Source organism: Medicago sativa, chromosome 7 (assembly GCF_051527215.1).
Source record: "Medicago sativa cultivar Bolivia chromosome 7, Bolivia_mono, whole genome shotgun sequence".
Classification (NCBI taxonomy): domain Eukaryota; kingdom Viridiplantae; phylum Streptophyta; class Magnoliopsida; order Fabales; family Fabaceae; genus Medicago; species Medicago sativa.
Window position 1 is genome coordinate 12,672,438 of NC_140755.1, and position 72,089 is coordinate 12,744,526.

At 35.4% G+C, this 72,089-nt stretch overlaps 4 protein-coding genes and 1 long non-coding RNA gene across 6 annotated transcripts; 2 read left to right on the top strand and 3 right to left on the bottom strand.

The window, feature by feature from the left end:
- Nucleotides 1-748: 748 nt before the first annotated feature.
- On the bottom strand, nt 749-4,241 carry LOC146904348 (UDP-glycosyltransferase 83A1-like). The gene is made up of 2 exons (XM_085731189.1): nt 3,672-4,241; nt 749-1,563 (listed from the first exon to the last, which is right to left on the bottom strand). Exons 1-2 carry the CDS (start codon nt 4,177-4,179, stop codon nt 764-766), a joined length of 1,308 nt encoding a protein of 435 aa, XP_085587315.1. The 5' UTR covers nt 4,180-4,241; the 3' UTR covers nt 749-763.
- Nucleotides 4,242-8,258: 4,017 nt separating this feature from the next.
- LOC146904349 (F-box family protein) lies at nt 8,259-11,441 on the bottom strand. Of its 2 annotated transcripts, none has more exons than XM_085731191.1 (2): nt 11,248-11,441; nt 8,259-9,298 (listed from the first exon to the last, which is right to left on the bottom strand). In XM_085731191.1, the coding sequence occupies exon 2, from the start codon at nt 9,246-9,248 to the stop codon at nt 8,493-8,495; it is 756 nt and encodes a 251-aa protein (XP_085587317.1). In that variant the 5' UTR covers nt 9,249-9,298; nt 11,248-11,441; the 3' UTR covers nt 8,259-8,492. The 2 variants fall into 2 exon arrangements, with proteins under 2 accessions (XP_085587317.1, XP_085587318.1); XM_085731192.1 differs by having other exon boundaries at nt 8,259-9,257; nt 11,248-11,428.
- A 3,129-nt stretch (nt 11,442-14,570) lies between these two features.
- LOC146904350 (glucan endo-1,3-beta-D-glucosidase-like) lies at nt 14,571-16,839 on the top strand. Its single transcript, XM_085731187.1, has one exon. The coding sequence runs from the start codon at nt 14,571-14,573 to the stop codon at nt 16,560-16,562; it is 1,992 nt and encodes a 663-aa protein (XP_085587313.1). The 3' UTR covers nt 16,563-16,839.
- Nucleotides 16,572-26,973, bottom strand: LOC146904351 (UDP-glycosyltransferase 83A1-like). The gene is made up of 2 exons (XM_085731188.1): nt 26,463-26,973; nt 16,572-17,644 (listed from the first exon to the last, which is right to left on the bottom strand). Exons 1-2 carry the CDS (start codon nt 26,956-26,958, stop codon nt 16,800-16,802), a joined length of 1,341 nt encoding a protein of 446 aa, XP_085587314.1. The 5' UTR covers nt 26,959-26,973; the 3' UTR covers nt 16,572-16,799.
- A 7,477-nt stretch (nt 26,974-34,450) lies between these two features.
- On the top strand, nt 34,451-36,738 carry LOC146904352 (uncharacterized). The gene is made up of 2 exons (XR_015020726.1): nt 34,451-34,565; nt 36,429-36,738. It is a non-coding gene; the product is annotated as an uncharacterized LOC146904352 (long non-coding RNA).
- Nucleotides 36,739-72,089: the final 35,351 nt, after the last annotated feature.

Sequence of the window (72,089 nt, forward strand, 5' to 3'; positions counted from 1 at the left end):
CAAGCCCAGCTACAACTGTATGATTAACTACTGCACTGTAGAAAATCGTTCGAGAATTACACCGTCAAATATGGTACTAAGACCACTCTTTAATACTGAAACCACTTTAATATGGTATCATTACCATTCTATTATGGTGCTAAGACCACTCAAATATGGTGTTTCCCCCATTCTAACCTTTAAGTTCTCCAAACTATCAATATGGTACTATGACCACTCAAATATGGTGTTACCACCATTTCTCCTCAAATAAAATTATTGAATAATTTTTATATACCGTTAAGATCATTCTTGATTCCGACGGGACATTGTTTATTCCAAATAGGGACTATGATCTTAAAAGTACTCTTTATTCCGAAGGGACGTATATTTCCGAAGGGACTATGAACTTAAGACCATTCTTAATTCCGAAGGGACATTAAACCGAAAAGGGACTATGGTCTTAAGAACACTCTTAATTCCACTTTTTTCAATTCACACAACACTAGTTCTACCCAACATGGGAATTTGTGTTTAGTCTTTTTACTCAATTTCCACACATGTTCCAACAAATTTTAAAATACCAGCAGATAAGGCCAATTTGTGTTTTTTGGGCCCAATCCGATACGTTGTTCGCCTCTACTTAGAAATTTGTTTTTCCCACTTCAAAGAATGCTTAAAAACACCAGAAATTATAAATATAACTCCAACGACATTTTGCTGCCGTCGGTTACTGAGCGCAACAGTTAGCTCAGTAACCGACAGAAACTAACTACCGTTGGAGTTATATTAGTAATACCAGTGTTAACTCCTTTAGTTTCAATGATCTTTCTTTTACATCTTGATCATCAAGCAATTGTTCCACCTTCTTCTTTATCTCTTCCTTTAGTACTAACCCATTTTCATCCTTGTCTAATTCAAATCCAACCTTCCACACATCACAAATATATGACTTGTTCATAAATTGATCAGTTGCAAATGGCCAACACAAGAAAGGTATACCAGAATATACACCTTCTATACTAGAATTCCAACCACAGTGACTAATGAAACAAGCTATAGCAGGATGGTTCAATATCTTTTTCTGCGGTGCCCAACTAACGATCTTGCCTTTAGTTCCAAGGAAATCGTCAGGGTATGCATAGTTTACCTTGTTGTCATTACTCGGACGAACAATCCAAAGAAAAGGCTTGTTAAGGAGATCAAGTCCTAAGGCTAATTCTTTAAATTGGTTTTGGTCCATTACTGCCAAACTACCGAAGGAAACATATACGACAGATTGAGGCGGTTGCTTATCTAGCCAATCTAATGAAGTCATGTCTTCTTGCCAGAATGAACTTTTGTTGCTGTCATTTTCCATCATCAATGGGCCAATTGGTAGAAATTTTGGTGAGATGGAGAATGTTGCATGCTCTAGATCATAAGTTGTGTTGCAAAGCCACCAATGTCCTAACTTCATAGTTTGCATCTCTTGTGCAAGATGATTAAATACGATCTTGTCAAAGGTTCGCCATGGAACGTTTTTAGTGTCCATCTTTGGCATATTTGGAGAGAGCTGAATTTCTTGATCTTTGGTATAAATTCCTATAATGGATAAATTAAATCATTAGAACTCTGATATTTTTACTTTACTACTAGTAATTAACTTAGAATCCAAGACGAGTAAGGTGGAGTTTTATAGGTAAATGTTAGTAGTTAATTCGTTGTGGGAGAGAAAAATATTCGTAGCAGGAACTTAATCCTAGATCTCCAACAAAGAACAATTTTTATGTCTCAACGCATACATTTGAGCTACTTCTTCTAAGACGAAAAACATTCAGTATTTTACACTTGCAGTATGGTGGTGGAACAGAAAAATTTATGAGCCAACATGTCACTTGGAAGCAAAAGGTACAATGCGGTATAGAAAGTTCAGCAGGGGCGACCTGAGAACACATGAGATGGGTAGCTTAGACACATGATAGCTTCATGTGGTCTCGGGTCGGCCCTGTGGAACATCTCTACTCCCTCCATCCCGGAATATTTGAGTCAGTTTGGTTTTTCACACAGATTAAGAAAAATGTATAAATAAAGGGGAAAGTGGAATATATTGAATTGGGAATGATGAAAGTAGTATTAATTAGAGTTATATTGTATTAGGAATGATGAAAGTTGTATTGAAAATTGAAATGACTCAATTATTTTGGGACACTTTTTTTAGTAAATGGATCAGATATTCTGGGACGGAGGGAGTACTTGTTAGGCTTCAGATGTACTACACCCAAGTACTTGGTGATAGTACCCTATTGTACATTTGTACTTCCAATTTCAACCAAAATCTAAGAAGGTTAATTAGTTGTACTACCTTGAGTCAAAATGTCAAAAAGTTGTACTCCAACTTTCCGTTACCCACACGGCAATACAATCTTGTTAATTCTTTTAAAGGAAATATAATACCAAAAAAAAAAAAAAAATTCAGTGGTGGTCAGGGTTCAAACCCCAGACCTTGCATATATTATGCATTATCCCTACCAACTGAGTTAAGCTCACGAGGACCAAAAAAAAAAATGTTTCTAACTATAATGATGAACTCCCTCTGTAATAAAATCATTTTTTTTACCGAATTAGTTAATCATATTTACTACGTTGATTCAAAACCTTAGTTCGCTGAGTTGTGAGGACTAGCGTCATTAATAAGCCTAACCCAAAATCCTTAATTAATTACTCCCTCCGTTTCAAAATGAGTGTCGCTTTAACCAATTGCACACAAATTAAGGAATGGAATAGAGTAGTCAAATGTCATAGCAATTTTACCAAATTATCCTAATCAACTATTGGTTTGTTTTTCATTAAAGAAAAAATAATACTTTGAAAGTAGTGTAACATAGTATTAATTGAAGGGTACAATTGAAAAGAAAAAGTTATTATTGCATTGAAAACCGAAAGCGACATTCATTTTGAAACAAATTTTTTTGGCTAAAGCGACACTCATTTTGAAACGGAGGGAGTAGTTAATTTAATATTGTAATCTTGATGAGGTATACTTTGGTATTCTAAGCATGAATGTCAGAACCAACTTCCTCATAAGCTACCCTACATTGCTAAACCTATCCCAGTGGTTGGTTATTTTAATATTGTCATTTGACATACTAAATCTTATAAAATCCTTAAAAAAGAAAAATCTTATAAAAAAAAGTTGGCTTTGATGGTTGAGTGCGAGAGTTAAGAATCAACGTAGTCTAGTCTCGGTTAGATCTTCATCTTGAGCAAATACTAACAAATTAACGATTAACATATTAATATTGAAACTCATTTGGGGTTGACCTAGTTGTTGGCTTGGGACCTTGAAGTGTGTCTCTTCACAAGGTTTGAGGTTCGATTTCCTATGGTGTCTATTTTAGTGGGCTAAGTCAATATAGAACTACGCTCTGCCTTTAAATGGGGCCCCCACAAATTGATTGTGGGATCAAAAACCTTAGATAGTCGGCTCTTGGGCCGGAACCGAGTTTTTTTAAAAACAAAAATACTAATATTAAAAATTTTCAGCTGAAGTAGTTTGTATATATGAAAGACTCCAAACTTTACCCATATGTATAACAACATAGCAGACAGATTTAATTTTTGAAAATAGTCAAAGTGGTGTACCAACAATGCATGAACAATAAGTTGTACCAAAATAACAAAACAATTAACAATAAGTAACTCTTAATTACCTGCTGAATCAATTACTCCATCATCAATTAGTTTAGGGATGCTATAAAAATAAGCCAAAGAAGTTGCTGAGCCAGTCCAAAGAAAAACACCTTTAATTCCTAAGCTTTGTCCAACTTCCAAAGCCCATCCCATATTGAAGGTAACAATAATACAAGAAATCTTATTTTCAGCATCCATATCATTAACATCTTCTATGAGCTTAGGAAGCAAAGGAGGCATGTTTCTTTTGAATGAGAAGAGAACTTTCTTTTGATCACTTCTATCATCTTCAGGTTCCAAACCATCTGGGAGTGTGACAAAGTTTATTGTTTCTTGATTTTGTTCATTTTTGAGGCTGTCTTTTCCAACAATAGAAATATTGTTGTTGTTGATTTTTTTGTGGCTGAATTCTGTGTTAAGGAAAGTGATCTTGCTGCCATGTTTGGTTAAAACATGACATAATTGCATGAGGGGATTTATATGACCTGGGACTGGGCATGGAATAACAAGAAAGTGAGGGATACCCATTTGATTGAAAATGGAAAATGCAAATGGCACGGATTGTTTGCTAATTTATAGAGCAGGACAAAAGACACACTAAAATAGTAAAGGGGGCTGAAGTTACGGTGCATAAGTGATTTCCTTATGCACCATGCATAAGGACACCACAATCGTCAGATTTGTTTAACGTTTCAGATCTGCTGGACCCCATTAAGCATGCACGTGAAGGGAGGAGGTCATAACATCTCATTCTTCTCTCTCTAATATTTTTAAAAACCTTTAATTATTTTCCAATTTTTTTATTTTTAACTTTTTTCCAATTTTTTCTCCCAAATTCAGCTGCTTCTACACTGCTGTTGTGGGAGATTAAGATACCGTTTGACCAGGTTTTTTTCCTACTTCTCTACATTTTTAAGGAGAAGTTAGGTCAAACACAATATCAATTAAATACTTACTAGAAATGGAACTTTTTTTAATGCATAAAATTGAATGGAATGAGCTTTGGCCAAAAGTTGTTGAATGCTACTTTAAAAAACTACTTCTCGACAATATATTTCACAAGCACCTCTTTTCGACTCACGCTGGGAACCTTTTCTTTTATTTTTTAATATTATATTTCAATATATTTTTTTTCATTTAACTTTTTTATTTTTTTAAAAACTTTTGACTATTTTCCATTTTTTTTATTTTTAACTATTTTCATTTTTTTTCTTCCAAATTCAGTTCCTTCTACACTGCCGTTGTGGGAGATTAATATACTGTTTGACCCGGTTTTTTTTTCAACTTCTCTACATTTTTAAGGAGAAGTTAGGCCAAGTACAATATCAATTAAACACTTACTAAAACAGGTACTTTTTTTAATGGATAAAATTGAATTCAATGGGCTTTGGCGAAAAGTTGTTGAATGCTACTTCAAAAACTGCTTCTCGACAATTTATTTCACAAGCATCTCTCTTTAATTCACGTTGGGAACCTTTTCTTTTATTTTATAATATTATATTTCAATATGTTCTTTTCTTCCATTTAATTTTATTTTAACCGTTCCATTTAATTTTTTTTGAGGAGGTTCCATTTAATTTTATTACCATTTTTCAAAGGAATTTTATTATCTTTTTATCACTTATATATTTAATTTAAATATCGTTTAATCATAACAACCTCACAAATATTTTTATTCACGCTATCATTAATGATACCAAATATTTTTATTTTCTTTCTTCAACCTTGCAAATACACACACACACACACACACACACACATATTAGCGTTTAGAGTAATATTTTTTGCGTGTCTGTTTTTTTGTTACGCTAATGCGTATAATTTTTTTTTGGCGTTGCATAATGCGAATGATTATTTTTATAAAATTTTGATTTTAATTAAAAGTAAAATTGTAGATGTCTTTTCTTCAAAAAAAGGTAAAGATGCCTAAAAAAATTATGCTTATCTTATATATATATATATATATATATATATATATATATATATATATATATATATATATTGCACCTTTATATTATGTTTTATTTTTTCAGCATCAGATGATAAGATTTTGTATAAGTTTGATAATGACTCGAAAGATGTCTTTCCTTATGTAGTGGGAATATAGTTGATGTAACACTATGGAAAAACTACTCAGTAGCTTTATCATTTTCCATATATTTACCTTGAATTTTTTGCTTCCATTTTGTAGTCAATGGCAACTCAAATATATGTAACAATTGGTCAGGTTCGAGGCTGCTCATCAACCTACATCATCCGGTTGTCGAGAAGTTTAAGACTTAGTTTGTATTATGATTTCACAATACAGTGTTAGAGTAACTTATTATTTCACAATCCGATTTGATTGTTTTTTGACCATGTTGCTTGAATTGTTGTTGTGACATTAACACTTCTCAAACTCAGAGTCAAAGCTTCAGTTAGAACTTAAGTCAGAGTTTGACTTCTTCTCAACGTACTTCATACAATGATTTTTTCAAACTGTTGTCTCAGGTTAGGCCAATTGCTAAATTTATAAACTAAGTCAATGTCTGCTTTTTTTATGCACAAACATGCTTTGAGTTTTTTTACGCACAAATTAAAAATGTATATTGCATTATTCTTTATTTCATGTGCATAATTTGTGTTAGGATACATACTGCATCACTACATGGAAAACAACTAAATTCAAACCTAACCAGTTTGGATTGTATTATGAGAGTTGCACCAAATGTTCAAAGACATCAATGTCAAATGGTGCTAGCTATATATGCACATGCGGAAGTGATGCTTAATTTCCATTTGTTTCAACAATGTTAATTGGTCAACGGAGTACATATAATGTACATGCATGCATTTATCTAGACTTTATAGGAAGATAATAGGAAGATAAATTAGAAGTCATGGTACATTTTCTTTAGCTTAAAATCAGTTATGCTACCTTTATTTTCTAAATTATATGTAACTATATTCGCATACATCTTATCCATGTTAATATGCATTAGACTGATATTGCAGTTATTTCCCTATTTAGCATTTCCAAAACGAGGTGTCAAGAACAATTTTGAAAGGAAAGCGCAAAACAATCACTCTCATTGATGACCAGACACAGAGACAGTATAAATGTCGCCTCATTACCGTCGATAGAGCAAGCTATGAAAAATATTTGGGTGGCCAGTGGTTCAATTTCTTCTGAGAACGAGTGATGGAAGAAGGTGGTAAGCTCATCTTTGATCTCGAAAAGTCACAGAAGAAATTGCACGTTCGAGTTGTTCCAAAGTAGATCTTTGCTGTTGAACTATTTGAACTTCTACTATTTTGACGTATCGCTTTGGACTGTAGTCATAAACTATCTTGACTTTGGGATGCCATTTCTTCTTTTCATTTTGTCTGATGTAAATATTGGCAAAAATCCCTTTTTGGTTAGTCTATGACACTTGCAGTCTCTTTTATAAACCTAACTATTATGTAACGTTAATCTGCACATTGTTGGTTCCTTCATTGGTTCCAATTAGTATCATGTTAATTATAATGTTGTTTTCCTAATCTCTTGAACCAAATAAAACATGCTCTTTTCCTACAGCAAATCTTTATAATACTTTCGTAAATGCTTTAGAAATATACATATATATAACATCTAATTAACATTGCAATTTGTTTTGTACCTAGCACTTCCCAAATGAGATATCAAGGACATTTCTAAAAGGAACACGGAAAACAATCACACTCATTGACAAACAAGCTCAAAAAAGGTACAAGTGTCGCTTGATAACGGCAACGAGAGCAAGTTACAAAAAATACTTAGGCGGCCAATGGTTCAAATTTTGCCAAGAACATATGTTAGAGGTAGGTGATAAGTTAATTTTTGATCTAGAGAAGTCACATAAAAATATGCACGTTCAAGTTGTTCCCAAATAAAGATTTCGTGTTTATGATATTGTTTTATCTTGGTTTTTCGGGTGTCAAACATTGATTACGTTTGAACCTTTTTAACCGGTGATATCTTATTTTTTCTTGGGAAGGGAAAAAGTAAGCAAAACCCTTGAGAATCGAGGTCCTTATTCCAAATAGGGACTATGATCTTAAAAGTACTCTTTATTCTGAAGGGACGTATATTACCGAAGGGACTATGAACTTAAGACCATTCTTAATTCCGAAGGGACATTAAACCGAAAAGGGACTATGGTCTTAAGAACACTCTTAATTCCACTTTTTTCAATTCACACAACACTAGTTCTACCCAACATGGGAATTTGTGTTTAGTCTTTTTACTCAATTTCCACACATGTTCCAACAAATTTTAAAATACCAGCAGATAAGGCCAATTTGTGTTTTTTGGGCCCAATCCGATACGTTGTTCGCCTCTACTTAGAAATTTGTTTTTCCCACTTCAAAGAATGCTTAAAAACACCAGAAATTATAAATATAACTCCAACGACATTTTGCTGCCGTCGGTTACTGAGCGCAACAGTTAGCTCAGTAACCGACAGAAACTAACTACCGTTGGAGTTATATTAGTAATTTCCTGGTGTGTTATAGCAAACTTTGACGTGGGAAAAGCAATTTTCCTTTACTTATGCATGGTGGGCTGCAGAACCAAGAGGATGAGATACATAAAATGTCCATCAGTGTATGCAAAAAACAGAAGTATTTATTGGTGACCATGAAATAATAAAGTATATACATACATAAACATTTGAGTATTATTTTATTTTTTTGACACGTACAAATTCTTGCTGATAATAAGATGACAAAACCTTGTAAATTTATAATGTACACATAACAATATATAAATAACAAATTAACATAAAACAACAATTTCCAACTATTTTTGAGGCAATGCTAGGACATCAAACTTTTAACATTCACTTCCAATCTAGCATGTCCAATAGCCACAAGACTTCTTCCTTAGAATTTGCCACATCACAGAAATCCATTTGGATCCCAAATACATCCATAAGATCTTCACTTCCCTCTTCCATGAATAGCAAAGATATCCATGCCCGGATGCCGGGCAAAAAGGGGTAGCCAGGGGATATGTCTAGGTAATCATATGCCAACGCTCTATATGATGACCGTTCAATATAATCGAAGATGGACTTGTTTATGATGCATGCAACCTTATTTGTATCCTTCCGCCCAACCATCACAGAGACACTAACATTCTGATTTTGTTCTGAAGGGATAGTAAACCTAGGTTCAACCGGAAAAGTCATCTTGTATTCAGAACTCTCGAGGTGATATTTGAGCAAGTCACAAACTCCAGAAGCTGGACTTCTGAAACCTGATTGCAGGACAGAGCCAGACACCGCTTCCGAGAAGAGAAGTATATCTTCAGCCCAAATGTCAATGAAAAACTCCAAATCATCAAAGGAAATTCTCGGAGGGAGAAGAGTTCTACGTTGTTGGCGTTTATGGAAGGTTTTATATAACTTGTAGTAGGTTTCAGTAGGAGGATTAGGTCGCTTGCAGATTGATGGCCATCTATTGGCACACATACATTTCCAAAAGAAATCGTCTTTAGCTATGTCATTCCACTGCTTACAGACAGCCATACAAGAAGCAAGATCAACACCCTCCAGTAAAGGGAAAACAGCCTTCAAAACTTCTTCAGATTCCATTTGATGGCCCTGAGTTGCAATCAAAACTGGAATTAATTATTGATCATACACTGCAATGATAAAAAAAATGTAAACATAAGAGAGTGCAACAGAAAATATGGAAAAAGTTGACAAGCTGTCAATAGTTATGACTAAAGACATACGCGCATCGATAAAGGAAACATGATTCCTACATCAAACAGTGATATATATAGGTAAAGGCCCTGAAACAGTGATACATAATTAACGCAGTTATCGCTGAAAGCAATTTCAGTTGCAGAATTTAAAATTTCAAAACGTCCTCTCATGAGAAAAAACACCAAATCAAAACAAATGTCTTGATCAATATTTTTCCTCTTTCTTTCAAAATCCCTATGCGTGATTTTGGAAAATTACAATGATCAATTCCCAACTGAATTAAGTTTATACTAGCTCCAGAAATCTGTAAAATAATTCATTAAAAAGTTTGTTTGAAACTAGTTGAGTTTAATAAAACTAAAGTATTTCGTGAATCATAGTGGATCATTCTTAAAATTTCAAATTAATCACATGATAGCTCTAGTGCCTATCATCATTATAAAGAGGAGAAAATAAGGGTACAGAGGAATCAATAACAAAATCATTTTTAAATGGTGTTAGCACACTAAAAAGTAAGAAATAAAGTCCACCCCACACCAAGATGTTGTCCATTGCACTAAGCAATCCTCACTCCACATAACACTCTGGTTAATGCAAGATTAGATGCACAAGTGCATAGACATGGAAATTACAGCATAAGTCTACAAAAAATAAAATATATATATATATATATATATATATATATATATATATATATATATATATATAATTAAACTATTCAATCTCTAAGAACTGACATACTTAGACAATTCAAATTTTAGTAGACTGCTCTTTTAGCATACAAAATCTACAAATTTCTTTCCAGTTACAGAGTACGCTATGTTGTTTGGGTAGCCAAAAATTAAGATAAAGATTTAGGATATTTTGGTGTAAACACCTAAATTACTACTCACAGTGTGTGGCTAACTCACTGCATAATGGCTCTATGATTTTTGTCACAAATTAGTCCCTCAACAATCAAACCATCACCAAATTCATACTCGTTAATCTCGATTCTGACTACCTTAATAAATACTAAGTGCATGTTTGGATTCACTTTTGGGAGAGCCAAAAGTGATTCCAAAGCACTGAAATTGATTTTGGTATGTTTGGAGATTTCTGACTATAATCGATTCTAACATGCAGCTAGGATTTGAAGATCTTGCCTCAAAACATGATATTTACAATTACAATTTTACGTGAATATATCCAAATATAAATCATTTTACGTTAAACTCATTTTTTGATGGGCTAGTTTGGTTTTTCCATAAAAACAAAAAAAAAAAAAAAAAATCAATTTTCGGCACCATTGAACCAAATACACTAAAACAATTTAACATCAATTCAACGGTTCACCGTATACTACAAATATTTTTACTCACACAATTCCACCTATTGAAAATTTTATGTCAAGCATAACTGATTTTAATTGTAAAATTTTGATCACCACAGTTTCCATATACTCGACAGATCACAGAAGAATTTAAGGTTGATCAAACCTATGAATCAAAAACACAAACACGGACATATCAACACCCATAATAATTTAAAAATGACATAATTCAATGCAATCAGATGTGTCGATGTTTCACACATAACATGCTCGATAAGTATCGGTGCTTCAGAGGTCAAACATCTAAAATAACTAAACAAAATAGTACAGTAAAATCCATCAATATTACACAACAAACATGCAATGAAAAACATGTTGGGTGTGTTTCAATTAACATGATTCAGATCAGATAATAAATCACTTTACAAATTACACTCTAAATAAAGCTTCAATTAATCGCATAGCAACATCATGAACAATATTTGACATTCTAAATGAGAAAAAAAATTCCCAAATCGAAATCAACATGTGAAGAACACAAAATTAGTTAGAGAGAGAGAGATGAATCACCGTTGATTATAGAGATCTGGAGGTAGTAAGAGATGATGATGATGATGATTGGTTCGAGGGTGGGATTGGTGTGAATCCTCCTAGATCGTGATTAACGATCTTATTCTACCAGTGAAGGGAAAACCAAAATGGAAGGAATGATAGAAATGATGGATGTACATAAGGACGGATGCTTTCTCATAAAACGTTTTGACATTTGACACGGATTAATTAATTAATTAATTAATTTTGTATGGAAAATAGATACTATGAATGGTTTTATAAAATTTTTGTTTATAAGGTATAATAAAAAAAAGTGTAACGTGAATTTCTTATTGGTGATTTTTTTTGAAAGGATGTCTCATTGGTGAAGTAAAACGACTTATGATTTAGTATAAATTTTTTCTATCAATTTTTTGAGAGGATTTTTCTTACAAGTTCACTGACGTTGATATTTTTCTCAACAAAGCATATGCAACGTCATTTAAAATATATCACATTATCAATTTTTAGTTGAGGGAATTGCTATAACAAATTTAAAATATATCACATTATCAATTTTTAGTTGAGGGAATTGCTTGTTATAGCGAGAGATTATCTAACAAAAACTTCACGACCTTGTATTTGTTGAATAGCATTCTTAATCACACCCTTGATTTCCGTTGTTTTCCAGCCTATAAAAAAATTAATTGGCTAAACCACCATATCGGGATAATTTCAAGATAAAACTTTTCGTGATGAATAGCAATACTCTTTAGTTAAAATATGATCTAGGGACCAAAACTATTGAAATTTAAAATAAGCGATCACATTTGTAAACTAGTAAAAATAGGATGACAAAAATTACAATTAAACCAACCAAATTTTAATTATACTTGTGGGGTATGAAGTCAAATTCTCTTAAATATGGTTGAAGTTAAAGGGCTGCAATAAGTAAGGCCCAAAACTTCTAAAAAAAAGGTAAGGCACAAATTAAAAAAGAAAAAAATATAGAACTCATGTTTGGCAACACGTTTCCACAAGCCAAACGTGCGTTTACTTTACCAAACGGGGTGTTCCCATTTTTTGTGTTGATTGGATGAAGGAAAAGTGAATCTGTGAAATTTGGTTTTGGGTTCAAAACGCTATTGAAGCTGAAATTCCTAGCTTTCATGGCAGGGAAAACGTGATCCAGCCTTTAATTTCTCAAAGTGGCAGGTACTTTACCTAATTACCCATAAATTCAAGCCTTCAATTTTTCTCACAACTTTTCTTCCTTTCATTACTTCACATCACTTCAACATTAAATTTTCTGCTGATTGTGAAGACTTTGCATATCCAAGCTTTCAATTTCCTTCAGCTTTTCCCCTACTTTTGCAGAGTTCGTGGTAATCTCATTACTCATGGTAGATGTTTTGGTTGGGTGAATTTATTGCATACTAGTCTATATTTTTATATGATGCTTATGAGCTACTTGGGAGAAAAAATCCATTGTTCTGCAAAGGTCTGAACGTGAATACATTTTCATATATGTTTTTCTTTGCTTTGATTACTTGCTTCAATATTGTTAATTTCTATTTCTATTTGTTCTAATTGTTACATGTTTTACCTTAACTTTTTCATCCTACATCAATGCATTGTGTGTTTGGAACCAATAAAATCCATGTATGGTAAGTTGAAATAATTATCTAATGAGAATGTGATATTTACTTTTAAATACAATTAAGAGGATAGTTTGGTCATTACACATTCAAAATCAATTTTGATTCAAAGAATCCAAACAACATCAACTCATAAGAATCACTTCTATTAAAGTGTATCTAAACATAAATCAATTCATATCTAACTCACTTTTAATAAAAATCAATTCTCTCAAACTCAATTTTATCAAAATCAATTCTCGCCGCCGCCAATCTAAATACACACTTACATATAGATTTCTTAAAATAATTCTAAGAGCATGAATTTGCGTGACAAAACCTACAACATGAGGAAACATTTCTTAAAATAAGGAAACATTATTTTACCTATAAAGTTAGATGAGCATTGCTATTTATCTAGAGAGTTTTTATTAAGAATGTATCAAGAAAATGTCTCAACCAATTAAATTTATTATTTGGCAGAAATCAAAGGAGGTAATGGTGTTTAATTAAGGAAATGTGTTAGCAAATACACTGTCTTGAAATTTTCTTGATAAATTTTGTCACTATATCTATCATTTCCTATATCTTATCATCAAAATTTGTAACCTAGCAAGCAAAATAGTTGATTGGACCCCATTGTTTCTTCGTGCATGATTGATATTTATTTGTTTATTTCAAAATAGTAAAAAATCATAATTTGACTAGCATACCGTGGCCTCAAATAATAGACAGTTATCAATTGTTTTTTATTGCCTAAAAATATTGTTGTTTAAATGTCTCAATAAATCATTGTCTATATTGTTGACAAAAAGCCTTTTGGTACTATAATAAACAACAGTTACAAAATCATTTTCTAAGCATTCGAAAGGACAGTTACATATAGATTTGACAAACACTAATGTTAGAATTTTTTCTTTTTTGTCAAGGTTGGATTTCATATTTTTAGCAATAGGTAATCACAGCATAAAGCACACTTAATCACTGTCGAAATGTTGCCTATTCTTCTAGCTATATAGTTTCAACAATCTTAGATTATGGAAGGAACACCAATGTAAGTATTTTATCTTTTGGTCCTCTAATAATTGTTGAACGACATAGTTAACCTTAAAACATCTAAGCGCCAAAACATCCACAGAAATATTAACCCCTAAGACCATCTCCAACAGAGGAAGTTATGACAATTAATATGCACTCCCAATTGGAGGATAAATAAAATGTTGCTAATGAGAAGAGTGACATTGTTAAGCTCTCTCTATTTTAATGTTAAAATATTTAAATATAATGATATAAAATTATTTTTATATGATATAAAGTTATCTATAAGTCTCGTACAAGAAATTTGTGTGAAGTGCAAAGTTAGAGATATTGAGTGTTTATAAAGTTATAAATGAGTGATGTGTTGTTCTGAGTGCTGATTTAATGTCAGTAGCTCTTATCATTTCACCTAAAAAATTTCTTGTGAAAATCCTTTTTAAGAACCTTTATTTTAATTTATTTTAAAGTTCTGAGTGCTGATTTAATGCCAGTAGCTCTTATCATTTCACCTAAAAAAAATTCTTGTGAAAACCCTTTTTAAGAACCTTTATTTTAATTTATTTTAAAGTAAGGTTTATATGCTCAACAATGTCACCTTAGCTCTTGTATAAAAAGGAAAGGAAAACAAGCACCAACCAACACAAACATTATAACAACAATACTCTCATCCACCAAAACACAATAACAATGTCTTCATCATCTTCTCTTCCTTTCCTATTTCCTCAAACTCATTCAACTGTCCTCCCAAACCCTTCAAACTTCTTCTCACAAAACCTACTATCCACACCCCTCCCTACAAACTCTTTCTTCCAAAACTTTGTTCTCCACAATGGTGAAACACCTGAATACATTCACCCTTACCTCATCAAATCCTCAAACTTTTCCCTATCTGTTTCATACCCTCTTCTCCTCTTTTCAACAGCAATGTTGTACCAAGTTTTTTCACCGGATCTCACAATTTCATCCTCACAAAAAACTCACACAAATATACCAAAAAACCATGTTATCTCATCATATAGTGATCTTGGTGTGACTCTTGACATTCCCTCTTCAAACCTAAGATTCTTTTTGGTTAGAGGAAGCCCTTTTATAACTGCTTCAGTTACAAAACCAACACCTCTTTCAATCATAACAATTCATAGTATAATTTCTTTGTCTCCTTTTGATAAGAAAAAAACCAAATACACCCTTCAACTCAATAACAATCATAAATGGATCATATACACTTCTTCACCAATCAAGTTCAACCATGATGGTTCAGAGGTTATGTCCAATCCATTTTCCGGTATAATTCGTATTGTCATTGTTCCTAATTCCAAATATGAGCAAGTTCTTGATAAATTTAGCACTTGTTACCCTGTCTCTGGTGATGCAAACATCAAGAATAAATTTCATTTGGAGTATAAATGGCAAAAGAAATGTTCTGGTGATTTACTCATGCTAGCTCACCCTCTTCATGTTAAGCTTCTATCACAAAGTAATGATGCTAATGTTACTGTTTTGCATGATTTGAAGTATACAAGTATTGATGGTGATCTCGTTGGTGTTATCGGAGATTCATGGATATTGGAAACTAATCCTGTTAATGTAACATGGTATTCAAGTAAAGGTGTTACAAAAGAATCACATGATGAGATTGTTTCAGCTCTTGTTAAAGATGTGAAGGAGCTGAATTCTTCAGCAATAACAACAAATGGATCTTATTTTTATGGTAAGATTGTTTCAAGAGCTGCAAGGTTTGCTTTGATAGCTGAAGAAGTTTCTTACCCTAAAGTGATTCCAATTATCAAGAATTTTTTGAAGGAAACTATTGAGCCATGGTTGAATGGAACTTTCAAAGGAAATGGTTTTCTATATGAAAAAAAATGGGGTGGACTAGTTACTCAACAAGGTGTTAATGATTCAGGTGTTGATTTTGGTTTTGGAATTTATAATGATCATCATTATCATTTAGGGTATTTTCTTTATGGAATTGCAGTTCTTGCAAAGATTGATCCTTCTTGGGGACAAAAGTATAAACCACAAGCTTATTCACTTTTGCAAGATTTTATGAACATGGGCCAAAGGGATAACAAAAACTATCCAACTTTAAGGTGTTTTGATTTCTTCAAGTTGCATTCTTGGGCTGCAGGAGTGACTGAATATGAAAATGGAAGGAATCAAGAAAGTTCAAGTGAAGCAGTGAATGCATATTATTCAGCAGCATTGATAGGTCTAGCATATGGTGACAAAGATCTTGTTGCTATTGGATCAACACTTTTAGCATTTGAAATCAATGCTACACAAACTTGGTGGCATGTGAAAGTTGAAAAAAGTTTGTATGGAGAAGATTTTGCAAAGGAAAATAGGATTGTTGGTATTTTGTGGGCTAATAAGAGAGATAGTAGACTTTGGTGGGCTCCTTCTGAATGTAGAGGGTGTAGGCTTAGTATACAAGTTATGCCTTTGTTGCCTATTACTGAGTCTTTGTTTAATGATGGTGTTTATGCTAAGGAGTTAGTGGAATGGACACTACCTTCTTTGAAGAATGAAACAAATGATGATAGATGGAAAGGGTTTATCTATGCTTTGCAAGGAATTTATGATAAAGAAAATGCATTGAAGAAGATTAGAATGTTGGAAGGTTTTGCTAATGGAAACTCATTGAGTAATCTCTTATGGTGGATCCATAGCAGATAAAGAATGATGTACGGGTCATGCGACGCTTGTTATCATTTTCACAACGAGTTTCATATCAAGATCTAAGGCTCAGTGGCCGATAATCTATGGAAATAAAAAATATGAATAAACAGGCGAGTATTTCGATGAACAAGTGGGACAAATGATCCATGACGAACCATGTCTAACCAAGTAGCGATTAAAACTCAATATGTTATCTACTATTTAGACTATTCAAGACCACAAGTTTGAATATTCCTATTCCTTTGCCCAATTGATAAACTTGTTTAAATTCTTACCCCCTTCTGCTTTGTTCTTCGCCACCATTGTCATTAATTTCAAAGATCTTTCTTTAATTCCTTCATCTTCAAGCAATTCATCCATCTTCTTCTTTATCTCTTCCTTTGTTATTAATCCATTTTCATCTTTTTCAAATCCCAATCCAACCTTCCACACATCACAAATATATGTCTTGTTCATAAGTTGATCACTAAAAAATGGCAAACACAACAAAGGTACCCCATTACACACACTTTCTATAGTAGAATTCCAACCGCAATGTGTAATGAAACATGCTATTGAAGGGTGGCTCAAAATCTTCTTTTGTGGTGACCAACCTACAATTTTACCTTGACTTCCTTTGAATTCACTTGGGTATGCATATTTTGTCTCATTGCCCTTATCTTTACGTACAACCCAAAGAAAAGGTCTCTTAAGGAGATCAAGCCCTAGAGCTAATTCTTTGAATTGGTTTGGACAAATTGATATCAAACTACCAAATGAAACATATATAACAGATTTAGGTGGATATTGATCTAACCATTCTATGCATGTTTCATCTTCTTGCCACAAAGATCCCATGTTGTTATGCTCATTTTCCATTAATGGACCAATTGGTAGAAATTTTGGTGATAAAGAAACTGCTTCAGCCTCAAGATCCATACTAGTGTTACAAAGCCACCACTCTCCTAAATTCATACTTTGCATCTCTTTCATCATATGAAGGAAGAAGAAGGCATTACCTAAGTTATACCATGGCATTGCTGCTGCTTCCATCATAGGCAAATTTGAAGAAAGTTGAATTGCTTGTTTCCTTGGAAGACCTGAAAATTCCAAAATTCAGTTCATAAACAACTGTTCGATCTTGACCAAATGGTACAAGTTTTAGCTTCTTATTTTGGACCTATTTTGCAAAGTTGAGATACAAGGAGCACAATTAATATCAAAGAATTTAGAATGTGTGACCGTGTGGTTATCGCTATTACAGGGAATTTGAGTTCTAGTGTGATAGGCGTTGAATATCACCAAGCACTAAATAAGGAAATAAAGTACTCAAATTCTTCATTGATTCATTATGAGGTCATACAACACTTGTATAGGTAAATGCACACGGCAAGTGCATCCTAACATACTCAATTATACTCCCTACATTAGATCCTTTTTGATTAAGGTGAATACGAACTCATATTTACTTCTAAAAATAGCTGAGTCACCACATAAGTACTCCTTATTTTAAGTATCCTATCATAATCAACGTATGCAACATAAAAAATATACTGAAGTGTTTAAATATAAAACTCTTTTATATGTGCATCCAATTAGAGACTAATGGTGGCAAGCATGGGCTCTAAACCATCTGTAAGGGTTTCTAAAAATGGAGAATTTGATTGATCGATAATTGAAAATTGAGAACCCAATTAGAGTTGGTGTTCTTACATAAAAAAATCGAAAGATAGAAGAAGACCTAATCCAAAGACTTAAATCGTTACTCTACTAGAGAGTACCAAAGGGAGAGGAAGAGACTTCATCAATATTTTTCACACCAAATACCAATCATTGTTTTGCCTCTTATAGGATGAGGGGAAGGCTTTCCTCTCATCCGCTCCTTCATTTATTGACACTTTTTTTTTAACCAATACACACTACTTATTATACAGTTTTATACTTATTTTACTATAATTATTTTGATACTTTTGGTCTCTCTATTTTATTAAACTCGCAAAAATAATCCCTCTTTTTTAAAATCAAACTTTTTGTTTTCTCCGTTTTCATAATTGTTGTAATTTTGTTCTCAATCCATATTTTTTGCCCTAGAAATTAAATAGTCACTTTTGGCACCAAAAAAGATGTATTTTGGTCTCAAAAGTGATTTTTTTTTAGATTAAAAAAACATGGGTTAGAACCATAATTGTAACAAATGTAAAAATAGAGGACCAAAAATTTGATTTTGAAAAAAGATAAATATTTTCACGAGCATTATAACAGGGAGGCCAAAATACAGTTAATCCTATTATTTTTTATTGAAGTTGCCCTAAACTTATTTTATGCAAAGCAGCAAAGCAAAAATGGGAGGACTTAGCAAATCAAACTCATGTTCTAAGTTTAAAAATTAGAAGGCTGAGCCATTGAGCTATAGTGATTATTATGTAAGAAACCCACTGTTGGAACACTAGTTAAAGTCTAGTGGAAAAAAATTGGAAAGAAAGAAAACACTATGAGAAACTAGTGTGTGGGTATGTGACTTAAAAATGTCCCACATTGGAGAGTCACCCCAACTAGTAAGTGTTTATATAAGGGTGGGGTGACCTCCAAGGGTGTGCCCTTGGGGTACCCATTTTTGTGAACGGGTGAACGCTTACAAAATACATATATCACGGGCGACGACGACGCCGCCGTCCGTCCGTCCGACGGGCTTGGGCTTGGGTCGGAAAATTGATATATATTTTTTTGTCACTTGAAAATGTTAAATTAATTAATTAATTTTTCATTATACGAAAGCGTTCGCGTAACAAATTGATGTGTTACATTTCGACCCGATCCAAACCAGTATCCAGAAACTTCCGGATATTTCCAATTAAGAAAACGCGTTTGCTTTGCTTAAGGATTAAGCAAACTTAATCCCCAAGTCACGCGTAAAACGCGTTTGCTTAAGGATTAAGCAAACTTAATCCCCAAGTAATTCTCGCGAACTCTGCCTATAAAAGGAGAGCTCCCCCCACTCATTCTTCACACCAAAATCTCACAGTTGATGCTTCCTGTGCGATTTTCTCTCTTCTCCCTTCGATTTTAAATCGTTCTTCTTCTTCTACTCCTTTCTGTCCCATCGGTTTCGAATAGAGCGGCTACGTACCGTATCGAGTGGCTTCGATCATACGATTGAACCATACTTTGAGGTGTAATTCTCGAGCGACTATATACTGTGCAGTATATACTCGTAACAGTGATCTGGGCTGTTTTATCCTGGAGACGGCGTGGTTGATAGTCTATCTTGCACAAACTAGGGTAGTGCCGCGAAACGTCTTAAAGAAAGCGACCTGGTCGTGACTCACCCAGTAATTTCGTTCGGTATAATTTTTAAATCGAAAAAACAACAATTTTAAGACGTTTCGAAAACCATGAATACCAACAACGAAATTACTGTATCTGGAACAGCTGTCGATTTCAACAAACCGTTTAAGTTTCACGGTAGTAACTTCAAGCGTTGGCAAACAAAGATGATGTTTTTTCTAACTACGAAAAAGGTTGCCCACGTCTTGAAGGATAGCATACCCGTGATACCATCGATGTCGGTTCCTATGGAAACGACTAGTAACGGTAAGACAGGAGTGGCTACAGATGCTTCTATATCTGCAGCAAATGCTGAGTTGGAAAGGCTTACTGCCGAACATGCAGAGAAGGTGAAACAAGCTGAAAAGGATATACTCCTCTGGAAAGAAGAGGATTACCTGTGCAAGAATTACATATTGAACTGTCTTGCGGATCATCTATATGATCTGCATCTGATTCATAAGACAGCTAAGGATGTTTGGGATGCTCTTCAGAATAAATATAACACTGAAGAGGCTGGCTCAAAGAAATTTGCTGTGAGCCGGTACCTAAACTATAAGATGAACGACGAGAAATCTGTCGAAGAACAATCTCAGGAGCTTCAGAATATAGCTCATGAGATTTTTGTTGAAGGGATTCAATTACCTGAGCAGTTTCAGATTGCTGTGATAATTGATAAACTGCCCCCTGCTTGGAAGGACTTCAAGAATGCCCTTAGGCATAAGACTAAGGAGTTTTCTCTTGAAAGTCTGATTACTCGACTTCGTATTGAAGAAGAGGCAAGAAAACAAGAACTAAATGAAGAGGTGTTTGCTGTCTCGCACAGCAACACTAAAAAGAAATCTGTGGGTGCTGTTCTGAAGCCTGCGGGCAAACAATTCAAGAATCAGAACCGTCCTGCAAATAAGAATTCCAATCGGAATAAGAATGGGAACCCTCAAAAGGCCCCAAGAGCTCAACCATCAAAGAATGACCCTGCTCAACCGTTTAATTGCTACAATTGCGGACAACCAGGTCATATGGCACGAAAGTGTAGAAACCCATCCACTAGACCGGCTCAAGCTCAGGCTCACTTGACAACAAATGAGGAGCAGCCGTATATGGCAATGATAACTGAAATCAACATGGTGGGTGGATCTGATGGTTGGTGGATAGACACTGGTGCCTCTCGCCATGTCTGTTATGAACGTGCTATGTTCAAGACATACACTGCTGCTGAAGATCAGAAGGTGCTGTTGGGAGATTCTCACACCACTGAAGTTGCTGGAACCGGAGATGTGGAGCTGAAATTCACCTCCGGGAAGACTCTCATATTGAAGGATGTGCTGCACACTCCTAGAATTAAGAAGAATTTAGTTTCTGGTTTTTTACTGAATAAGGCTGGTTTTGAACAAATCATAGCATGTGATATGTACTCTATTACTAAGGATATGGTTTTTGTTGGGAAAGGGTATGCTACTGATGGTATGTTTAAGTTGAATCTTATGAATAAAATTTCTTCTTCTGCTTATATGTTGTGTGATTTTAATATTTGGCATGCACGACTCTGTCACGTTAATAAACGAATCATTTCTAATATGAGCAATCTCGGTTTAATTCCTAAGTTATCTTTGAATGAATTTGAAAAATGTCAATTTTGTAGTCAAGCAAAAATAACAAAAGGATCTCATAAATCTGTAATAAGAGAAACCGAACCATTTGAATTAGTACATTCTGATATATGCGAACTTGATGGTAACTTGACTAGAAACGGGCAAAGATACTTTATAACTTTTATCGATGATTGCTCTGATTACACTTATGTGTATTTAATGAAAAACAAAAGTGATGCGCTTGATATGTTTAAAAATTTTGTCAAAGAAATTGAAACTCAATTCAATAAAAGAATCAAGCGCTATCGTAGTGACAGAGGCACTGAATATTTATCACACACATCCAATGAGTATTATAAAGAGCACGGAATCATTCATGAAACAACTGCACCTTACTCTCCTGAGATGAACGGTAAAGCGGAAAGAAAAAATAGAACCTTTACCGAATTAGTAGTTGCCATCATGCTTAATTCTGGTGCAGCGCCTCATTGGTGGGGGGAAATTTTATTAACTGTTAGCTACGTGCTAAATAGAGTACCTAAAACTAAGAACAAAATTTCTCCTTATGAAATTTTGAAGAAAAGACAACCTAATCTGTCTTACATTCGAACATGGGGCTGTTTAGCCTATGTAAGGATTCCTAATCCCAAGAGAGTCAAACTTGCAAGTAGAGCCTATGAATGTGTATTCATTGGGTATGCCTTGAACAGTAAGCATATAGGTTTTATGACCTAAAGGCTAAGGTGATCATAGAATCAAATGACGCCGATTTCTATGAAACGAAATTTCCCTTTCTATCAAGAGATAGTGGGGGTAATAGTGGGGGCGCAAACATGAACACTACACCTGATCACAATCCAGTAATCAGAAATAGTGATGAAAACATCATAACTGATGTTACAGAACTTCGAAGAAGTAAGAGAGCAAGAACTGCTAAAGAGTATGGACCTGAATATGTGGTCAATACATTATAAGAGGATCCATCAAATCTCAAAGAAGCTTTGTCTTCCTTGGATGCAGACTTATGGCAAGAAGCCATAAATGATGAAATGGATTCTCTACAGTCTAACGATACTTGGCACTTGACTGAACTGCCTCCAGGCTGCAAACCAATAGGTTGTAAATGGATTTTGAAAAAGAAACTGAAACCTGATGGAACTGTTGACAAATACAAGGCACGCCTTGTAGCCAAAGGTTTCAGACAAAGAGAAAATATAGATTTTTTCGATACCTACTCACCAGTCACTCGAATCACATCCATAAGGGTACTAATTTCCTTGGCTGCTGTTTATAACTTGATAGTACACCAAATGGATGTGAAAACTGCTTTTTTGAATGGTGAGTTGGAAGAAGAAATCTATATGGAACAACCTGAAGGTTTTGTAGTCCATGGACAGGAAAGCAAAGTATGTAAGTTAGACAAATCTCTGTATGGTCTAAAACAAGCCCCTAAGCAATGGCATGAAAAGTTTGACAACTTAATGATTTCGAATGAGTTCAAAGTGAATGAAAGTGACAAATGTATCTACTACAAGTATGATAAAAACATTTGCACTATCATATGTCTATATGTAGACGATCTACTCATATTTGGGTCAAACATTCCTGCCATAAATTCTGTGAAATCACTGTTGAGTAACAACTTTGATATGAAGGACCTAGGAGAAGCTGATGTAATTCTTGGCATCAAGATTACTAGATCAGATAAAGGAATTTCCTTGGATCAGTCTCATTATATTGAGAAGATATTAAGGAAATACAACTACATTGATTGTAAACCTGCAAGCACACCTTATGATCCAAGTGTAAAACTTTTTAAGAACACTGGAGATGGTGTTAGACAAACTGAATATGCGAGCATCATTGGCAGTCTCAGATATGCCACTGATTGTACTAGACCCGACATTTCCTATGTCGTGGGACTCTTATGTAGATTTACAAGTAGGCCAAGCAAGGAGCATTGGCATGCTATTGAGAGAGTCATGAGATACCTGAAAGGGACTATGACATTAGGACTGAATTATCAAAAATATCCTGCTGTACTTGAAGGGTACAGTGATGCAGATTGGAACACCTTGTCGGATGATTCCAAAGCGACCAGCGGCTATATATTTAGCATAGCTGGAGGAGCTGTTTCTTGGAAGTCTAAGAAGCAGACCATTCTGGCTCAGTCCACAATGGAATCTGAGATGATAGCACTAGCTACTGCTAGTGAAGAAGCAAGTTGGCTAAGATCCTTGCTAGCTGAAATCCCTTTATGGGAGAAACCGTTACCAGCTGTGTTAATTCATTGTGATAGTACCGCGGCTATTGCAAAGATTAAGAATCGTTATTACAATGGTAAGAGACGACAGATAAGGCGAAAACACAGCACAATTAGAGAGTGTATCTCTAATGGAGCGGTTAGAGTTGATTTTGTACGTACGAATGAAAACTTAGCTGATCCTTTGACGAAAGGACTTAATAGAGAGAAAGTCCGAGAAACATCCAGTAGGATGGGACTAATGTCTATAGCCCACTAAAAGATGGTAACCCGACCTATATGACTGGAGATCCCAAGATTTAGGTTCAATGGGTAAAAACAAGTCATGAAGTGGTAGAACATGCTATGAGAGAAAGAATATAGAAAGCATGATCCTGCAGCGAAAGAAGGATGAGTTAATGGTAACTCTTAATGAGATCTATACTCTAATTGAGTGGGGTACACAGCTACAGGAGTACCCTTGATAGACTCACCTATACGAATGTGGAACTTAGGCCGGTCCTATGGAATTTTGAGGCAGAATTTCTAGAGCATTCGTTAAAACCGGGATACACGTGCAGGGCCTTAAAACGCACGGGCTTTTAGAATACACCTATGAAAAGGTTTGTGTGTGGATTCTATGTCAGAGATAGAGTTCAATGCTGTAAGCAACTCTTGTTAAATCAGAATACCTTCCACTATGCAAAGGTTCAAGTTGTTAACAACACCTTTGTATATTAGCAAATCTTATGGAAACGTTTTACGTTATTTCTCGAAACCATTTTGAAGTCAAGTGGGGGATTGTTGGAACACTAGTTAAAGTCTAGTGGAAAAAAATTGGAAAGAAAGAAAACACTATGAGAAACTAGTGTGTGGGTATGTGACTTAAAAATGTCCCACATTGGAGAGTCACCCCAACTAGTAAGTGTTTATATAAGGGTGGGGTGACCTCCAAGGGTGTGCCCTTGGGGTACCCATTTTTGTGAACGGGTGAACGCTTACAAAATACATATATCACACGCGCGACGACGACGCCGCCGTCCGTCCGACCGGCCGGGCCGGGCTTGGGCTTGGGTCGTGGGTCGGAAAATTGATATATATTTTTTTGTCACTTGAAAATGTTAAATTAATTAATTAATTTTTCATTATACGAAAGCGTTCGCGTAACAAATTGATGTGTTACATTTCGACCCGATCCAAACCAGTATCCAGAAACTTCCGGATATTTCCAAGTCACGCGTAAAACGCGTTTGCTTAAGGATTAAGCAAACTTAATCCCCAAGTAATTCTCGCGAACTCTGCCTATAAAAGGAGAGCTCCCCCCACTCATTCTTCACACCAAAATCTCACAGTTGATGCTTCCTGTGCGATTTTCTCTCTTCTCCCTTCGATTTTAAATCGTTCTTCTTCTTCTACTCCTTTCTGTCCCATCGGTTTCGAATAGAGCGGCTACGTACCGTATCGAGTGGCTTCGATCATACGATTGAACCATACTTTGAGGTGTAATTCTCGAGCGACTATATACTGTGCAGTATATACTCGTAACAGTGATCTGGGCTGTTTTATCCTGGAGACGGCGTGGTTGATAGTCTACCTTGCACAAACTAGGGTAGTGCCGCGAAACGTCTTAAAGAAAGCGACCTGGTCGTGACTCACCCAGTAATTTCGTTCGGTATAATTTTTAAATCGAAAAAACAACACCCACAAATTTGTTATATATTACTCAGCAGTTCTAATTTTTTTATTTTTTTTTATCATAGCACTAAGGATATCACTAAAATATGTACTACCTCCTTCCTTGAATATAAGATTCTTTTGATAAATTTTAATATTAAAATATATACTACCTCCATCACTTGAACCTGCTCTTCTAGGGTCCTAGAACACTACTAATATGTTTACCATGTTAGTATTATTATATTATAATCACTCATTCTTTTATAATCACACAATTTACTTTAGTAAAATCACTCATATATATTCTTCAACTAATATGTAATTGCTCCTCTCAATAAAAGAAAAATACTCCCTAATGCTTTATTAAGTATAAGAAAACAAAGTATATGTATTTCACTTAAATTATTATTTTTCTTATATTTAATATCGGAGCGACAAATACATAATTTAAACATGTACTAATATTTAGGACTAATTTTTTTTTGTTGGCTCGGGCCTTGTGAGACCCAAATGGGTGGCTAACTCTCCCTAAGAGTTTTAACGCTGCTGCATGCACAAGACTTGATTCGAATAAGACCTTAGTTAAATTAGAAGAGACCATCGTCATCTCATCTAAGCGTTTTTGGTATTTAGAACTAAATTTTGTTAACCCCGTCTAACACGTTTCTTGATTTGTCCATGCATCCAACAAAATCATACCATGATATCACTTTATTATGTTTTTTTAATTTTAGAAGAGACTTTATTATGTTAGTTCTCAAAACATATTCACAAATATCTCTATATGGACAAACTTGACTGATGCATGTATAAAAAGAAAATTGCAACCATAGTGCATACAAATTAAATCTTATATTTAATACTGAAAGTAAACTATGGAAGCATATGACAAGATAATTAATGCTTGGTTCATTATTGAGGAATCTCCAATAAATGAATTAGACCATAGGAAACATATAATAGGATGAGATGCAGAATAAACAACTAATGGTTATGAATCAAATGGGGTCCATGTTAAGAATTGCTTGTACTTTTTTTGTTAAAGGTGGAGAAACAATAGTAATTGAGTAAAAAAATTCTTACCACTTTGAGGATCTATAATTCCTTCCTCAACAAAACTCTCCATAGAGTTAAAAGAAACCAATGAAGTTGCTGAGGCTGGCCAGAAAAGAGCTCCTTTAATTCCCAACTGATGAGCAACTTCCAAGGCCCAACCCATATTTTTTGTGACAATTATACAAGAAATCTTGTCACTATCAAGAGCATTTATCTCTTCTATGAGTTTAGGAAGCATTGAGCTCATAGTGGTTCTTGTGGACAAAATAACTTTGGCCACATCTTTTCTATCATCTTGAGGACTCACACCATCTGGGAGAGATACTAAATTTATGTTTGATTCCTTGACTTTTCCTTGCTCATGACCAATAATTGAAGTTGTCTTCATTTTATTGTAATTTTCATCTGAAGTCAAGAAAGTGATTTTGCATCCATGTTTGGCCAAAACGTGAGAAAATTGCATAAGGGGATTCATATGTCCTAGAATTGGGAATGGTATTGCAAGAAAATGTGGGTTTCCCATTATAGGGAAGCTGGTAGAAGTGGTGTAAATTATTGGTGTGTTATATAGAACTCTTAGAACAATTTTTATATACGTGTCTTTACTACAAATTTTTATTACCAGAGGTTGTGTTGATGTGTTTTTATATCATTATATATAAACAAGGACGAATTGACACTCATATTTAAATATGGTGAAGTTTTATTATTGTTTTAATTCAGGTCAACCAAATTTACGTGAGGAATAATCAAGTTATTGGGCTAAAGTGATTAACACGCGTGTTTCATCAAATGACGAATCGTTTAAAAGAAACCGAGTTCAATTATTAAGGGAAACATCAGACTATATGTATTTTACAGTCAAACTCTGATTTCCATATATCTTTGCCCTAAGAACCAGGAACAAAATAATAATAACGTGAGGAATGGGTGATCATTCGATTCATTTAAATGGTTTTTTGAGTACAATCTATTAATTTATTTATTTATCTTTTACAAATGGCCATTAAATAGTTTGTCACTGAGCTATCTGAAATAGACATAGTACAGTATTCACGTGTTATAATATTACTCCATAGTCTCATATAAATTTATCTGAAATAGAGCCCACTAAGTTATTAAGTATGTTATTTCAAAAAAAAAAAAGTTATCAAGTATGTGGTCAGAAATTCAATTTATGACTATTGTGTGCGGTAAAAAAGTCGTTTAAAAGAGAATAACCTACTTTATATCTAGTAGATTTCCCACGACGATTAATCATTGTTAATCAATGATAAAAGTTTCACATCAATAATTTGAAATGCATTATCGTTCCACTCATAATCACGGAACCCATTTTAGTTCTTTTGAAGAGAAAAGATCAATTAGTAGTCCTTACAAAAGGATAATTATGGGTTGACACATTTTTTTCCATATGGCATTTTTTATTTTTTTATTTATCTTCCCTTTTATCATTCCCCTTCTCTCTCTTCTACCAAACATGCCACATGAAGATGTAGAATGGAGGATTTGCCATATGAGATGGACAATGTATCGCTACTCATTTAATTTTCATTTTAATCAATCAACCCAACCATGTACTGCACAATCAAAATTTAATATTTTTTTTCCTTTTGACAAAACAAATCATATGCTCTAATTTTATTCTCTTTTCTTATCTTTATATAATACAAAAGGATACATCTATAAGCGATAGTACACGTGGCATCTTCTTGCTCTTCATCTCATTTAATGCTTTTCTATCAACCAATCAAAATGGATATTGAATCATTTGTTTTTTATTAGCCAATCAAAATGGATTATGACTCATTTATTTTTAATGAGCCAATCAAAATTGATTATGACATGATTTTTTTCCCAATATATAGAGACAATGTGTTTTTCATTGTTTTCATCTACATCTTCCTCCCATAAAAAACCATCGTTTTCAATCGCATTCCCTTTTCTTTTATTTGTTTATTTCTGAATTTTTATTGTTTGTTTAAGATTTATTATTCTTATGTTACTTTTTATTGTGATTTCTTATGTTGTTATTTTCTATGCATAATCTCTTTAAAAAAAAATTTTTGGTGTTTGTTTCTATATTCTTTGTTTTTGATCGAATCTCTATTCATGTTTCTATTTTCTTTTGTATATACCAAAAAAAAATTGTTTTTATGGCTCCTTTGATTTATTTAAAACAGACAACAACAAAACTAATATTTTATAATTAAAAAAATAGATATTTGAGTGGACAAAGTTAATTAATTGATGTGCGTATAAATAAAAAATAAAAACAAGACCTTGTGTTAGTATATAGTGTTTTTGATTTTTTTTTTAGTTTTATTTCCTTCATCCTTATGAAATATTTAAATGAATTCATACTATTATTAAAAACAATATTCTAATTAAAGATTATTAAATTATTATATTTTTTAGAGAAAAAATATTACAACGCCATATCTTTGTCTTCATTCTTTTTTTTTAAGGAGCATTCATTTAAAACCTATAATCACAAATGATTTAAAACCGATTCCATATTTAATTCTTTCCACAATATTTGTTCCATCCTTACTTCTACAGAAAAACAATTCTTTCAAAACACTTCTACAAACTTGAAAAATTAAAATTGATTGGTTTTGAAATTGTAATCATAGTAATTTAAAAAAATAAATATGAAAACCAGGTATTTTGGCTCAAGTTGTTTATGAACTCTATCAAATAATTTTTTTTAGGAGAACCCGAATTTTAGTTACTTCGCAGTTGAACTCTTCTCTTAGGAATCATAGGGTTAACAAAAATAAATAAATAAAGACACATAAATACCCATTATTTTAGGGAATAAATGCTCATTATCATTTTTCCTAAAAATAATCATACAATATACTACAACAATATAATTTCCACTAAACGACATTTATTACTTTTCTAAGAATAATGAGATTTTTTTTTTGTGGTGGCCGGGATTTGAACCCCGGACCTTACATATTTTTATGCATTGTCCATACCAACTAAGCTAAGCTCACGAGGACAAAAATAATGAGATTGAATATGTCATCATATTTTTACACCTATTCCTTTTAAAAAAAAATGATATTGCATTGCATAGGTTTGTACTACATACAAATTTGATTCTATTTAATGGTGTTTTTTTTTTGTTCATGCTACTAACAAGTTCGATTTTGTTATACGATAAAGGATCAAGTTGCACTAACTTAGACAAGTTAAGAGATCAATTTGACTTATATTAAAATTAAGGGACCAAACTGAGATTTTAAAATAAGTTTTTGAACCAAATTGACCAATTTTAAAGTTTTGGGACTAAATTGAACTTTAAAATTAGTTACAGCGCCAAAGTGACATTTAAGCCAAAGAAAAAAAAATAACAATATGGAAAAATTATAAAATTATAGAAATAGTAATAACAACAACATTTAAAAGGAGAATTGAATGATATTATTAGTATTAATATTTGCTATCATGTTTTTTTTTAATATGGTAACATGTCTTTGATTTTTTTTTTATAAGTTAATACTAAATTACTAATGAAGATAGAATCAATTGGTAAAGAATTGACTTAATTGCAAGGTAATTGATTCAACTTATGGTGCATGCGCGAGGACTTCTTTAGTGAATGATTTACAACTTTAAGCCATGAGATTTGTTCTGACCCCTGATGAGCTTCCGAAGCCTTACTCATCTAAACATTTTATCATAATTTTTTTAAATTGTAAATTTTAAAAATAAAAATAAAATTGTGAAGTCTTAACTTTTTGATTCAAAATGAAAGCCTAAATTTTAGCATATTCTAAAAAAAAAAGAATATTCAAAAACATTTTTTAGGAAAGATTATTCAATTAAATGGAAAAATGATATAATTATAGAAATAATAATAACAAAGTTTTGAAGAAGAATCGAATGTTCCCCAAAATTAAATTTGAACAACAAACGATGATTTTTTAAATTTCAATTTTACTAATTTTCAACAAAGTTTGTATTGCGATTTTTTTAAAGTATGTCGTATCCTTTTAATAGCATAATGCATGTAAATGTATTTTAACAACAATTTTTTTTTAATGCATTTATGTCTAATTTTATAAAGAAAAATGTACATGGGATAACTCTTTAATGATCATTGCACTATAACGATTTTTGAGGTATAATATTTAACGAAGTTAATAAAATAAAAAACAAAAATCAAAATGAATTTATTTTTAATAAAAAAAATGTTGAGGAATGTTTTTTTTTTAAGCAAATGTTGACGAATGTTGAATTTGTTAAAGGTGTGGAATTTCATTTCATCTATCTCTAATGATACTAACGGTGCTCAAAATTCAGAACCTCTTAATCTAAAGTTTGTCTTTTTTTTTTTTTTTGGTACAAAAAAGTTTGTCTTTTTACTACTAGACTAAACCTTAAGAGTTGGAAAATTACAATTAACTAGACTAAATCCTGAGAATTTATCATAACGTCGGGACTTCCAGCGGAGCCTACATTGGATTGGATAATCATGTTAAGCCAATAGCAATTACACAAGTTAATTTGACACTACATCTTCACACAGAACCTTAAAGCCCTAGACATATGGGTCATCTTATTTATATGTTGATCAAACTCTACTCTTTCTTCCAATATGTAGAACGTTAACTCACACTTCATACATTAACGTATTTTAATCAAGTGTGTGATTTTATGCGTTCGTAATTATGTGACGTAGTCATAAAAAATAAAATAGAGACACAAACATGTTCAAAAATGTGGATTGATGGTGATTTTAAGGATGTAGGTTTATGTTCCTTTATTTCATGAGAAGGGATAAATGAAATTATAAGCAAAATGAATACGGTAAAGGACATTGAATATGAGAGAAAAGAAGAGAAAAAGAAATGTAATGTGTTTTCTGTCATGAGAAGAGACTTTGAAACCTCTAAATCCAAAGTATTTTTACCACCAGATTAAACCCTAGAGTCGGAAAATCACAATGAACTAGAAAATGCATTTTTAATTCAAATTAATCATGATAAATAACACATTCATTATACATGAAGCATCTCTCATCTTGGTTTTTTACTGAAAAAATTTATTGGTTTAATTGTTCTTGATTATTGGAATGACACGATCAAACACATTTTTCAAAAGTTGTTGGTAATTTTATGAGTTTGTTGAAAAGGTTGAGAATTTCTCGATAATTAATTTACTAAAACATTAGACTCAATTAAAAACACACCACATCATTTAAAAACATGTAATAAACATGTATGTCGTCAACTTTGCATAACATAAAAGTGCTTTTCCAAGGTTAAATCCTACCAAAGACAAAAAATAAAAGAATTTGAAATAATACAAGTTGAATAAAATAAATGGTATGAAAGAGAACAACATGGAAAAACTTAAATTTAATATTTTCCAGAAGAAAAATTAGACTAAACCAAAAAAAGTGTCACATCATTTTAATTTTTTTAATATGCATGTATTTTATCACCTTAACATAATACATCTACATTTGTCTATTATAAAATTCCATCAAATGCCAAAAGTAAATGAATTTGAAAAAATTAAGGTTGAAAAAAAATATAGCATTAATGCGAATGGCATCTAATAACTAGAATTTGAGATAAAAAAAATCAAACAAATGACATTCAAAAACAAACAAATCAGTCTATCATAATGTTCACCCTATACCTTAAGGAATTAGCTATATTGGTATATCATTTAAATGTTCTTTAAAATTTACTCTTGCGTTCATGCAAAACTTTAACTCACACTTGACACATTAACATCTCTTCCTCAAGTATGAGACTCTTTGCATATGTGATCTACCACCTTGAACCACTCCCGCTTTCCCCACAAAGTTGAATCGGATAGAGAGGAACCCCACAAATGAGAACGATACCACATTTTCACCCAATATTTTAAGGCACTAAGTGTATGAATTTTTTCACTTATATGTTGTTCAACCTTCAATCTTCTACTCAATGTTAGACTATAACCTACACTTGATACATCACAATATTATCTCCCTCAAATATGAAGAAATTCTAGCTCGTGCTTGGCACGGGTGTCCATACTAGTTTCTATAAATTTTACTCTCTCATGATCCCACATGCTAGAATTGCATAATTATAAATGTGTTATTATTTCATTCATTAAATTTAATTTCTTAGTATATTACCAAAATTATATTCTCCTATTCATTAAATGTAATATCTTAGTATATTGCCTAAAACCAGTACACCTTACTCCTACCTCCTATTCATCCATCACCTTCCATAAAAAATAAAAATAAAAAGAACCCCATAAATTAATTTTCCCCCCAAATATTTGTATCAAATAATTGAAGAAAGAGTGCAAGAAGATTTTTACCCATATTTCACATCAAGAAACAGATAATGCATCTTTTAACCCGTTTACATTTGTTGACTTTTCTGCTATTTTTTTTTATTTTTCTAACATGCAGCGCAACGATAGTTAACTACCGATGGCATCAGAATTTCAGCTGTAGTTAACTATTGTTCTACCAACGGTAGTTAACTACCGCTGTGGGCTTGAATTTTTCAAATTTTCAACAGCCAATGCCTATTCTTTTTTCAATTTTTTCCCCTGTGAGTTACATATTAATTAAATGTTTTTGCAATTATATGTTGTTTATTTATAGTTATGGTTGAGAATGTGGATGATGATTCAGTTGAGACAAAACCTAGTTTTGTCGATTATTCTGTCGAGATCAAACCACATAAGGTTGAAGCTTCGGTTGATGTGAAACCAAATACGAATGAAGTTTCCGTTAATGTTGAAGCTTCTATCAATGTTTAAGCTTTACATGTTAATTTCGGTGTGTCCGCACTTGGTGTCAACAAAGTGGACACATCTCAATTATTTTCAAGACAAGATACATAGAAAGATAAAGATGAATTGCTTGGTTGGGTACGTCGACAAGCAAATAGGGTCGGATTTACAGTTGTTATAAAAAGATCTAGTATAAAGAATCCAATGTTGGAGTTGGTTTATGAAAGAAGTGGTGATCACAAAGTACCGAATAAAAAATTGAAGCATGAAGCAACGAGATCAAGAAAATGTGGGTGTTTGTTCAAATTGCGTGGATATGTTAGTAGGAAATTTAAGGCTTGGAAGTTGGCTATTCTTAATGGAATTCACAACCATGAGATGGTACCAAATTTAGAAGAGCACATGCTTGAGGAAAGATTAAGGGAAGATGACAAAAAGATTCTACATAACTTGACCAAGAGTTTGGTGCAACCAAAAAATATTTTGACGATATTTAAGGGAAAAAGACAAGAGTGCTTGACAAATGTAAAGAAAGTATACAATGAACGTCATGACAAGACGGGGATGTAGTTTCTAGTGTCAAAGTTCGAAGATTACAAATATATTTATTTCACAAGAACACAATGTGAGAGTGCTACTATTCAGGACATATTTTGGGCTCATCCAAAATCGGTTAAGTTGTTTAACAATTTCCCGAAAGTTTTGATCATGGACTCCACCTATAAAACTAACTTGTACATGATGCCATTGTTTGAGATAGTTGTTGTCACCTCAATCGATATGAAATATTCGGTTGCTTTTGGATTTCTAACAGCTGAGAAGGAGGAAAACTTTACTTGGTTGTTACATATGTTGCTTCAACTTCTTACTCTAAGAGTGATATGTGTAACGACCCGATTTTAGGATTTTATTTATTTAATTGCTTGATTTATTATTTAATTGGTTGGTGTGTTATTCTTGTTGGTTATTTGGTTTTTAGAGATATTAAGGGTATTTTAGTACTTTTGGGTATGGAGAGTTATTTTATGAGAATAGTAGTAACTTGAGGTAATTAATAGAATAGTGGTGTATGAGTAATAGTGAATGTTTTAATGAGGTAATTGTGCAGTAACATTTCATGAGTGGTAGAAAGTTACTAAGTCCATTAGTGAGTGTGACCAAGTCCAAGAGTATATAAGAGAATAGTCTTTGTGAAATTAGGTCAAGAGAGCTCATTTATTCATTTTGAGAAAAGAGGCAGAGAGAGAGAGAGAAACAGAGAGAAAGAGGTAGAAGTGGAGAATTCAAGAGAAAGGGAGATCTAGCTCGGGGGAAAGCTTCAGAGGGAGAATAGAGTGAAGATTAAAGTAGCTTTGGAAGGTTAAGGTAAGAGGAAAAATTTATATTTACCATTAAATGATTATGAGTGATAGAGTACTTATGGGTTATGTTTGATTAAGTGATTTTCATAAAATTAAAGTTACGATTAAGTGATTTTCGTACTATTTGATTATGTTGATTATGGATATGCTGAACTTTGTGAAATTAAGTTGTTTATGTGCTTAAGTTCATGTATGAGATTATAGAATAAGTTATTTTTTAAGTTTTAGCTTAAATGAGTGAGAATCATGATATTGTTGATGATTTTGTTCAAATTATGTTCTTGATGCTTGTTATCTGATTGGGTACATTTGTATGTTGAAATCTATGCAAGTGATTGTGTTAAAAGTGAGTTTTGGATGAAATTGTGGGATTGTGAATTTTGGAAAATTGTTGAAGAATTCATGAATTTAAAGATTGATTCGTGTTTTTAAATGTTTTGAATGTTCTTTTAAACTATGTTAACATTGGATGAAGTTTGTAAAACGATTTTGGGACAAATGAGATCAAAAATGGGGTTTTAGGGAGGTTTTGGGAAGGTTTCCTGAGAAGGAACCCAAAATTCTGTGCTCCCAGGAACAGGGTGCACATTTTGATCTATTGGGGATGTTTCCGGACATCCCTGAGTGTCCCCTATGTGTTGTTTTGGTGTTGTTTTGATGAATTGAGTTCATGTAACCACGTTTGCTTGAAATTGATTAAGTTTCGTTGAATTGAGACGAACTTTGAATATATATGAACATGAATTTGGAATGGAATCGAAGTAAGATTTTTCTCAAATGAAATGTTGTTATGATTTAATTATTGTGATTATAAATGTAAAAGAAGCATGTAGGTTTGGTGACGATATTTATGACTGTGAAACTTGAATTTTTATGAAATGTGAAAAATGGACGAACTTTGAGAAAATAGACGAACTTTGGCAAAATGATGATTTAAGGCATGATAGCTTGCAAATGACTGTATGTTCATGATAACATGATGGATTATGATTGAATTAGTGATTGATATGCATATGTTTGATTGGTTAACTTAGTGAAAATGCTTAATCGTCTTTAAATGCAAATTGTGTTAAATGAATGATTGTTGTTTCTTGATGTGATAAGTGCTTAATGATGATTTTGGTGAAGATTATTTATTGTGGATAATAAATTCATGATGGTGTGTATATGTATATAAATTGGTGAAGTTATGATGGTGATATCTTGTATGAATGTATGTATTTGGTCAGTCATATGTTCATGCATTCATGAGTTTTGGTGTAGGATTTCTCAACATCCAAGTGGAGATTTAGAATTTCTCAATATCCAAGTGGAGATTTAGAATATTTCAATGTCCAAGTGGAGATAGGATCAATCGGTAAAATATCTCTAACATTTGAAAATGGTACTGCATGTATATAGAGACGTGTCTAGAACATTGCATGCATACGAGTCTATGTGAAATGTCTCATCCTTGATTATGTGAATGTCTGTGAAGATGTATACATGAATATGTTTGTTTTGGTGATACTTGTACATTTGTGGTGATGGTGAGAATGATGTAAGAACATCTTGGTTATTTCTTTTGATAATGACTATTTTGGTGAATTATGTAGTCGATATGAATTATATGCTTATGCGGCAATAAGTGATGATGAATATATGGTTATATTTTCTAATGATGATGTTGATGAAATTTGATGATTAAGGGAAATCGAGATTGATGTAAGAAACTCTTGTATGATTAATGTTGTTGATTTATGAAAGTATGCATTTTTTGATATTTGAAATCCTAATATACTATACTTGAATTCGTAGTTTGTTAATGTTGAACGCAAACTTATCCTTCAGTAGTTGTTTGGTTAACCGTCTCGCCATTGTAAAATAGTGGAGATGTGCAGGTCCAGGATGCTTGAGACGGTGTGAGTATCGAGGAGTATCTTGAGGCCTCATCTTTTCCTTGCTTTTTGGAGTATAAATTAAGGCTCTGATTATGACCTTTTTGGATTTGTTCTGTTTATATACCATGTTGGAATTTATGGAGACTTTGTTATTTTATTTTGACATATCTGAGATTTGAATTATGTTGTTGAGATATTGATACGATTTTGGAGATGTTATTTATTCCGTTACATAACTTTGATGAAAAATATTATATGCGTGTTTTGGAGTTTAATGACATGGCACCTTGAGCATGATATGATTTATTTGTTGTATTTATATTAAATATTAATGGTGGGGTTCAAGGGTGTTACAATATGCCTAAGGTGGTTGTGACTGACAGAGATACGACTTTGATGAATGTCGTATCAACTGTTCTCCCTGAAACTAGTGCAATACTTTGTTATTTTCATGTTGGTAGAAATGTAAGAGATAGAGGTGTAAGTGGTAAGCCTTATTACAATATCATAATATCTCTCCTAAAGGTAAGCCTTTTTACGTCATTGATCCCAATATAATGAGACTCATTCCCATAGTCCAACATTAAAGAAGGAAAATAGTTAGAGATAGAGGTGTAAGTGGTTCGGACAAAATCAATGAAACCGAAAATCCAAACCGAAAAAGTACATGACCTTGTCTGATTTGGTTCAAAACCGAACCGAACCAACATAAACCGATCTAGTTTGGTTCGGTTCTCGGTTTTTTATTTTGAGATCCAAAGAACCGATGGATCGAATCAATGCTAACCTCACTCACATACTTATGACTAAGCTCAAAATTAAAGTCCAACATAAAATACTTCTTAATTCATTATCTTTCTTCCATCATCATCTCATCTCATCACTCACACTCTATTTCTTTTCTACTTAAAAAAACACTAGCCGTCAGTCACACCTAACCCATCGTTCCTCGTCGCCGCTGGGATCGTCCATCTCTTGTTAGTTTTTTCATGTTAGTTATACAAAATAGTGTGAAAAACAAAGAACATGGAAAACAAAGTTTTATGAAATATTTGAGTATGTTGTATGCATGAAATACAAATTTTTGAAAATATGAATTTTTTTTAAGGGAAATGTTAACTTGTGCCCTTAAGAGGGCACAATATAAAGATCTTAAAATAGAATGAAATAATAAATATTGTATTGAAAATATAAACTTTTAAGCTTTTAAGGTTATGAATACACAAAAATGCCATCTGCGATTAACAAAAGCTAACGCGATATGCGATTCAGGAAAACATGATCTGCGATAAAGCGATTCTGGAAACACGCCCTGCGTTGACAATTTATCCGATTCATTAATTCTTTGAAGTTTCCTTAGAAATCAAACGATGGACTCTGTTGCAGAATCAAACAACAAATCAACTGATTCTCTCTCTAATTCATTCTTTTGTTAAAATTGATTCCTTAATTTGCGATTGAAGCAAAACGCTATTTATGTCTGAAACAGAAAGCTATTTGCGATTACTATAAAAAATAAGGGTCTTATGCGATACTGCTATTTCAACAGAACGCTAAACTACGATTCATACAAGTGTGGTTTGTGATACTGCTTTTCACTCTTCTCAATCACTCGGCAAGGGTTTCAGAGTGTTGAAGGTTTTCTCTCCGACGTTGTGAGAGTTTTTGTGTTTCTCCTCTTGTAAGAGTTTGCGGTGCTAGTTTTCTTTCTAGCGTGGGTACGATGACAGAGGTGAGTTTGGAAGACTTATCACTAAGTGATGATGAAGGATTATGTTTCGACATTGAGGAGGAAGAGAGTTTTGAGCATGATCCTCGCTTATGTCTGGTAGGCCGTTTTCTTGTCAACCGTCTTGTTCGACTTAAGGAGATGGAAATACGGATGTCTGAAGTGTGGCGACCGGTGAAGAGGGTGGCGGTGAAGGAAGCGCAACCAGGGCTATTCTTGTTCCAATTCTTTCACAAACTTGATATGGAGGAGGTATTGAAGGGTGGTCCGTGGACATATGACAATCACTCTTTGGTTCTGAAAAAGCTGCAAATAGGGGTGTCGTTGAAGGATATAAAATTGAACTATATGAATCTCTGGGTTAGGGTTTATAATTTTCCAACTGGTATGATGAAGGAAAAAGTTGGAATGGGATTAGGGAACTATATTGGAGAGTTTTTGAAATATGATGGAAATAACAATTCTAGCTTCTGGCGTGAGTATATGAGGTTGAAGGTGAGGTTTGATATCAGACGACCATTAAAGATAGGCAAGAAGATCAAGGCGAATGGGGGAGAATGGTGTGTGGTGAATTTGAAGTATGAGAGGTTAGGAACCTTTTGTTTTGTGTGTGAGGTGCTAGGACACAGTGAGAATAAGTGTGAGGTTAGGTTCTTTCAGCCAGATGTTACGATTCCAAAACGATGGTCAAACGTTATTAGGGCAGATCCATGGAAGCCGGGTGGGAAGGCGACATCACAATGGTTACGGGAAGATGGGGGTTCTAAGGTTGATATGGAAAAGGAGGGAGGGAGAAGAGCCGAAATAGATGGACAGTCTGAGCCCCATAGGCAGCAGGCGTCCCCGACTTCTGTGGAGAGGGTGACAACAAGTCAGGTATCGGTGGGTAAGCAGACTGGTTCTATGCTTATCTCAGATGGGGCCAACGATGGTGTGAAGGAGTTAAGGCATGTAAATGCTCCTTTACTTACTTTTACTAATGATATGAGGGCGAGTACATCATGTTCAGCCATTCCCTCGACTATTGATAACCACAACCAATTGCACAATCCTAGTGAGGAGGAAAATAATGCAGACATGGAATATCAATTTCAGAGAAAGCGTATGCGAGAGGACAAACAACCTGTTAAGGATTCCACAAATCAGACAAACCAGCATTTTTTATCGGCACGTCCTGGCAGCCAGGACTGTCGGGACCAATGATTATTTTGAGTTGGAGCTGTCGGGGATTGGGCAGCCCGAGTGCAGTTCCAAATCTTCGAAACCTGGCCCTAAGACACAAACTAGACATTCTTTTCCTATCTGAAACGTTGGCTAATACACGAAGCATGGAAAATATTCGTGTCATGTTGAGATATGATTCATGCCTAGCAGTTGATGTGGAAGGAAGGAGTGGTGGGCTGGCAGTGTTTTGGAAAGATGTTTCTAATTGTCGTGTGTTAAATTACTCTCGAAATTTCATTAATCTGATTCTGGAGGATAGAGAAACTGGTGATTGGAGATTAACTTGTTATTATGGCTTTCCTGAACGTGCGTGTCGTCGTGATGCTTGGGATTTACTTCGAGAGCTACGGGATATGTCATCTCTTCCGTGGTGTATCATTGGAGACTTTAATGATCTGTTGTCTCAACAAGACAAAGTTGGTGTTCATCCTCATCCTAATTGGTTGTGTACGGGTTTTCGTGAAGCGGTTGAAGATTGTGCCTTATTCGATATTAAATTGCATGGTCACCCATTTACGTGGATCAAGAGTCCAGGTACCAATCGAGTGCTGGAAGAAAGATTGGATATGGCTATGGGAAACTCTGAATGGCTTCAACGTTTTCCAGAAGTCAAGCTTACAAACTTGCTTACTTCTCACTCAGATCACACCCCAATACTGCTTGATACTATAACTACGATTCGTCATAGGTATAATTATTCTTTTAAATTTGAAAACAGTTGGCTCCTAGAGGACGATATTGAGGAGGTGGTGATGGATGGCTGGGGTGGTACTAGGGGGTTGGAGCTCGGTGATAGAGTTGTGAATTGTTCTACGAAGTTGCAAAGCTGGGATAGGAGGAAGAGAGTTCGGTTTAAGGAAGAAATTTACCAGTGTGTTCGTATATTAGAGGAGCTTCATGCCCAGCCGAATGGTATGATGCGTACACAATATGTCGAAACTCGGGCAAAGCATGCTCGACTGCTTGTACAGGAGGAGGCCTTTTGGAAGCAAAGAGCGAAAATGCACTGGTTGAAGGAAGGGGACATGAATACCAAGTTCTTTCATACATCTGTGATAGCCCGTGGCAAAATGAAGAAGGTTAGTAAGCTCCGAACGGATGATGGGAGGATTGCTACGTCTCAAGAGGATATGTGTACCATGGCACAAGGTTATTTTGAGCAACTATTTGCTGCGAATGCAGGTGTCCATCAACCGGTACTGGATTTGATGAGCCAATGTGTGTCGATGGATGACAATATAATGCTTACAACACATATTACAAAAGAAGAATTACGTCAAGCCCATTTTCAGATGCAACTGGATAAGTCCCCAGGTCCAGATGGTTTTAATCCGGCATTTGATCAGAGATTTTGGCATGTGTGTGGTGATGATATTTTTCAGGCAGTGGTTTCATGGTTGGATCGCGGTTACTTCCCTTCAAACCTTTCAGAAACAAATATATGTTTGATTCCAAAGTGCGAAGACCCAGATAATATGAAAGATCTTAGGCCTATATCTCTTTGTAATGTGTTGTATAAAATGGTGTCGAAGTTGCTCGCTAATCGACTGAAACAATGTTTGGATAAATGTGTGTCAGAGGAGCAGTCAGCGTTTGTTGAGGGCCGCTCTATACTGGACAACGCGTTAATTGCTACCGAGATAATCCACTCAATGAAGAGGAAGACGAAGGGATGGAGTGGGGAATTGGCTCTCAAGATTGATATTAGCAAGGCTTATGAGAGAGTGGATTGGGGGTTTATTCGTGGTGTGCTTATGCGAATGAGGTTCAGTGAGAAATGGATCCAGTGGATGATGATGTGTGTTAGTTCTGTTACTTATTCGGTGCTTATGAACTTTGACAGAGTGGGACCTATTATACCCGGCTGAGGGTTGCGCCAAGGTGACCCGTTATCACCATATTTATTCATATTGGTGGCTGAGGGCCTCTCGACTCTAATACATAAGGCAATTAATAGAGGTGATATTGATGGGGTACAAGTATGTCACGGCGCACCAATGGTGTCCTATCTGTTGTTTGCAGATGATTTTTTCTTGTTTTGCAGGGCCAATGTGGTGGAAGCACAACGTTTACTCACTATTCTTAACACTTATGAGGTAGCGTCTGGACTAGAAATTAACTTATCAAAGTCTGAGGTGTTTTTTAGTCGCAATATGAGTGAGGCGGCGCAGAAGGATTTGTCACACATTATTGGTGTCCGACATGTGATGGGTACCGGAAAGTATTTGGGGTTACCTTCGATGATTGGTAGAGATAAGAGGTCTGTTTTTTCTTTTATCAAGGATCGTATTTGGAAACGAATAAATGAATGGAGGGGACGAGCATTATCAAAAGCGGGAAAGGAAGTTATGATCAAATCTGTGTTACAATCTATTCCTTCATACATAATGAGTATTTATCTTTTGCCGAATTCAATCATAGATAATATTGAAAAGATGCTCAATGCGTTTTGGTGGGGAGGAAGGAGTAACAACCGAGGGATTAAATGGATGGCATGGGAACATGTGGCATGCCCCAAAGAATTTGGTGGAATGGGGTTTCGGAATTTCAAAGCTTTTAATCTCGCTATGGTAGCTATGCAAGGATGGAGCTTTCTGTCTAAACCTGAATCTCTGGTTGCTAGAGTCTTTAAATCGAGGTACTTTCCACGTTCCTCGTTTTTGGGTGCTAAACTTGGACATAACCCGAGCTTTGCTTGGCGGAGTATTTGGAATTCGCATCAGTTACTTTTATATGGATGTAGGTGGACAATTGGAAATGGGCAGCATGTCAGCGTGATGAATGATCCATGGGTTCGAGGTGTTCATGGTAGTTGGATTCAATCCCCACAAATTTAGGGTGTGCATAGTTTGCGTGTGTCTGATTTGATAGTTGACGAGGAACGAGTTTGGGATATTGATAAGCTTGAATCTTTGTTTCTAGATGATATGGTGCAAGCTATTCTCGATACACCACTCTTTGCAGAAGTTCAGAATGATAAAATAGTGTGGACAATGGAACGTAACGGGAGGTATACTGTTAAGACTGGTTATAAACTTGCAATGATGGAGTTGTTACATACTGATCGGTTCCATGTTGAAGGTGAGTGGCATAGAATTTGGAATGTGAATTCCCCTCACAAAGCACGTAATTTGTTATGGAGGATTTGCAGAGGGTGTGTTCTGACCCGTCTCCGACTTCAATCACGACATGTACAATGTGAGGTGACATGTCCCTAGTGTGATATGGATGTTGAGGATGATTGGCATGCTTTTGTGGGTTGTACGGTGGCGCGTGAGAGTTGGTATTGGGCTGGGCTTTCGACTGTGCTGCAACCGCGAGTTGGAACTGTGAGCAGTTTGGCAGATTTTGTTTTTGATATATGTCGTTCTGAAAGCCGAGACATTGCTGGTCGGGTGGCTTCACTTCTTTGGCAAATTTGGGCTGCACGTAATGATGTCATTTGGAATGCCGCTCGTCATACTTCAACAAGCATTGGGAGGACGGCACTAGATGCATGGCAGCAATGGCAGGAGGTTCATAAACATCCCCCACAACCGGTTGTGCAACACGGGCAGAATATAGTGCAAGGTAACAGCTCAGTTTGGGAGAAACCACGCGAGACATGGTTGAAGTGCAATGTGGATGCCGCGTTCCATGACCGTAACCATATTACATCTTTTGCGTGTTGTGTTAGAGACTCCTGCGGGCAATTTATTCGGGCTCAAACGAAATGGCAGCGGGCAAATATGACAGTTTTGGAGGGGAAGGCAGTAGCCTTACTCGAGGCTCTTCACTTTGCTGATGCGAACAGATGGGACCGGGTTGTTTTCGAGTCCGACTCATCTACTCTAGTGCAAGCTCTATCGTCTCCGGGCCATGGTGATTCGGAATTTTATGCTATTGTTTCTAGTATTATTTATCAGTTATCTTTACATTCCAACTTCGAGGTGAAGTTTGTTAGGAGACAAGCGAACATGGTTGCTCATAGCTTAGCTAGGGCGGCCTGTTCTTGGGCTAGTCACCGTATTTTTGATTCTTATCCTTCTTGTATTGAACATTGGTTGATTAATGATAATAGTTAACTTTGTTTCGGTCAAAAAAAAAGGTTATGAATACACAATTTTCAAGGTTAAATTTCTTTATTTAGTTTCTTATTTTTTTAATTGTATTTTCAAACAAACCGATCAACCGAATCGATCCAAACCGACTAGTTTGGTTCGGTTTCTTTTCTGAAAAACAATAAAAACCGAATGAAATCGAACCGATGAGATTTCATTGGTTCAGACATCATTTTGACCAAAAATCAATCTAAATCAGACCATTACACCCCTAGCTAGAGAAGCCAAAGACATCACCACTTTCATTTTCATGATCATCTACAAATCATCTTGAACCCCGTTGTGAGACTAAAAGTTTTCATTTCTCCAAGTGTCTAAGCGAGGTTGTATGGCTATTGTAAGGGATATGGGAATGAAATTTCACTCTTAATATCAAAGATAGTAATACAAATATATCAGTAAATTATACAATATATTTTTACAAAATCTACTGTATTAATTAAACTTTTTCATTGATGTATAAAAAAAACTAAAGTTAGTTAGATGGATTAGAATTTCTTCCCTGCTAACTTGGAATGATGCAACATAGTCTATTTTGTCCCTCAGCCTATTTGTCCAACGTGTTGGAGACGGTAACAAGTCATGTCTCTAACGAAATATAAGGTGTCCCAAAACAGTGAATGACGGATTAGAACAAGCCATATTTGTTTTTACTTTAGATTCCAGCCAAAAATTTAGTTCACTTTAACGTGGAAAATGAGTCGAGTAGACTCGATAAAATCTGATCCAGCTTTAAATTTAATCGAAGTTTGTTTCAAATGTTCTTTTTAACTTGAGTTTGATTTGTTTAAAAGTCACAAATAAATCGATTTGGGTTGTTTGTTTGAATTAGATAATTTGAAAGAAAATAAATTGTCAAGAAAGTCATAGTTTTAGATTATTAACCTTTTATTTATTTTTTTAAAAATGCCAAGATTGAATTAAAATAAAATATACCGTTAACTATAGAAAACTAAGCAACACTTTAAAACAAAAATCTAAATAACACTTTAAAACAAAAATAAAAAACAACATCAAAATTAGTGTATCTAAATAAGACAAAAACAAATAAAATTTTACACATTTGAGAGTCCTCAAAATACTCTTCCACATTTAAAATACTCAGGAATTAAACGAGTCAAATAACATATAATTTACATACAATTCATTTAGATAATGAACTTAATTTGCATCTCAATTTCAATTCATTTGATCTAGGAATCAAATTAAACGAGTTAGTTATAAAATTGAGTTTGAAACAATATTGAGTTAGCCCGGGTCATTGTTCGCTCTAGATCATCCATCCTATTGGTAAATATAATTTAATAAAGATAATTATATTTAAGACAAAATCAAAATAATTGTAAAATACATAAAATTTGATTCGAAAATAAACACCCTAAAAGGTTGAGTCTCATACCCTTCATTCACCTCCTTCCATATGACTTTTCCTCGATCTTGTTTCTTACTTCATTATTGTCCAATTATTAAAATATATGCATCACATCTCGTCTAGGCCTAGGGTCCCGTGATCTGAACGTAGCATCCATAGCCAATTGTTTGTTTGCGAACAAGTTGTGACATGAGAGGTTTTCCAAGACACATCAAATCAAATATGTATACAAATGATGTTGCGTTATTTTCGGTATATTTTTCGATCATTTTAATTACTCTCTCCGTCCCGTTTTATCTGAGTTAGTTTGGTTTTTCACACAGATTAAGAAAAATGTATAAATAAAAGGGAAAAGTGGAATATATTGTATTGAGAATGATGAAAGTAGTATTAATTAGAGTTATATTGTACTGGGAATGATGAAAGTTGTATTGAAAATTGAAATGACTCAGTTATTTTGGGACATTTTTTTTTAGAAAATGGATCAGATATTCCGGGACGGAGGGAGTATGATTTGACCTAAATAAAATGAGTTTTAAATAAATTGTTTATGATCTAAGAGATATTTAATAATTTAATAATATTTTAATATCTAGTCATTTAATTTTAGTTTTTCCTTAAACCAAATTATTCTTAGGTGTTTTTGATGTATTTCCTTAAAAAATCATGTAATTCGACAAAATAAGACACATACATTGAAGAATTGAGAAGACATAGAATAAATATTCATGAAGCCTATGTAGATATTACAAGTTTGAGAAATTCTATCCCAAGTATGAAGTACCAAATCAAGCTTGAAAAGAAAACACTCAAAAAGACAAAGTCGCATTTGAAGAAAGTGCTATGCACCCGGGGTGTGCACACGCGCATGGCGCGCCCTCCTACGCACGAGGTGCGTGCTCCTCTACAGGAAAAAACCAACATTTTGTTGTTTTTCCATGGTAGTAGGAAATATCCCAATAAATACATAAGCCTTCTTCACGAATTCTTATTAAGAACTTGGCGGTTTATGAGGAAGGAAAGCGCTTGTAAGATCAAAGGGTTATAAGATGAACCTCAATTTATTTGTTGGATCAATTTAATTCAAATTTTTTATTCAGCTATGTTCTAGATCTATTTAATTTTTATATGCAAATATCTTAATGCTGTTAGGAAGCTATATGGAGTGTGACATACCTAGGGTATATAATTGATTATAGACGCAGGGGGCTGCATGATCTAATTTCTCATCAGCTTTTCTAAAGGTTGCATTATAAACTTTATAATATACTAAGGAACATTCAATGCATATGGTGTACTTCTAAGATTCATAGATGCGGGTGGAGCCTTTAGATGACAATGTAGGAATATCAACTTTGTTTATGTTTCAATTACCTCTGAGAAAATAAGACCCCACTTTGATAACCTTACGAAGGCATGCATACCCTGTAGGATTGACGATCTTATATACTGTCATCATGCGTATAATCTTATTGTGATTAGCATGTACAAATTAACAGCTGGAAGATCGTAAAAATCCAACAAATTCTTCACTTAAATAGAATCATTGTCTCATAATTGATAATTTCTTATCTTTAATCCAGCGAGGAATTACATAGTAACCACCGCTAAACTCTGCAATCAAACCCTTTTACTTTTCTGTAGTCAAACTCAACTGTTTTGCGAAATCAAATCAAACTTGGAAACTCTCTCATTAAGTTTGCTTTCTATTTACTGTTTTTAATAATTTTAGCTAGTTTCCCAGTTAAAACGACAATTCATGTGGAGAAGATATTTTTTAGGGTTAAATATGTTTTTGGTCCCTATAAATATACCAACTTTTTGTTTTTGTCCGTCTAAAATATTATTTCAACTTTTAATCCCTATAAAATTTTCAATCATTACTTTTGGTCCCTATTTTAAAGTCAACTTTTGTATTTTTAAATAAAATTGTGATGAAATGTATAGAATATTGTAATAAACTCTCAAAAAAATTTTTTTTAACAAAATATTAATTAAATATGGATTTTTACCCGTAAAAAATATTAAAATTCATATTTAATTCATGTTTTGTTTAAAAAATCTAGTTTTTTTTGGAGAGATTACTATAATATTATAACTTTTTTTTTGTAAAATGTATTTAAAAAATATGAATTCAACATGTGAGTTTATTGAAAATGGGGGACTATAAGTGAAGATGGAAAATTTTTGGAGGACTAAAAATCGAAGAAATTTTTTAGAGGAACTAAAATAAAAAATTGACATATTTATAAGGACCAAAAACATATTTAGTCATCAAATTTTTAACGTGGCTGTCAGGGATTATTGATTTTCAAAGAGGTGATTCGTTTGTAAGTTTATTTTTTTTAAAAGGTACTTTGTAAGATTTAAAACAACGAGGTGATTTTACTTGGTTCATGTAGATTCTTATCTTACTTTAAAATAACCAAAAAGATTTAGTTTGACAAGTTAGTTATTTTAGTTGATTAAGTAGTTTTTACTATGGAGAGTTTGTTTCTTTTAAACTAGGATAGTTGGTTTTTATTTTTTCTAGGTAGATTTAAGATTGGTAATATCTTCTTATCAGTTTAGGACTCAGTTTTTCTTTAAAATTAACTTAGGATGATTAATAACAAACTACTTTTTCATTCACCAAATAAAATACCAAAAATCTACATTCATTTTCATTGTCTACTAAAAGTCCTCGTGAGTTTAGCTCAATTAGTAGGAACAATGCATAATATATGCAAGGTCTGGGGTTCAAACCCCGACCACCACCCAAAAAAAAAAAGATGCCTACTAAAAGTTTTTCTAGTTCTTTTCCTACATCAACGTCTTCGACTACCACAAGAACTTTAACCCTACTAGTAAAGAAATTGTGGAATTTGGATTCTCTCCATTGAAAATTTTCTCAAGTTTTCTCCATTTTCAATCTCCACCATTTAAATACAACAACCACTTTTCATTATAATTTAATTCTCACTTTCTCTGTCATGATTGATGGTTGAAATTCCACATGAGAAGACTTGAGAGAATTTTCAATGGAGAGAATCTCAATCCGAAATTGTGAGAGCAAAGAAAATGATTTGAGGTTCATGGATGTGCCCTCGGGTATAAGTTTCCTTCAACATCCCGATTTTTAGGTTATTATTATTTTAATTATTTAATTATTTAATTATTTATTTGTTTGTTTGATATCTTTGAATTGTTGGGTTATTTGGTTTTTATTAGGAATTGAGGAATTAAAGGTATTTTGGTAATTTGAGAGTGAAAGGCATTTTAGTAATTTAGAAGTGGATGATAATTTAGTGGAGTTAGTAGTAACTTTGAGGAATTAAGAGAATAGAATTGTGTAAGTGAAAAGGGGGATTTAAGTGAAGTAAATATGTAGTGTTATTTTTATGAGGAAGAATAGTGTCTAAGTCCAATAAGAGTTAAGCCAACCAAACCCAATTCGTATGGATATATAAGAGTGATAGTCTTCACAATTTAGGGTTAAAAAATCATTTGGTAAGTTTTGAAATAGAGGCAAAGAGAGAGAGAGAGAATAGAGCTAATGAGAAGAGAACGGAGATCTAAAGGGAGAAATAAGAGAAAACTTGAAGGACTAAAGTGAAGAGGTAGATTAAAGCTCAAGAGGCTAGCTTATTGGATTAAGAGGTAAGAGTGAAGGTTATTTTCACTATCTATAATTTATGAACAATTGTGTGGTTGTGGATTATGTGTGTTGCTTATACTTTCATGAATTTATTGTTGAATTAGGTTTAATTTCGTGCTCCAATTATTACAATTTTTTGAGTATGTGAAAAGTTGTGAAAACTTGTTGTTGTTGCATGAGAATCCATGTTTGATCATGATAAGTTGTTGTATTTGAATTTTTAGCTTAACTGAATGATGTTAAACTTATGTTTTATCTTCTTGTCATGACATTGGGTATGCGAAGGTTCTGTTCCTATGAATTTTAAGTCATAATTTCATGGTTTAAATGTGATTATGTTGTGTTCTTGAGTATTGGAAAAGTGCATGGAAAATCATGAATTTGGATGTGTGAATGATGTTTTGGCGTGTGTTAAGTGTTTATATTGTAGTGGATAACCTAGGGTAATGTTTTTGAGAGATTGGAATGTGTTGGGGTTGATTTAAGGGCTTTGGAAGTAGGGATGTAAATGGATATCCATGGATGCGGATAGTGTGATATCCGTGTCCTTTCCATTGGATAAATATGAAATCTGTACCCTATCCATATCCGCGTGGATATCCGTTTAGCGGGTAATCCGCGGATTTTGAGGTATCCACGGGTTTATACATATATCCATGGATAACATTTATAAAAATAAAATAAAAAATTCGTTTAATTTTTTTAGCTAAAATTTAGAAATAGGTTCTTCACATGCAATTTCTTTTCTTGTTAGAAAAACATAATATCCATACATTATAATAACAACAAAGATCATTGACTCAACAAAAACATAAATAAAGACTCTTATATTTAATAAAAATAAAGTTCTTTGATTTAATAAAAGCTCATCATATTAAACAAAAACAAAAGCTCTTGCTTCAACAATCCCAACCACTTTCAGTTCCTTTTAAAGGAGCGTAATAACTCATAACACTCACAATACATAGGGTTTTTTCTTAGGAAGTTGAATGGTATTAATGTTGTTTATGTAATTTACTCGGTTTAATAGTGAGTATGGATATCCACGGGTGTGGATGCCATTAAATCTGCATCCGTATCCATTAATTAGCGGGTAGTTAAAAAAATCCGTTTATTTTATCTATGAATATCTATTAAGGTATCCGCTCCGTGTCCATGGCGGATTTTATCCGCGGATATCCACTGGTGCATATTATTTTGCCATCCCTATTTGGAAGTGATTATTTGGTGAAATTTGCGTGTTAAAAAGATGAAAAGCTGATTTTCTGCAAAATTGTGCTGATGTAATCGATTACACCTTGTCCCTGGTGCCCATAACCAATTTTTTTTAACTGCATAATCGATTACCCAGAAGCGTAATCGATTACACCCTGTCTAAAACCTTAAAAAATGCATTTTTCTTCACTCCAAATGATTCCAAACTTGATAGGATGTGTAAGGAATTATTTCTATCAATCAAAAGAGATTTTTCATGATAAAAACAAAGTAGTGTGACTTGTTTAAAGGTAATAGGTGTTGGATGATAATTGAGTGGATGAAATGCTTTAAGAGAAATAAAATTGAGATTGTATAATGAAGTGAATGTGAGTTAAAAGTGATGAGTATACATGATTAGTTAATGAGGAGATATGTGAACATGAAACTTGGCTTTTGTGAAATATTGAAAATAGACAAACTTAGGTGAATGGTGAAAATATACGAACTTAATGAAATGATGAATTATAGTATGTTAGCTTGTAATTGATTATATGATGATGATAATTTGATGATTAATGGTTGAGTTGGTTAACGATATGTGAATTAAATTTTGATTAACTAAGTGTAAGTGGCGAATTGTCTAATATGCAAATTGGCTAAATGAGGAGATGTTTTATTGATATGATTATGATAACATGATGACGCTGATGTGATAAGCATGATGATGTGGTTTTATGATGTTAGTGTGATAAACATGATGATGTTGATGTGATAAAAATGATGATGAGATAATGATGTTATTGATGAAGTATTTTTGCATCAAACAAGATAAGTATTTGTGTATCGTCTCCATAGGGAATAGTGCGTTATCAAGGACAGTTTAACATCAATTATCATTCCAAGTATTAAGAGTACTTGTTTGTTTGAATTGAAATGTAACTAGCTAAACTAATTGCAAAAAGTAAAAGTTGAGATAAATAAGGATTGAAACTTGTTAGGAGTAGAGTTCCTTAACCAAGCGTCACACGTAACCTAATGATCCATACGAATTCTAGCTTTATAACCAATATTATCACAATCAATTCTAAACTATCCTTCGTGTCCAAAGCGATATAATTAACTCTAAGATATCGTTTAAACATTCGTGTCCAAATCCCTTAAACGATAACAAAGTCGATCGGATAACTTAATCGACCGTGTCCAGCCTGATTAAGTATCCGAAAGTATTAAACTCTTGATTATGGTGATTATCACAAGATTAACAAAGATGTCAAGGAAGTTATCCTAAGATATATTGCTACTCTAGGTCTAGATTCAAGAGTTTGTGTCCAAATCATCTTGAATCTCATTGAAAGCATTAACACAAGAATAACAACAACATTGAATATAAATTGCTACAACCATATATTGCAAGATCAAAAGATTACATGTTTAGCAAGGATTAAGTACCTCTCATCCCAACAAAGGGTATTTAGCTACACATCATCATGGAAGCCTTGCAAGGATGGATTGAAAAGGAAGGAACCATTACACTTGTGATGTCTCAACAAAGGAATAAAGATCCAACTTCCAAAACCACTCTCACTCTATATGATCTACCCTATTTCTCTCTATAAAATATCTAAGACTAAAACCTAAGAGAAAAACTAAGAAAATATCAAGCTAAGATCCTCTTCAAAGAGTAGCAAGTGGCTATATAAAGACTTCTGCCCTGCCTGAACTCGCAGCTGCGAGCTACATCTCTCGCAATTGCGAGTTGCTTCTCTAGACCAATGATATGCTGCCACGTCATAAATGAGGAGGTCAAACCGCCCTAACTCGCAGCTGCGAGTAAGGGAGCTCGCAGTTGCGAGTTGCTCGCACTGGCACTCGCAGTTGCGAGTTTGAGTGCGAGTTGCTAAGCCTCCTGGATCAGCTTCTGCCCAAATAGTACTTTTTCATGATTTTTGGTCTTTGATCAGTGTCTTGAGGCTAATTCCTGCACAAAAGAGTATAATAAGATATATAAAGCGTAATAAGGCATTTAACACTTATTTCTCGGCTTTTCCTTCAATAACTTGTAAAACAAGTAACAAAAAATGCATGAAATACAACATGAATTTAACACTTCTTGGCACTTATCAGTTATAAACTTGATGATGAGATTATGATGATCATGATATAAAGAGGTGTTGATGTGTAGTCGTTGAGTCGTATGAACGTTGTGCATTATCGAGTCTTGGTGAAATGTTCATGCATTCATAGTCTTGGAATCTTGATGATGAGAATCGCGATGATGAGGGAATAATCCAGTAACATAACTCTGAATGATCTAATAATCTTGATGATGAGGGATCACTCGGTAACATAACTCCGATATCCAAAAACTGTACCACATGCATATAGAGTCGTATAGAGCATTGCATGCATATGAGTTTATGTGAGAGTCGTGTATTTGATTATGTGAATCTATGAGAAGATGTATACATGGCTCTGTATGTCTGTGTGATAATTGTGTAATTGTGACGATGGTGATAAAATGTGAATGATATATATTCGACATGCTGCTAAAGTGACGATGTGAATACTTGTTATATCATGTGATAATGATTTGAGAGTTCACTACTACAGAATGGAGTTTTTACATCAGTTGAAAATGCGTTTTCACATCAGGTGGCAACTGATGTAAGGTGTCATGATGTAGTATGTTCGTATGCTTTCACATCAGTTTTGAACTGATGTAAAATCTAACCTTCTACATCAGGTCTCTCTTGCACTGATGGTTAAATATGTATATTTCACATCAGCACTTTGACCCACTGATGTGAAATCGATTTTTATTTAAAAAAGAATCAAAATTTATAATATAAAATTGCATACCAAAACTTTCCAAATCATATATTCCATATAATAATAAATAGTACATATAAGTTATATTAGAGCAATATCAACGTATAGCTCATATAAAGCAATATCAACAGCCATAAAACAACATCTTTAGGCAGAATCCTTTAAAAAAAAATTTTAAAAAAAACCAACTGCAGAATCATCATTCCATATACTGCAAAATCATCTTTAGCCATATAAAGCATAGCTACAGCAACATCAGGTAATATCATATCAGCCATAAATATCTTCACTAACATTTTTCAGCTGCAAAAAATAAAATTAAAAAAAAATCATTAGAAAAAGTTATCTCAACGACATAATTTGGTTTAGAAACTAAATCAAACATAAGCACCGGTAGGTTCAATAATGAGTCCATTCTTAATTAAACAAAATATCACATACCAATAATAACAAAGCATCAAAAGCACTTTCTGATATACACGTCACTAACACAAAAAACACTTAACACATTCATGAGATATTTTCTATGATTTATTAAGAGATATACATGACACTACCAACTTAAACGCACAAAAGAAGATATTTTCTTAGATTTATTATTAAGCCTCAAAATCACTTCTTAGTTAGAATCAATTCTAACGACTCCATACGTGAAACCAAACATAGCTCGCAATTTTGTAATGCTACAATCCACATATATTATCATGCCAATGAATGATTGTAGGATAAAGAGTAAAAGAGTATGAAAAAAGATAGCTTACAATTGTTGTGAAGCTAAATTTAAACTTCTGGTGGAGCTAATGCAGGAGATTCTACAAAGTGCAAGTTAGGATCCCTGCAAATATGGACAAGCTGAAATAATCAGTTTGTTATACCCTAATTTTGGACCTAAAAATACTTGTTCAATTCTTCTTTTCTTGCATTATAAGTCATTTGAACTGTCTCTGATCAATTGCATCTTTCTCTGTTTCCTATTTCAATGTTATTTGCAGAATTCATGAAAAAGGGCATTTTAGTCATTTCCTGTGTTAAAATCTCTTTCAACCTTTAAAAATTTGTTTAAGTCTTTTCAAATAGTGTGAATAAGTCTTCATTTCAATTCTATGTCAGAATCCATTTCAAAAATGGCATTTAAAGTCATTTCGAGTCAATTTTGCCCCTAGGGGCAATTTAGTCTTTTCATGTGTTAAAACCCTGTTTAAATTCTAAAAATTGCCTCTGAGTCTTTTAATTCGCTTGTATAAACTCTTGCTTTAATCCCTTGTTAAAAAATCATTTTAAAATTGCATTTGAGTCGTTTCGAGTCATTTTAGTCCCTAGGGGCGTTTTGGTCATTTCACATAATATTTCTGATTCATTTTAATCTGCTTTGTTGTTTTTAATCGTCTCGCTTTACGTTAATTTTCAATTTACTTTTTCAATTCAATTTTAGTTTTAATTTTCATATTTGTTCTTGTACTTTTGTTATTTGCATTTTAATCCTTTTTAGGTGTGTTAAGTCCAAGTGCCATGTGTCCAAATGCTATTGGTCCTTAAGAGTTTGTTACTACTTAGTCCATGTGGCATTTCCTCATTGGTCCAAGCATCCCTTTCATCACCTATATAAGTCAAACCCTTAGTCAAAATTTCACATTCAATAATTTTACACAAAAAAGTCATAAAAAATCAATTTCTCCTTTTTTCCCTCTTCTCCAAAACCGTACCACCCTCTTCTCTCTCCACCACCACAACAACTTCCTCCCTCATCCCTAACTAACTTTCACCACCACCAAAACCACCCTAACTACCTCATTCCACCACCCTAACAAACTCCTCCACCACCATAACAAACTCATCAACCTCTTTCCACCACCACAAACCACCACCACCTTCATCACTCAACCACCATATCCACCTTCAATCTCCATCAACCACCATAATCCACCATCTTCATCATTCAACGCCACCAAATCCAATCCAAAATTCAGTTTCACCATCATCAACACAAAATCAATTCTGTTTTGCTTTATCTCATCGATTCTTCCTCTGTTCTTCGATTCAAGCATCTCTCAACATCGCAACTGCTCGGAATTCAAACGCGATCAACAACACCAATAAGGCTGAAACCGTGTCTGAATTGGATTAAGAAGAACGAAGAAAAGAAGGTTGAAGCAAGAACGCAATCGCAAGCACAGAGAAGAAGTGGATCCGAAGCTTTCGCCGCGTTTCGTCCGTCTCCGATCTAACTCCAAGGTACGGTTCCCGTCAATCTTTTGCTCGGAATTGATTCGAATTTGCCTGTAAGATGTGAATTATATTGTGTTGTTTGAATAATTTGCCTGAGAACGTTTCTCTAAATCCACGAACGGTGCTTTTGTTTTGTTCGATTGGGATGATTCGTTTTGAATTTCGATTGGAGCCATATCCACGAGTTGGTTGGTTCTGGTAAATTGAGTCTTGTTGTAGAAGAAGAAGCTTAGAGAGAATTGGGAGGGGGCGAAGTTTTGAGAGAGGAGAGGATTAGAAGGAGTTTTGAGTGTGTTTTGAGAAACAAAGAAAAAGGAACGATTTACAGAGGAAAATGAGGAAGAAAAGGTCCTTTGACCCGTTTTGCGCCCCATGACCCGAATCCTACCCGATCTGTTTCCACCTTTAAGCCCATTCCCCATACCTGTGTGTTACACTGCTATGCGCACCCCCCTTCCTGTACGTTCCAATGATCTTTTTTTTGCTATTTTCACCCCCCTACGCATGATTTTTCTATGATAAAATTCCCAAAAAATTACTATTGGTTTTTGATGCTTTTTGATGTTTCTCGATAATTCTTGCATATTAAATCTTGGTTAAAAATGCGTGAAAAAAAATAATTTGTTAATTGTTTTTCTTGTTAAAATGTTGCTAAAATTCGTAAGAATCTTTGAAGATTCGAGGGACTTTTCTTGTGAGTAATTTTGGTATTCGAAGGCTCTCTTTTGGAAGGCAATTGCATGTAAAAAATTCATTTCAAAAAACATGTAGGATATATTCTTGTTTTCCTTGCTTTTTATTAACATTTTTTTTGTGAAGTTTCGATGTGGTTTTGAACTTTAAATTTTGTTACATAATTGTGGCTTTGAATATGTGATACCTTGGAGTGAATTTGCCTATTAAATGTGGTATATGCTTGCTGTTTTGAGTTAGATTTTGTGAACTTTGTGTTGCAAATAATGTGAAATCTTTTGTGAAATGAAAGTGCATAAAGAGCTTGAAAATCTTATAACTTTTGGCATGTTAGCTCTCCTTGGTTCTCATATTTGTTCCCTTGAAATGAATCACTTGAAACGTCTTAATGTTGTGAGAATCTAGGTCTTGAGCTTGCTTTAGGATTATATTAAATTTCAAGTCCTTTTGTCACCTTTTTTGCTAAAATTGTTAGTTTACTTTTCTTGCAAGTTTCAAATAGCTTTACTATGCTTTTTTAATACTAGTTTCTATATCATTTGTGCTACTAACCCTTCCATTTCATGTTTCATTCATCCATGAGCATTCCCATCTCATCTCATATTCTCCTTTATCTTCTTGCAATTTAATTTGTACCAAGACTTAGAATGTAATACTTAGGAGCTTTTGTAATATTTTACTTCATGCAATTTCAATTTCTTGGCAAAGAGGCCATAGAATGTATTTAGGCCAATGATGTAAAGGACAATGGACTCTAATGATGTACACCGACACAAGCACCGACACATGCACACACATCACTATATAGCTAGAATATGCATGTTTAGATGTATGTTTAGGATTGTATGTTTAGATGTATGTTTAGGCCTTATACTTAGAAAAATCATTTTCCCAAAAACTTGAACAAACTTCACTCAAACATTTTTCATAATAAACCTTGGGGTCAAAACCCCATTGAATTTTCCTTTTATTTTCTTAATCAAACTTCAATGAAAAATAATCAAACTTTGACTTCTTTTGCAAAATGACTAATCAAACCTCACTCTTTTCATAATCTCATGCCTTTAAAGGCCTCTTTCTATTCTTCAAAATCCTATTTTCCAACTTAAAATCAACCAACAAAAACAAAAACATTTTTGGAAGAGAACTACATGGATTTGATCCCTTAAACGGGTACGTAGGCAAGGAACAAAATTCCTTCAATTCAAATAAAATAAAAATTCAAACACATTCTTCTCCCTCCAATTCTTCACTTAGAATACCTTTAGGCTTAATATCATCTTTTAAATAGCATTAAAAAATAAAGCGCGCGCGTAGAAATTAAAGACGGTTCCTATAGGATACTATAGTCGTTATGGGTGCCTAACACCTTCCCGTAGCGAAAACAACTCCCGGACCTCGATTCTCAAGGGTTTTGCTTACCTTTTCCCTTCCCAAGAAAAAATAAGATATCACCGGTTAAAAGGTTCAAACGTAATCAATGTTTGACACCCGAAAACCAAGATAAAACAGCTGGCGACTTCACTGGGGATTCGAGAGTTACGCATAGTCTTTATTTCCACGCTTGCGCTCTTTTTACTTGTTTCTTTTACTTGTTTTCCTATGTGAATAAATGTTTAAATTCTTGCAAACGTGTGGGGTGAGAATATCAAAAGTCCTGCACCCGGGCTGAGTGAACTTAGGATTTAGGAGGGATATAATCGACAATTCATTCCAGGGGTTGCCTCGTGTTTTGGATTATGCGATCAATCCCACATAGTTGAGGCATTTTGGAGGTGATGTTGTCGGCGCGTGTTGTCGCGTTTAGGCACTTTACTTCTAATTGTTCTATGACGCTATGAACCGTAGATAACCGAACCCATCCATGGCCATTTTCTAGGATGTAGTGCGGAGGCTAAACCGAGTGTTGTCTCGAGTTTTAGTCGTCACGCGATACTACACTCAAGCTAGACCTTCCATGGATAATCATGGAGCGAGTGTTGTCTCGTGACACCGTGATATACGTCGGAGAGGTTGCAACTTGGGAACCTTTTTTAGAACCCGGTTACTATTTCCTAAAGCCCTAGATTCACCGGACACCGTGTCCACCCATGACTCTTTGACTTTGTAACTCAACCCTCCATGTTTTCTCCGAACTTGAACATAATCATGCATTCATGCATACATGCATACATGCATAAACTTTTTCCATGCATTGTTATCGAAGGGCTTAGACCAGTTGAATTTGTAAACATTGTAGGAATGAAGAGGACTAATTCCTACAAGTTCAAGGAAGTGGATTTGGCTAGTTTGAGAGATTTGGCACTCAAGATCGAGGATCCGACTGGTTTCCGACGTCGTTACGGGGCTTTACTTACTATTCTTCAGACTAATGTGGATGACAAGCTTGTGCACACTCTAGTGCAATTCTATGATCCGGAGTATCGGTGCTTTACTTTCCCCGACTTTCAATTGGTGCCTACTCTAGAGGCTTATTCTTCCTTGATGGGTCTATCTATTGCTAAGGGGATACCTTTCTCGGGACCTGAAAATCCTCCCACTCCATTGGTTATTGCTAAGGATCTCTATCTCAAGACCACCGATGTCTCCAAGAATCTTATCACTAAGGCACGTATCCGAGGGTTCACTTCAGAGTATCTTCTTGGGAAAGCCAACCTCAATACCACTTGTCAGGACACTCTTGAGGCTATTCTTGCACTTCTCATCTATGGGCTTATTCTCTTTCCGAATCTTGATGACTTCGTGGACATGAATGCTATTATGATCTTTCACTCCAAGAATCCGGTTCCTAATTTGCTAGCTGACACATACCATGCTATTCATGATCGTTCCGGCAAGGGTCGTGGTTATATTCTTTGTTGTGTGCCTCTCCTCTATAGGTGGTTTATTTCGCACCTTCCGGAGTCTTTCCACGCCAATCCGGAGAATTATTTCACAGAGGATTATGGCTCTCACTCCTAATGAAGTGGTTTGGCTCACTCCCGCTTCTAGGGTTAAGGAAATTATCTTTGGTGGTGGAAAGTTTCTTAATGTACCTCTTCTTGGTACCCGGGGTGGAATTAACTATAACCCGGAGCTTGCTTTGCGACAATTTGGTTTTCCGATGAAAGATAAGCCCATCAATCTTGCTACAGCCCCTTACTTCTTTCACTACTCCAATGCTCCTACAGGCATAAGAGATGATTTCATGGAAGCTTGGACTAAGCTTCGGAAGAAAGAGGTGAAGCATATGGGTGTAAGGTCCGGTATTGCTCATGAGGCCTATACACAGTGGGTGATAAACCAAGCTGAGGAGATTGGTATGCCTTACCCCTCTATGAGATATGTGTCCGCATCTGTTCCTACCATGCCCTTACCTCTACTCCCACCTACCCAGGAGATGTATCAGGAGCATCTAGCTATGGAGAGTCGGGAGAAGCATCAGTGGAGGGCTAGATATTATGAGGCTGAGAATTTGATCATGACTTTGGACGGAAAGGATGAGCAGCAGACTCATGAGGTCTTGACACTGAAGAAAGAGTTAGCTAAGGCTAAGAGAGAGATTGAAGAGAAAGATAGGTTGCTTATGAGGGACTCCAAGAGGGCTAGGGGTGCCCGTAACTTCTATGCACGATACTGCAGCTATGAGTCAGAGTCTGAGGATGACGCTTCCACTTCCTATGCTTGAGGATTTCTCTTCCTGTTGTTATTTCCAGTTGTTTATGTTGTTTTACATTTCAAAGTCTATCCCTTGGCTTAGCATTTCAAAGGGAATCGTCTTGTAAAACTATATGTTGGTTGTTTATTTCCCGTTTATGTTCATTGTTGTTTAGTAATGTTTACAAGTTTCCAGTTTGTCTAAAACCCTTCGATAACACAAAAAAGAGTCTTTTTGCATATGCATTAGCACATTTCATGCATCATATGCATTTATTGGTCACAAAAAACAACTTCTCTCGTGCTCATTGCCTCCTGGTTTTGTCCGCTGCAGTCTGAAAAGTGGCTCGTGTTCGCAAAGTTTATCAACCAGATAGAGTTCATCAAACAAGATTTCACAAGAGAAGGATTATGTCTAACTTTGAAGAAGAAAATGCTCAGCTCCGTGCCAAATTGGCTGCTATGAAAGAAGACTTGGCTAAGGCTCATGACACTATGTCTGCTTTGCTGGCTGCACAAGAACAACCAGCCACATCTGTCCCAGTTTCTACTGAAACAATTCCATCTATCCCACTATCTACTGTGGCTACCGATGCTCGGTTGGTTATGCCCAACGGCCGTCCTTATGGGCTCTCAGCTTACTATTCTCCTAATACTGCTGCTGGTGTCTCTGGTTTTGCTGGTCAAGGACAGATTCCTGTATCCACTGCTATGCCTCAAGTAACCACTGTTGTTACCGACCCTATTATGCCCGTAACTTCTATCCACTGCTAGCCGGGGAAGCAATGGTGCTCCTGCTAAAGCTCGTGATCTATGATTGGTATCCCGATTTGAGGTTCCTAAGAAATTCAAAGAGCCAGAATTTGACAAATACAATGGGACTTCTTGCCCACACAACCATGTCATCCGGTATGTCCGAAAGATGGCTAATTACGCAGATAATGATGCACTAATGATCCACTGCTTTCAGAGTAGCTTGACAGATGATGCAGCAGATTGGTACACTAGTTTGAGCAAAGACAACATCCATACTTTTGAGGAACTCGCTGCTGCTTTTGAAGGTCAATATGAATTCAATACCCGTCTGAAGCCAAATAGGGACTCTCTTAAAGCCCTATCTCAGAAATCAGATGAAACCTTCCGTGAGTATGCTCAGAGATGGAGGGGGGCAGCTGCCCGTGTTTCTCCTCGACTTGATGAGGAAGAATTGACACAGACATTCTTGAAGACTCTGAAGAAAGAATATAAGGAAAGGATGATAATCTCCGCTCCAAACAACTTCTCTGATATGGTCACAATGGGAACTCGTCTAGAGGAGGCCGTTCGAGAGGGTATTATTGTTCTTGAGAAAGGTGAATCTTCAACTAGTGCACCGAAGAAGTATGGTAATGGTCACCATAAGAGGAAAGAATCTGACGTAGGGATGGTATCTGGTAGCCCATCTGCAGCTGCTACACAATTACCTCTGCCCTATCACTACATGCAGTACTCTCAACATCCTTTCTTCCCGCCATTCTACCAGCAATATCCTCTGCCACCGGGTCAACCACCAGTGCCCGTCAATGCCATCGCACAGCAAGTACAACAACAGCCTCCTGCTCAACAGCAACGGCAGAAACAACAGGGTCCCCGACCCAAACCTTCTTTTCCACAAATACCAATGCGGTATGGTGAGCTGCTCCCAATTCTACTTGCTAAGGGACACTGCGTCACCAGACCAGGCAAACCTCCGCCTAGTCCATTGCCTCCTAGGTTCCGTCAGGACCTAACATGTGAATTCCATCAGGGTGCTCAAGGCCACGATGTTGAAGGTTGCTTTGCTCTGAAATATATTGTGAAAGACCTGATGGAAAAGGGACGGTTGACTTTTGAGAATAGTGTTCCTCATGTTCTTGACAACCCGCTTCCAAACCATGCTGCAGTTAACATGATCGAGGCTTTTGAAAGAGTCCCTGTTCCTCAAGAAGATCCCATGTTGGATGTCCGCAATGTTGTCACTCCCTTGGTGCCGTTACATGTCAAGCTCTACCAGGTTTCTTTGTTCAAACATGATCATACTTCTTGTTCAGAATGTCTCCAAAATCCTATGGGCTGTCGGGTGGTGCAAGATGATATCCAGAGTCTGATGGATGACAAACACTTGATCGTTAGTGATGTATGTGTGATTGTACCAGTGTTCCGCGACTCTCCTGTTGAAAGTGTATCTCAGACAAGGAATGTTGAGCCTTTGGTGATCAGGTTACCTGGTCCGGTGTCTTATGCCTCTACAAGAGCAATTCCTTACAAATACAATGCAACCATGATTGAGAACGGAGTGGAGGTGCCTCTGGTATCCCCAGCTACAGTTGACAATGTTGCCGGTGAAATTACAACTCTGAGAAGCGGGAAAGTCCGTCCACCCTTGTTTCAAAAGAAGGTGGTGACACCTATTGCCACGGTAACTCCACTAGTTGCTCCTCCTGTTGACAAGAACACCGGCCCCGCAGGCCAGTCCATTGAAGAGTCCAATCTAGACGAAATCCTGAGGCTTATCAAGAAAAGTGACTATAAGATTGTTGACCAGCTGCTGCAAACCCCATCAAAGATATCTATCTTGTCCCTGCTCATGAGCTCGGAAGCTCACAGGAAGGTGTTGATGAAGATACTGGAGCAAGCTTATGTTGACCACGAAGTCTCTGTGGATCAGTTTGATGGGATAGTGAGTAATATTACTGCCTGCAACAACTTGGGGTTTGGTGACGATGAACTCCCCGAAGCAGGAAAACACCACAACTTGGCTTTGCATATCTCAGTACATTGTAGATCCGACATGATATCCAACGTGCTGGTGGACACTGGATCCTCCTTGAATGTAATGCCTGAATCTACGCTAAGACAATTGAGTCATCATGGAATTTCTCTGAGGGGAAGTAGCTATTTGGTTAAGGCTTTCGACGGATCTCGCAAGGACGTTCTTGGGGAGGTAGATTTACCAATTACCATTGGTCCTGAGACATTCCAGGTCACTTTCCAGGTCATGGACGTCAATGCTTCTTACAGTTGTCTCCTCGGAAGACCGTGGATTCACGACGCTGGAGCAGTAACTTCTACTTTGCATCAGAAACTCAAGTTCATGAGGAACGGTAAGATTGTCACTGTACATGGTGAAGAAGCATATCTAGTTAGCCAAGTGTCGTCTTTCTCTTGTGTTGAAGCAGGGTCCGCTGAAGGGACGTCATTTCAAGGTTTGACTGTTGAAGGTGCAGAGCCCCGGAGGGCTGGTGCTAGCATGGCTTCATTGAAGGATGCCCAGAAGGCTGTTCGGGAAGGGCAAGCTGCTGGCTGGGGCAAGGTGATTCAGATCTTGGAAAACAAGCGAAAAGAGGGCCTTGGATTCTCCCCGACATCTGCTGCTTCAAAGGGAACTTTCTACAGTGCTGGGTTCATCAATGCTATTACTGAAGAGGCTGCTGAGAGTAGTCACGTGCCTACATTTGTTATACCAGGAGGCACTGTGAGAAATTGGGAGGCCATTGATGTTCCTTTAGTCATGCATGCTTCCATGTAATGTGTCTTGTTGCTCATGTTTTTCTTTGTTTTCAAAATAACAATCCTTTCGCTCTGCCCAAGGCGAAAGTGATATCATTGTAAGGGCATGTTTGTTTCGGCATTGCCGTTATCAATAAAAGTTGTCGTCTTTCTCACGACTCTTTGTTTTTTACTTTTTAGTGCCTTTTTCTTGGAAATAATGGTAATGCCAGAAAAAACCAAAACATCTCGTATTTTCTTATTAATTTCAAAAATCTGCATGAAAAAAAAAAACATTTTTCTAAAATCATCCCAATCATATTATGCAGATTGAACCACAATAAACCCGTTGAACACGGTGACCCTATGGTTCCTCCAAATTTTGAATTCCCTGTATATGAAGCTAAAGATGAGGATGATGATGAAGAGATACCGTATGAGATCACTCGACTGCTTGAGCAAGAAAGAAAAGCCATTCAGCCTCACTAGGAAGAAATTGAACTTATCAACCAGGGTACTGAAGAGAACAAGCGAGAGATCAAGATCGGTGCTGCACTTGAGCCAGAAGTGAAAAAGAAGATTATTCAACTCCTTCATGATTATCCAGATGTCTTTGCATGGTCCTATGAAGATATGCCGGGTCTAGATCCCAAGATTGTGGAACATCGGATACCGACTAGGCCTGAATGTCCTCCTGTCAAACAGAAATTGAGAAGGTCTCGTCCAGACATGGCTCTTAAGATCAAGGCTGAAGTGCAAAAGCAAATTGATGCGGGTTTCCTCATGACAGCTGAATATCCTGAGTGGATTGCCAACATCGTACCAGTACCAAAGAAAGATGGGAAAGTTCGAATGTGTGTTGATTACAGAGATTTGAATAAAGCCAGTCCGAAAGATAACTTCCCATTGCCTCACATTGATGTGCTTGTTGACAGTACTGCTCAATCCAAAGTGTTCTCCTTCATGGATGGTTTCTCTGGTTATAATCAGATACGAATGTCTCCTGAAGATAGAGAAAAGACGTCCTTCATCACCCCGTGGGGAACGTTCTGTTATAAAGTGATGCCGTTTGGCTTGATAAATGCTGGTGCTACCTATCAAAGGGGTATGACCACTCTGTTTCATGATATGATTCACAAAGAGATTGAAGTATATGTTGATGATATGATTGTGAAGTCAAGTGATGAAGAGCAGCATGTTGTGTATTTGAAAAAGATGTTTGAAAGATTGAGAAAGTACAAGCTGTGGTTGAATCCTAACAAGTGCACATTCGGTGTAAGATCTGGAAAGTTACTAGGCTTCATTGTCAATCAAAGAGGCATTGAAGTTGATCCTGACAAGGTTCGAGCTATCAGAGAGATGCCAGCCCCTCAAACTGAGAAGCAAGTCAGAGGTTTCCTCGGACGTCTGAATTATATTTCAAGATTCATATCTCACATGACTACTACTTGTGGTCCAATCTTCAAATTACTCAGAAAGAATCAGCCTGTTGTATGGAACGATGAATGTCAGGAAGCTTTTGATAGCATTAAAGAATACCTGTTGGAGCCACCTATCCTTGTCCCACCAGTGGAAGGAAGGCCTTTGATTATGTATCTGTCAGTGTTAGATGATTCAGTGGGTTGTGTTCTCGGTCAACAAGATGAGACTGGTAAGAAAGAGCATGCTATCTACTATCTGAGCAAGAAGTTCACCGACTGTGAGACTCGGTATACAATGCTTGAAAAGACATGTTGTGCTTTAGCTTGGGCTGCCAAACGCCTGCGTCATTATATGGTGAATCATACAACTTTGTTGATATCCCGAATGGATCCAATCAAGTACATCTTCGAAAAACCTGCTGTTACTGGAAAGATCGCACGTTGGCAAATGTTGTTGTCTGAATATGATATTTTGTATAAAGCTCAGAAAGCAATCAAAGGAAGTATCCTTGCTGAGCATCTTGCTTGTCAACCTCTTGATGATTACCAGCCGATTAAGTTTGATTTCCCTGATGAAGAGATCATGTATTTGAAAGCGAAAGACTGTGAAGAACCACTGATCAATGAAGGGCCGGATCCCAATAGCAAGTGGGGGCTGGTGTTTGATGGTGCTGTTAACGCTTATGGTAAAGGAATTGGGGCCATCATTGTAACTCCACAGGGGCACCACATTCCTTTCACCGCTCGAATAACTTTTGAATGCACAAACAACATAGCTGAATATGAAGCATGCATCTTGGGCATCGAAGAAGCCCTTGACCTGAGAATCAAGCACCTTGACATCTATGGAGATTCTGCACTTGTCATTAATCAGATAAAGGGTGAATGGGAGACTCATCATGAGAAACTGATCCCATACCGTGACTATGCAAGACGTCTGTTGACGTACTTTACCAAGGTTGAGTTGCATCACATCCCTCGGGATGAAAATCAGATGGCTGATGCTCTTGCTACTTTGTCTTCTATGTTTCGTGTCAATCATTGGAATGATGTGCCCGTAATCAAAGTACAGCGTCTTGATAGACCCGCACATGTGTTTACTATTGAAAATATGCCAGATCAAGCTGATAGAGATGTGAATGATAAAAAGCCTTGGTATTATAACATCAAACAATTCTTGCAGAATCATGAATATCCACCTGGTGCTTCTAACAGGGATAAGAAGACTTTGAGAAGATGGGCTAGCAGATTCCTTCTGGACGGAGAAATCCTATACAAGAGGAACTATGACATGGTCTTGTTGAGATGTGTTGATAAACAAGAAGCTGAGAAGTTGATGCATGATGTACATGACGGTACTTTTGGGACCCATGCTTCGGGTCACACTATGTCAAGAAAGTTGTTAAGAGCCGGCTATTACTGGATAACCATGGAGCGTGACTGCCACAAACATGCTAAGAGATGCCACAAGTGTCAAATTTATGCTGACAAGATTCATATGCCTCCACATGCCCTCAATGTTATCTCTTCCCCATGGCCTTTCTCTATGTGGGGCATTGACATGATCGGAAGAATTGAACCAAAAGCTTCCGATGGACATCGTTTCATTCTAGTGGCAATTGACTACTTCACCAAGTGGGTTGAGGCTGCCTCCTATGCAAATGTGACCAAGCAGGTGGTTGTCAAGTTTATCAAGAATAACATCATCTGTCGATATGGTGTTCCCAACAAGATCATCACTGACAATGGTTCCAATCTGAACAATAGCATGATGCAGGCTTTATGTGAAGAATTCAAGATTGAACATCACAACTCTTCTCCTTATAGACCTCAGATGAATGGTGCAGTTGAGGCCGCTAACAAGAACATCAAGAAGATTATTCAGAAGATGGTCACTACTTACAAAGACTGGCATGAAATGCTACCTTTTGCCCTGCATGGTTACCGTACTACAGTGCGCAGCTCAACCGGGGCAACTCCTTTCTCTCTGGTGTACGGTATGGAAGCAGTCCTCCCTCTGGAAGTGGAGATTCCATCTCTTCGAGTGATCATGGAAGCAAAATTAACTGAGGCTGAATGGTGTCAAAGTCGGTACGATCAATTGAATTTGATTGAAGAGAAACGTATGGATGCTATGGCTCATGGGCAGTTGTACCAAGTGCGGATGAAGAATGCTTTTGACAAGAAAGTCCTACCTCGAGAATTCAAGGAAGGCGAACTTGTATTGAAAAGAAGGATAAGCCAGCAACCCGACCCAAGGGGCAAATGGACACCTAACTATGAAGGTCCTTATGTTGTCAAGAAGGCTTTCTCTGGTGGTGCTTTGATTCTTACACACATGGATGGTGTTGAACTCCCAAATCCTGTTAATGCCGATATAGTCAAGAAATACTTTGTCTAAAAAGAAAAGAACAGCGTGGTAGGTCGAAAACCCGAAAGGGCGGCCTAGGCAAAAATGCGCTTCCCGGTGGATCGAAAACCCGAAAGGGCGATCCAGGCAAAAGTTAGGGAAAAAAATGAATATGAAAAAGCTCGCTGAGATTGTACGCAACTCAGGCAAGAATGAGCGCCTCGATGAGCCGAAAACCCGAAAGGGCGGTTCATGCAAAAATGAGGTTGATAAAAGACAAGTAACTATATCTGACAAATCACCATCACCCCTTGGGACATCTGCAACTGTCAATGATCGTCTTCATCAGAGGCTTCTGTACTTGTGAATTCAAAATTTCTATGAAATGTAGCGGTCATCGTGTTCAATGTATCACCAACCAATAAAATTACCATTTTCCAAGCTTTGTAAATCCGTGGATTCATGCCTTTGGCTGACTCTCACTCTTCTACATCAATTTGAGCCTGTGCTATTGTTTGAAACTCTATTTTTCTTTCCACTTTCCATGCTATATACAAAATACTTTCTTTCTATTTGATGATGTCAATGTCTGGAACAAACATTTTTGAAAATTGAAAAATCTTTTTCTGTCTATTTTGAAAGCAAACCTGAGCAACAGGGTACATTTCAATGAAACATGCATGAATAAATGAATATCAATGTCTATTTCAATACATGTTACAAGCAGGTTACTCCCCAGGATGATCTGTGGTCAATGGCAAGAATGAAAAAACAGAATGAAAATGAAAAAATTGGAAAAAATGAAAATGAAAAGCTCGCTAAGTTGAAAACCCGAAAGGGCGGCTTAGGCAAAAATGAGCACCCCGCTGATTGACAACCTATGAAGGCAATTCAGGCAAAATTGGGGCAGTAAAAAGAATCTTATTCCCCGGTGAATCGAAAACCCGAAAGGGCGGTTCAGGCAAAAATGGGGTTTGAAAATGAAAAATGAAAAATATTGAAAAAGCATTGACCACAGATGCTAACATCCAATGTTTACCCAGCACTGACACGCCTAGCAACGGCGACCTGTATCCAAGAACCTTCCAAGGGTCCCTCCTCTACAAGTTTTATTGCCCTCAGCCATGGTTTTGATACGTCTCTCAAACGACGGTCTCTCCAAAGAGGTTTTCCCCTGTGAATATGTTGCAGCACGAGCCACTACGTGCCCAATCTTCCAATGTTTTGTCTATCTCTGTGAAACTTTCTCTGTCAAATTACAAGCCAATCATGCATTTCAAGCATTCATACATGCATAATCATGCATTTTATGTGCTCATACATCCAATAATCTTGCTATACCATACATACATGTTGCATATCCAACTGTCAACTGTCAAATTCAATGCCAATTTCAATTTCAATTTCAAATGTCAAATTCGAAGCAATCTCAATGTCAATGTCAATGCCAAATGTCAATGTCAATGTCAATTTCAATGTCAATGTCAAATGTCAATATCCAATGTCAATGTCAATGTCAATGCCAAATGTCAATGTCAATGTCAATTTCAATGTCAATGTCAATGTCAATGTCGATGTCAATTTCAATGTCAATGTCAAACTCCAATGTCAATGTCAATATCCAATGTCAATGTCAATGTCAATTTCAATGTCAATGTCAACTTTCAATGTCAATGTCAATATCAATATCCAATGTCAATGTCAATGTCAATTTCAACTTTCAATTCAATTCCAATCCAGTCTCAATGTCAATTGCAACTCTCCAATCCAATGTCTATATCTCTGTTCAATCTCAACTTTCAATGTCAATTTTCAACTCAAATCAATGTCAATTTACTCTCAATTTGCTTTTGGGCCAACAAAAATGGTCATGTCTACCTTCAAATCAAGTCAATGACAATTTACCCTCAATTGGTATCTTGTTGAACCAGACTTCCAATGAACCTTGTTACTGGTCAAGTGCCAGGTTCGATCCAAAAAGAACCACTTGTACCTGCTTATATACCTATGCTTCCGGACAAACGACAAGTTCGATCTAAAAGAACAGTTTGTACCCAGCTTATGCTTTGTTATCGGTCAAACGGCAAGTTCGATCTAAAAGAACAGTTTGTACCCAGCTTATGCTTTGTTATCGGTCAAACGGCAAGTTCGATCTAAAGGAACAGTTTGCACCTACCGACATGATGAGGTGTTAATCCAACGGCAAGTTCGATCCAAAGAACAGTTTGTATCTACCCTTTTGTCTATATCTCCAGCCAAACAGCCAGTTCGATCCAAAGAACAGTTTGTGTCTGCCTATCTGTTTGTATTTTCAGTCAAGTGTCAAGTTCGATCCAAAGAACAGCTTGTATCTGCCTATATGTCTATGTTTCCGGTCAAGTGCCAAGTTCGATCCCAAGAACAACTTGCACCTATCTCTTGTTTTGTATTCCTTGGTCAAGTGGCTAGTTCGACCCAAAGAACAACTTGTACCTTATTTTCTACTCCCTGGTTCGTCTACCCTGTTAATGTCCACCTGAATCCCCAATGACATGACAGGCTCCATAGACTCCAGTTTGTTTGTCTTGCATTCATAATCAAAGTATTGCATGGCATTCATATTTTTGAAAATCTGAAGACGTATTTTTATGTCCAAAAACATTGCAAATGTTAATATTTAAGTATCTTCGTCCCGTCAACTCTAAGACTTCGTCTTTTGACTCTCCGGACAAAGAAACTTAAATAGGGGCAGCTGTTATACCCTAATTTTGGACCTAAAAATACTTGTTCAATTCTTCTTTTCTTGCATTATAAGTCATTTGAACTGTCTCTGATCAATTGCATCTTTCTCTGTTTCCTATTTCAATGTTATTTGCAGAATTCATGAAAAAGGGCATTTTAGTCATTTCCTGTGTTAAAATCTCTTTCAACCTTTAAAAATTTGTTTAAGTCTTTTCAAATAGTGTGAATAAGTCTTCATTTCAATTCTATGTCAGAATCCATTTCAAAAATGGCATTTAAAGTCATTTCGAGTCAATTTTGCCCATAGGGGCATTTTAGTCTTTTCATGTGTTAAAACCCTGTTTAAATTCTAAAAATTGCCTCTGAGTCTTTTAATTCGCTTGTATAAACTCTTGCTTTAATCCCTTGTTAAAAAATCATTTTAAAATTGCATTTGAGTCGTTTCGAGTCATTTTAGTCCCTAGGGGCGTTTTGGTCATTTCACATAATATTTCTGATTCATTTTAATCTACTTTGTTGTTTTTAATCGTCTCGCTTTACGTTAACTTTCAATTTACTTTTACAATTCAATTTTAGTTTTAATTTTCATATTTGTTCTTGTACTTTTGTTATTTGCATTTTAATCCTTTTTAGGTGTGTTAAGTCCAAGTGCCATGTGTCCAAATGCTATTGGTCCTTAAGAGTTTGTTACTACTTAGTCCATGTGGCATTTCCTCATTGGTCCAAGCATCCCTTTCATCACCTATATAAGTCAAACCCTTAGTCAAAATTTCACATTCAATCATTTTACACAAAAAAGTCATAAAAAATCAATTTCTCCTTTTTTCCCTCTTCTCCAAAACCGTACCACCCTCTTCTCTCTCCACCACCACAACAACTTCCTCCCTCATCCCTAACTAACTTTCACCACCACCAAAACCACCCTAACTACCTCATTCCACCACCCTAACAAACTCCTCCACCACCATAACAAACTCATCAACCTCTTTCCACCACCACAAACCACCACCACCTTCATCACTCAACCACCATATCCACCTTCAATCTCCATCAACCACCATAATCCACCATCTTCATCATTCAACGCCACCAAATCCAATCCAAAATTCAGTTTTACCATCATCAACACAAAATCAATTCTGTTTTGCTTTATCTCATCGATTCTTCCTCTGTTCTTCGATTCAAGCATCTCTCAACATCGCAACTGCTCGGAATTCAAACGCGATCAACAACACCAATAAGGCTGAAACCGTGTCTGAATTGGATTAAGAAGAACGAAGAAAAGAAGGTTGAAGCAAGAACGCAATCGCAAGCACAGAGAAGAAGTGGATCCAAAGCTTTCGCCGCGTTTCATCCGTCTCCGATCTAACTCCAAGGTACGGTTCCCGTCAATCTTTTGCTCGGAATTGATTCGAATTTGCCTGTAAGATGTGAATTATATTGTGTTGTTTGAATAATTTGCCTGAGAACGTTTCTCTAAATCCACGAACGGTGCTTTTGTTTTGTTCGATTGGGATGATTCGTTTTGAATTTCGATTGGAGCCATATCCACGAGTTGGTTGGTTCTGGTAAATTGAGTCTTGTTGTAGAAGAAGAAGCTTAGAGAGAATTGGGAGGGGGCGAAGTTTTGAGAGAGGAGAGGATTAGAAGGAGTTTTGAGTGTGTTTTGAGAAACAAAGAAAAAGGAACGATTTACAGAGGAAAATGAGGAAGAAAAGGTCATTTGACCCGTTTTGCGCCCCATGACCCGAATCCTACCCGATCTGTTTCCACCTTTAAGCCCATTCCCCATACCTGTGTGTTACACTGCTATGCGCACCCCCCTTCCTGTACGTTCCAATGATCTTTTTTTGCTATTTTCACCCCCCTACGCATGATTTTTCTATGATAAAATTCCCAAAAAATTACTATTGGTTTTTGATGCTTTTTGATGTTTCTTGATAATTCTTGCATATTAAATCTTGGTTAAAAATGCGTGAAAAAAAATAATTTGTTAATTGTTTTTCTTGTTAAAATGTTGCTAAAATTCGTAAGAATCTTTGAAGATTCGAGGGACTTTTCTTGTGAGTAATTTTGGTATTCGAAGGCTCTCTTTTGGAAGGCAATTGCATGTAAAAAATTCATTTCAAAAAACATGTAGGATATATTCTTGTTTTCCTTGCTTTTTATTAACATTTTTTTTGTGAAGTTTCGATGTGGTTTTGAACTTTAAATTTTGTTACATAATTGTGGCTTTGAATATGTGATACCTTGGAGTGAATTTGCCTATTAAATGTGGTATATGCTTGCTGTTTTGAGTTAGATTTTGTGAACTTTGTGTTGCAAATAATGTGAAATCTTTTGTGAAATGAAAGTGCATAAAGAGCTTGAAAATCTTATAACTTTTGGCATGTTAGCTCTCCTTGGTTCTCATATTTGTTCCCTTGAAATGAATCACTTGAAACGTCTTAATGTTGTGAGAATCTAGGTCTTGAGCTTGCTTTAGGATTATATTGAATTTCAAGTCCTTTTGTCACCTTTTTTGCTAAAATTGTTAGTTTACTTTTCTTGCAAGTTTCAAATAGCTTTACTATGCTTTTTTAATACTAGTTTCTATATCATTTGTGCTACTAACCCTTCCATTTCATGTTTCATTCATCCATGAGCATTCCCATCTCATCTCATATTCTCCTTTATCTTCTTGCAATTTAATTTGTACCAAGACTTAGAATGTAATACTTAGGAGCTTTTGTAATATTTTACTTCATGCAATTTCAATTTCTTGGCAAAGAGGCCATAGAATGTATTTAGGCCAATGATGTAAAGGACAATGGACTCTAATGATGTACACCGACACAAGCACCGACACATGCACACACATCACTATATAGCTAGAATATGCATGTTTAGATGTATGTTTAGGATTGTATGTTTAGATGTATGTTTAGGCCTTATACTTAGAAAAATCATTTTCCAAAAACTTGAACAAACTTCACTCAAACATTTTTCATAATAAACCTTGGGGTC

Bases quoted from the DNA above. Each gene is read 5' to 3' on its own strand.
- LOC146904348 (XM_085731189.1), bottom strand. From the start codon at position 4,179: ATGGGTATCCCTCACTTTCTTGTTATTCCATGCCCAGTCCCAGGTCAT. The intron at 1,564-3,671 runs GTAATTAAGAGT...TATCCATTATAG, and splicing joins TGGAGTAATTGATTCAGCAG to GAATTTATACCAAAGATCAA.
- LOC146904349 (XM_085731191.1), bottom strand. From the start codon at position 9,248: ATGGAATCTGAAGAAGTTTTGAAGGCTGTTTTCCCTTTACTGGAGGGT.
- LOC146904350 (XM_085731187.1), top strand. From the start codon at position 14,571: ATGTCTTCATCATCTTCTCTTCCTTTCCTATTTCCTCAAACTCATTCA.
- LOC146904351 (XM_085731188.1), bottom strand. From the start codon at position 26,958: ATGGGAAACCCACATTTTCTTGCAATACCATTCCCAATTCTAGGACAT. The intron at 17,645-26,462 runs GTAAGAATTTTT...TGGAATTTTCAG, and splicing joins AATTATAGATCCTCAAAGTG to GTCTTCCAAGGAAACAAGCA.